The sequence below is a fragment of the Strongylocentrotus purpuratus genome, unplaced genomic scaffold (assembly GCF_000002235.5).
Source record: "Strongylocentrotus purpuratus isolate Spur 01 unplaced genomic scaffold, Spur_5.0 spur5_scaffold_9, whole genome shotgun sequence".
Taxonomy (NCBI): Eukaryota; Metazoa; Echinodermata; class Echinoidea; order Camarodonta; family Strongylocentrotidae; genus Strongylocentrotus; species Strongylocentrotus purpuratus.
Genome location: NW_022145615.1, coordinates 29763752 through 29835840, shown reverse-complemented (window position 1 = coordinate 29835840; position 72089 = coordinate 29763752). Strand labels below are relative to the sequence as shown.

Genomic DNA, 72089 nt, shown 5'->3' with positions numbered 1-72089 from the left:
AGAGAGAGGAAAGAGAGAGAGAGCGATAAAGAGAGAGAGAGAGAGAGAGTGAGAAAGGGAGAGTGAGAGAGGGGAAGAGTTAGTGAGATGGAGAGGGGAGGGTGAGTAAGAGTCAGGGAAAGAGGTAGAAAGAAAGATCGAGAGAAGGAGAGAAAGATAGATGGAGAGAGAGAGAGAGGAAAAATATATAGACAGAGGAAGAGAGAGAGAGAGAGAGAGAGAGAGAGAGAGAGAGAGAGAGAGAGAGAGAGAGAAGGGGGTGGTGAGAGGGAGAAAGAAAACGAAAGAGAGAGTGGATTAACATGCTTGAGAGCGCTGGGAATAATGCATGAGCAACTAGTTATTGTCAAAATGAATCTCTCAATCCTATTTCTCCTTCCTTTCTCGTCTCTGTCCCAACACCACTCTCATCATGATCCCTTTCCTTCATCGTCATCATCATCATCATCATCATCATCACCATCATCATCATCATCATCATCATCATCATCATCATCTTCTTCTTCTTATTCCTCTTCTTCCGTTTTTTCTTTTACTTTTTCTTCTTCATTATCTTCCTTTTCTCCGTCTCCTTCTTCTTCGTCTGCTTCTCCTTTTTTTTCTGCTTAAAAAAAATGGAAGTAAGTACGCATTCTCTTCTTCTTCTTCTTTTTCATCATTTACTAATAAAAAACAACGAAAACGCATCAAGCAGTAAAATGTCTTAGCTATATCAAATATGAAATGGATCACCTTCACGACAGCATACAAATGTATTAGCAGAACACTTTATGTTATTGTGCATGGCATTCATTATTGAGATTTCCTTTTGGTCGGGTGTGGGTTGGGAGGGTTAAGTTATATGAAGTCTCGCTCAGTGATCATACTTATATTAAGTTACATGTACTCTTCGTATACACGTGTTCTTCAAAGCTTCATTAAATGAGTGGAGTATGACATTTCCACAGTCTATCGTCTATTGAGAGGCAGCAGGCCGTTAACCGATCCACCTTTGCATAAAGGTAACATCCTTCTGCCTCTCTAGGTGATTTTGCGTAAGTAAAAGCTCTTCCATTATCAAAATGTATACATAAAGCAATTTACCGATATGGAAGTGCTTCTAATGAAAGTATTGTCGGTTGTATATCTCGTTGGAAGTCACTCGGCTTGACTAATGGCTTTATGAAGTAATGGTCATGTACCAAACACGAACAGGAAGACAGTTCTCGTTTTGAATAGGCTACACAAGTTAGAGAAGAAAAAAACTAATTTTCATTAAGAATAATTATAATCAGAAATTTGAATTTATTAAAAAATTACGCAAAAGCCAGAATTAATTGAAATTATGATAATGGCGTCTATTATTTCATAGATTGCTGTAGCCAATGTGTACAGTCATTAATGACAGAAAGTGGCACTTTAGAAATTAGCAATCAATTTTACCTGGTTAATATGATTAAAATCTCATGTTAGTTTCAATCAGCGAAAATTTTAATGTGGAGTTTTCAGAATTAAGCTTACAGTTCTTTATACAGAAGAAAGCTGTTAAGTAAAAAGCCAATTTACACACGAATCTAAAGGGTTGTAAAGTTACCTTTTGAGTTAAAAAACGAAAATTTAAAGTAATTGAGGTATAAAAGTAATTTACATTTTCTATCATGACTACTTTTGTTTTCATCCTATCACTTTGGTATATATAACATTCAATAAAAGGCTGATCAACATTTTTTTCAAAGTCGTATATGAGTGTGTAAGTAGGTGTACAATGGTTCATTCACTTGACCCTCAAGCCATTGATCTAAGGTTCGAATCCCAGCCCGGCACAAAACGTCAAACGTCCTTTTGCAAGACATTTAATCCACATTTACCACTCTCCAATCACGTGCAAATGGATACCTGGCAATTACCGGGGGTAATAACTTAGGCGTTGATGATGATGAGGCTTCCCTGGGTAAAAAAAAAACCCATCAGTTTTAGTGTAAGACGACTATCATTCCAATAAATTTTTCTATTGCGACTTTCCCCCGTGGTGTGTTCGCTGAAATAACAATGTCATAAGAGTTTATTCATTACGCTGGCCAGTTGGCCACTCTTCAAGTTCTAAAAAGTAATTTTTACATAATGAAAATGGGTATAAATTATTTTGTTTTGAAATCAATTATACAAAAGTGCACTATATCTAATGGTGTTTAGATCATAGATTTCGAGAAACCACGCATACGACACAATTTTTAGAAAACATAGCATGACATAAGTTTTTAAAAAATAGAATTATTCACAAATTATTCTATTTTAGTACGGTTACTGATTTTCTGATTTTCTGCTTCCAAAATGCCTATCTCAAATTGAATTTGAGCTGATACATAATTATTTTTAAAGTGCATACATAGGAAATCAGATTTCGGTCGTTGACTCTTTGGTTGAACCGTACAGTCTCCATTCCGCATAACCTTTCAATATAAATACATTAGATTACATAAAAACATTCTTGTCAACGAATAAACATCATTTCTGAAATAGATTTTCAAATCGAAAGGGACGTACGTCTTTTGGCATATATATTCTCCAATCGGGTTCATTTGGTCTTAAAGTGCTTCCAGAAATCGAACCAAGGACAAAGTTTTGCACCATGTATTGGGAGAACATAAAATGAATTAAAATTGGCACTTTTACATCTTGTTTATGTCATATCATTGTAAACTGGCCCACTGGGTTACTTTAGATATTGGTCTCTTGCATTTTCTTCTCTTTTGAGCGTGTCAAAATATTCTTTCACATTGATATCTTCATTGACGACTTATATTAATGCATGGCGACTCAATGGGGCGTTATTCACAAAGTTTGTAATTACTTAAGCCAATTCTAATATTGGGAGGAAAAGTATACGTATAAGTCAGAAAAGTATATGTCAGAAAAGTATAAACTTGAAGACTACTAAATCCATGGACCACTTTAAGGATTCGTTGAAGGCTAACTTACTTTTGTTACAGTCTTATAGTTATATGGGGTATGGATCGCATTTGATCATGTTGTAAGCATATTCTACATCAATATAGTACTTCATTTGTAAATTGAATATTTAATTCATGAATTCAATCTATCCAGTAACGCATGAATCAACAAGGTTCCAGGTACTGGAGAAAATTGATTGAATGTGCAAAAATACTAATAAACTGTCTGGAAAGTCAGGCAAATGCTGATCAGTTATGAATGAGTTTATGTCATGCTCTTTTGCCATATCATTGATACTCCATCCATGAAGGTAATATTTTATTCATTAAGTCAATCTAATTCTCCATATCAATTTTAACATACTTACAGGCGCTGGATAACAGTAATTGAATACTTAATATTTAATCATGGTAACTTGCTTCAGCTTAAATGGTTGTTTTTCAGAGAGTCCGTGGGCTGATATACATTATACGATTCATGAGGCAATACAAACAAAAACTAGTTACAAAATGTAAGAAAACAAATCAACCATAAAGAATCATTACATAGCGAATTGAGCATACGCACGTGACAAAGGTATTTTATAAGATGTAATAAAGGAACATCTTATATAGAGAACTAGTTTTGAAGAGATCAGTTGACATGCAAGCTGGCCAATCATTAGAGCATGCTCATGATAAGCCCTATCCATTTTGTATTATACATTTTTTTTGTATGATACATCATTCACATTAGAAGTTGGTAGGCCTTAATTTGTTTTCGAGTTAAATTTTCATTTAAAACGATGCTCAAATATTAGTTGTTTCACAATGTGATGTTCAGACTAGAATGTATTACTTATATAATTATAATACTCCAACAATCTATATGCAATGGCCACAAAAACATTGTCTGATATTATTCTGGCTACCACGTCCCAAACGCATTCTACATGCCGAATTCTGGTTTTGGAAAGCTCTCAATATGAAGACTAGTGTCATTCAGTTTCTACCTTTTCTACAAGTTACGGATATGAAGGATTCTCGTGTTCTTTGTGATTTCTGAGAGTCAAGTTGGAATCTAATCGGTCTATTTTATTTCTTTCTTAGGGGTGGACCTTTAAACGTATTAGCGGTATCTTTATCGGATACTCATGCAGGAAACAAAGCACTATGCCAGTCTAATGATGATGATAATAATAATAACAATATGAATAATAATAATAAGGATGATTGTAATAATAATAATAATGATAATGATAGTAATAGATATTATTGTTAATAAAAAAGAAGAGGGAGGGACCTTGTACAGGCTTTCAAGATGATTTTATCGTAGAATGTGGAGCAACAGGATATGAAATGCTGTAACGGATGGCTCAAGACCGAGGAACTTGGAGAGACACGTGATGTAGAATTATGTTTGGGTCACTGAACCTGTCAAGAATTGACAGATCACTATTGGTGATGAATTAAAAAATAACAATGTAAATAATGACAATATTGATATTAATAATAATATTGGATGTTTTCAAAGCGTTCGTATTAACCACGCAAGTTGCTCAAGGCGCTCCAATGTTATCACAGCTATAGCTTGTCTACCGATTACGGTGAACACAGAATTCAAGGATTTTATTCGAGCCAGTAACCATTTAACTAGGATGCAATGGCGAAACTAACGTTGATTAAAACTTTTCTACGAAAGGTTGGAGAGATATACATTTTGATTATTTTAATGTCTTGCCTATTAGGATTTTAGTGCCACGTTGTGGTTCGAACCTAGGATATTCACATCTCTAGTCAAGTGTATCAACCACTCGATAGCGCTACTTCTACGAGCCTCTGAAAAGGATTTTCAACAAGAAGACCATGTGCAGTTCTTTGACGATTTATCTTTAAAAAAACTTACTTAAAGCCGATCTGCACTAGTTTGGCCAAGATGGATTAGACCTCCCTGCATGGTCACTGACAGGTGATTATCTCATCAAATCAGCTCTTATTTAACATAAGAAAAAAGGGACCATGGGGGACCAACATATTTTTTGCTATATAGAGGGCGCAAGTAGCTATAAATAATGCAATGGGGCTTTAAGAGTAAGGGAAAACCGCAAGTTTCGAGTAATTCTAAGAAGACTACAAAATGAATGATTCCTGGGAAACAACACCTGCTCCCTGCCTCAGCTCTTATTGTACCATCCCGTATTATGTATCTGTGACATCTACCTAACCGCTATCCTCTGGAGATACTATCAGTACCCTGTCAAATAAACCTGGATGACTCTGAATCGCTTCATACCCGTTCGTTATCTAACATCAAGCTTTTATTCAAAATGTCATTGAAAATGCATGATGATGCTTTTGAATTTCTATTGATGTTGTACCGTCCTCCAGGTACGATTTAAAAGATCATAAATGGGACAGTGAAATGGTGGTAGCTATGGACTGTTCTTGTCCTTAAGCATGGTAAAGGGTCAGTCCCCTATGAAAACAACCACGGGGATACTAATGCTACTCCTACAAAATTAATTTCCTGAATTTTGCTTGTAAAAGTCCATGATAATTGTGCGGCTCGCCGATTTGTGCTGCTGAGCCTCCAACAGCATCTGTCTTGGATCAAATAACTGTTCTACATAAAATTTTAGGACCGATAGTTGCATATCGACTGGCTTTTAAGAAATCTATTTAGTGTCAAAATTTAGTGTCAAAAGAAGTTGTTGATGGTTGTCAGGAACTATGGCACAACATGATATAGACTTTTCTCGACAAATGATTACAATATGCTAATCCCAAGGGATAAACGAAATGAGAAGAGTTTTTATTATAATAATAGTGTGGAGGGGTGGATCATGGTTTTTCAAAATCTGGGTTAAGCCATTTTTTAGGTGAAGCAGGTTCATCAATATCTTCTTTTTGGTGTAGCTCTTCCCATAAAGCATTCTTTAGAAGTTTGATAGTTTTTTTTTACGGATCTTCCCTGAAAAGGTAAACAAATGACCTTTGTCGTCTTTTCTTAAAAATTGACTGATCTCCCTGTTTTCTCACGAGGTAGAGGAGGATGGTTGAAATTTTACTTTGTGGTACGATCGTTGGTTACCCTTCATTCTATCAAATGAACGCTCCAATATCAAACGAAACCTCCGATAATAACATCATTCAAACGTCATCAGTATGTATCGAAGTTCACTTAATTCCTACGCAGAAGATGATTTCAAAGTAAAACTAAAAAACAAAAGATATATGGGTAGTTTAAAAGTCGGTTGACATCGAAATATAAGTTGATTCCTATTGATGTGCAGGGCTGCATACAATTCATATTTTGTTATTCAAACATTTAAATATATTTAATAGATTTTTAAATATTGTTTTGAATAATTATCTCAGTTCTCCTAAGCTCCACCCTATATCTCATTCATCTTGATTCATCATCTGACAGTGGTATGTAATTTCCCCCAGCTTAGCACATGCTTACAAAATAATTGCATTCTTCATACATACCTCCACATTACCTTTCTTTTTCCTGGTGATGCTACAGCACGTCTGACATGGCAACTCATATATGGTCTATTGTAAACAGGTGGTCAGCTGTGGGTGCCAACCAACCTTTAAGATAAGAGAGAGAGAGAGAGAGAGAGAGAGAGAGAGAGGAGATAGAGAGAAGCGCAATCGGAGTTTCGGCTTACTGCTTTGCGGCGTCCCGAGGTAAGTCTCGCTCAGCCTTTATTTGGGTGTAAACGTATCAAGGTTACCCGAGATCGCTTTTGAGCAAACTCGTCTCGTACCACCTTTTAAGGTTGCCCGAGATTCAACAAAGGTTCTCGGGGCTCCCCGAGATAGGTTTCGATTGGGCGAGAACGTAAATCTGCCCATATTCGATACTTGGAGTCCCCCCATATGTAATTTTTGTTGGGACTTGGGAACTGCTGCTGAGTTATCTTATAGCACATCAACTGTCTGCTGTCGATAGCCTGGGGTAGTTCGGTGTCTCGACGTGGAAATTATCGTGAACCATGCTCAGTTATTAGAATTCATATCGATTACAATGTTAAGCTCGCATGACTTATAATTTAGAAACCCGTTCAGAATCTGCAAAATTTAGAAAGCCAAATAAAAAGAAAACTGATAGAAATTTGCTTAGATTTGATCAACTTCGTTCCGTCAAGTCTTTTGTTCCATTATACCGACGGACGGACAAGGACGCGCGTGCTATGATTAGAAGTAAAGAAGCCTTCCGCAAATCCCAAACGATTCTGTTTCATCTATAAGCGATCAGTTTGGAGGCCCTTTAAAAGCCTCCAGAAAGTGTTTGACAGCCCGAAAACCTCAGTCTAGTTTGCTCATCTCTTATTCAAGTATGCAGACAACTGGAAGGGGACGAAAGGTAAATGGCGCAAACAAACAAACATGTCTGAATTTTCCATCTATTAAGAAAACAACACCATGAGACACAACCCAGGTCTGAAATGACCGGGTGCATCCTCCATCCTACACAATAATAATCTTCTGATCAACACATCCAGATATGGGTTAATTCCGCTATCCACCATACTGGTTTATATATGGCCCCAAGCTATGGCTAACGCACAGTCTTCTTATCCTCATCAAATGCGGCAGGTTTTTCATCCTTCTTTTCGTCTTTATAAAAAATGAATAACGAAACTGTTAGTTATTTTCAGTATCTAGAGCAGTTTGTTTTTTCTCTTTAAAATAAATCTTGAAAATAAAGACTTTCCTGAAAAGATTAGAGACTCCCCCCTTAATGTTAAATAGTCTTTGATATTTCAATATTGTATATTTCTGTCAGCTAAATCCCCTAGAAAGACAAATCTCTTTAGGGAAAAGTTAACGCAAGAAAGGAATGTAAATCTTTTTGAGGGGAGATTATTTCAAAATGTCACAAAGCATGAAGACCAAGGTTCTTTCCATATGGAACTTTTTATTTCGAATCTTTCATGTATTGTCTTTGCGGAGTGTCTTGAGCGACGTTCACATTCACGCCGCACTCGTCTAGCATCGTCAGTGACCTTCATTTAAGAACTCAAGAACAAACTAGTTGGTCAATGCAACTTTTTCCTCTACTGCTTCGATACTCTGGAACAGGCTCCCTCCCAACAGTAAAACGCTTCAACCAAAGTTTGCAGACATATGTATTCTAAAACCATATTCACTCATTGAACTCACTCTGTCACTGCTGTTAACTTGTATATGAATTATGGATATCATTTCAAAGCGCTCTGTATCCGGTGGAAAAGGCGCTATATAAATTGCAACTATTAATTGAAACTATATCGTTATTGTGATCGTTAAAAGGTGATCTATGTAATAGGAACTGCCTATACATTGGGTTTTCTCGGTCCTGACTATTAAATCATGATGTCTGTTCATACGGTGTTGCCTCCCTAGAATCAGTTTTTAGCACACCGAGATTCAATCCACTTTCTCCCCTTGATCTATATATTTAGCTCTATCCCTCCAATCTCTCTCTCTCTCTCTCTCTCTCTCTCTCTATTTCTCTATTTCATACACACACCTACATATATACACACACACACTCACACATCCACCCCACTCCCACACACACACACTCTCTACCTCTGTCTGTCTTATTCCCTCTTTCACACGTCATATTTGTCAGTCTTTCGTGGAATCGCATGATGTTTTCTGCTTTACCACCGTAGTAGTCCCTTCAATGTTTTCTCAGTGATTGTTGATTGTCCGTCTTCATCCCTCTCGGACATCGCTACGTGACAAATCTTCCTTTGAAAAGAACTAGGAAAGCGACACGGGACGGATTTTGCGCGAGGATTACTCCCAATGTTTGTGCGAAGCTGATACCGGCGACAACTTAGAAAAATAGGATTGATATTATTAACGTTCAGCACTCCACCGAAATCAGGTCTTGAAAGAACATATTGCTTGTAATAAATAACAACGTGCCTATGCGGAGGCTTTTAATATTTTTCAAGAGTTCTTGCCTGACAAGGTATAAGCTGCCATCGAGAGTGTATTTCGTTGAACGCTTACGTTTTATATTTTGTTAGATGATTTTACGCACAAGCATGATATGAATATATCGAATCTTGTTTGAAATCACCGATCCATTCACCTGTCAACTGTAAGCCGAAGTGTTCAAATACTAAAACAAAATAAAATAAAAGAATCGTGTGCCACACAACATCCTAAAGCCTTGAGCTAGGAAATATTTATCCTCGTACTTCGTATCAAATGACTTATCTGTAATCCATATGACTTGTGTGACAGGCGACAAATATCGGCTAATCTCGTCAGCAAAGAGGCATTACTTAACTTTGCTTTCATCTCCCAAACGACATCTGATTTGTCTTGAGATCAAGAATTGTCATTCTTCTCCATGCACTTGGGAGTTTTTATTAAGTCAATCATATCTTAAGAAAATTTCTTTCACATGTTATTAACCGCCACAAGCGTTGTATTTTGATCTAAATAATTAACGTAGTCGGCATTTTCCATGCGTGTGACGTGGGCATATTGACGCGCGCGTGTGGGTGTGCGTGTGTGCGCGTGCGTGTGTTGTGTGTGAGCGTGTGTATATTTTGAGCGTGGAAGCTATTTCGAGAAGCGGAAAAAAAGGATAATTGGAGTTTAGTGGATGTAAGTAGTAGTAGTAGTGTGTTTGGTTGAATGGGGTTATTTGTTTTATGATACAACCGATTAAATTTTTGTTTTCATCAATAATGTATGTAATGTAAATGTTTTGAATCATGTCAAGGAAAAAAAAATGTACCTTATTTCTAAAAATTAATTTGTACTGTTTGGAAAAGTGTGTATGCGTGCTTGTGGGAGCAGCACATGTATTCTAAAGCCGTGTTCACACATTGACACGATAAACCAGCACTAAAATTATATATTTGATGAAGATCGTTTCGGTCGCTAACCTCACACAGGCGCGCGCGCCCGCCCGAAACACACAGTCGGTGCGCACTTGTAATTGTGCAGCGGTTTGCCTTTAAACCTGTGAGAAAGTGTTTATTATAATGTCTTCGTTTGTCGAAAAAAAAAGATAAGAAAATTAACTAGAAACAGACAAAAAAATATAACGTCTTTTAAACCATGACCATTATTTGAACAATCGAAGAAGATTTAGTTGATTTTTGGTAATATATCTTAGAGTATCTCCTCGCCGGAGTCACGGGTCGAAAGAGAGTATGGTCACAGTTCTTAACAAGCGCTTACTTTTTAACGGGGTGAGTGTGGGTGAGTGAGAGAGGGAGGGTGAGAGAGAGAGAGAGAGAGAGACCGAGCATACCCCCTATTATGCCTTTATCATGATAGTGGAAGTATGTTTAGATTGTAAGTGCAATATAGACAGACATATAGACAGAACGATAGAGAGAGAGAGAGTTGTTAAGAGTCGTAGGCAGCTGAAATGTAATGCCAAAATGACAGATAAAGGGAGAATGATAGAGATACACGGCGTGTCCACACACAAAACAGTTTATCCCGAAACTCTATGACGAAACGTCGTATAAAGAATCATCGTATACATTTCAAGGTGTTCACACACAAGAAACGTCGTATAAAGAATCATCGTATAAATTCCAGGATGTCCACACACAGAAGAAAGTAATCCTGAAACTCTACAGCGAAACAACACATTCCGTGAATAGGTGTGATTAGGCGTGATTCTTTATACGTGGTATACGAAACGCATGTTTGGGCATCGTTTCGTTATACGACGTTTCGTTATACGACGTATCGTTAGTAAGCGTCCGCACACACAATTTCATCGTATAACTATCCCGAAACGGTATAACTAATCACGGAAAAATGTGTGAGTGGACACGGGGACAGAAGAGAAGAGAGAGGCTCAGGCTCAGTATGAACCGTTCATATCAGGTGGATATGTATCTCTCGTAGGGTGGGGATGCTAAGAAAGTTAAGATTCTTAGGGATACTGGTAGATCACAGTCTCGTATATCCCAGACAGTGTATCGCCTTTCGACGTATCTCATTATTCATGTTCCAGTTTGCTGTTGGAGGGAGTAGGTGGATTTCCCCCGGGTACCCCTCCATGTTGTTGAATGTACTCGGTCTCGGTCTCGAGACGGGTGGTCCTTGGGGTGAGGAAATCACTTCCGGTTCAGGATTTATCGATACTCCTGTGAGATGATCTTGCAGGAGGCAGAGTTTCTGTGTCAAATTCTGGGTCGAGTGAGAGTCTAGTTGATAGAAAGAGTGACGATGATTTAGGCTTCAAATCAGAACCAATTCCGTCTGGTCTGCTGCCAGGGGTGTCCATTTCCATACTTGATGTACCGGAATCCTAACTTGATTGGTTACGTGCTTGCAGCAGCCAAGGAGATCGCTTAAGTTTAGTCAGTTATGGATGCCAGTATAGTTGAAAAAGCTGCCATCCAGAGTACCGGTGAAAGATTTTAAATCTAAAGAGAATTTGTTTTCCTTATTTTGAATATGCTATGTTGGACAGCTCTGGATTTACAATAGGCATTTCGTCTGCAGGTGGACAGATTTAATCTACAAGATATTTTCTTTAGTGACATACTTTATTAGTTTCAACAGGTACTGACAAAATTTATCTCCATTGAGATATTTATTTTCATGGACTTTTTCGCAAAAATTGATTCGACTCGGGACATTTCGTAAACAATTTATTATCAGAAAGGGAAAGTGAACTTGATATTTGAACCTTAAAAACTTCTCTCAGGTCTTCAAAAATTCCTATCGCAGCTTGAACTTTTGAGAGATAAGGCGTAAGGGCTCACTCTATTTTAGCATCGCGATCCAATTTTTTTTTTTCGGTGTGTAGACAGAATAATTTCACTCATCTTCGCGATTCGCATCGCGATCCAATTCGCAGTAGGTCTTGCGATTTTTCAGAATAATCGCGATAGTTTTCCGCGTGCTGTGTGTGTGTGAATTGTATATATTGTGAAATATTTAATCCCAGGATTCCAAGCGCGCATACATCGTCGAGATTCACGCGTGCGCAGCTCGGACGTTCTTGCCGTCGAGCGAAAATTCTCCCTGTGAATGGTCGCCCCCCCCCCCAAAAAAAAAATAAAATAAAAAATCAATGTTTGCATCGCGATCCAATTCGCACTAAATCGACATGTGTGAATGGTCGCCAAAAAAAAATATCGATCTGTGCCTCGCGATCCAAATCGATCTAATTGTTATGTGTTCACGGGCCTATTGCCATTTGCATGGTATCAGAACATGATACTGGTCTATAGTATCGACACGAATTTATATCTTGTCTTCGATATTTGGGGTCAGTAATTTGACAGCTGATGCATCTATACATGTCGTAGCTACTGTTCCAGTTTCTAGAACATAAAGGGGAATCCACACCTACATATTATTATTTTTTGGTTTTTGTTTGGGGGGGGGGGGGGGAGCGTATGTGGACAGAATAATTTCACTAATCTTCGCGATTCGCATCGCGATCCCAGTCGCACTAAGTCTTGCGATTTTCAGAATAATCGCAATAGTTTGCCGGGCGCTGTCCGCGTGAATGGTATTGAGAATCAAAAATCGATTTATTTAATGTTTAGCTGTTTAAGGCCTTAGGCTAGCTCGACCCACACACGTGCTATTATCTGGCTCCTTTAACCGACAAATAGTTTCTCTTCATTTATATGTAAACATATTGTATGACATGTATAACTGTATTGCTGTTGGTAAATAAAATAAAATAAAATAATATCAAAAATCAAAACCGCAATTACAGCAAATTTTATGGAAAAAATTGTTTTAATGTGAACTCGGTGACATCTGTCAATCTATTGATGGTGTAACCAATCGTGTTTACTATCTGGTCAGTTTTTCCTTAGCTTGTGTCATTGATTGTTTTTGCACACAAAACAAATGTTTCATGTCTGTTTACACAAGATATGTATATTTTTAGTATCAGATGCCAAAGTGTGGTTTTGTTTTTGTAAGGTGTTACATTTCAGTAATATGATAGAGGGGACAAATAATATGACCAGATTGTTTGAGTACAGATTCATTACAGTGGTTACTGTCATATTAGTGTTCAATATGTATAAATGCATGTATATGTATTCTCTTTAGACGACCTAAAATAATACGCTTTCCATAATGTATGTTAAGTAGTGCCCTATGGCAGAAGGCACCTAGAAGAAAGACTGAAATTAATGATATTTTTGCACACGATAAACGTGAGAGTTATTATCGACTACGTCACAATCCATTGACCGAATTGGTAATTTTAGATTTGCATAGAGTAAAGTGATCTCATGCTTTAAATATTTCATAATTTCCTTATTATTGGTCGATTTATTCAATTTTTCGCCATTCTGTTTATCTTATATTTTTGTTTTCATAACAATCAACTCATTACAAGGGTTTGATTGCCCTCTAAAGTGTTGGGAGCCCAACAAATTTGATCACAACAGTTTACTTAAATTGTATTATATTAATGTGAAAGAGGATGTCATTTAAGACACATCTTGGGGCGAATTTGGGGTTCCCATTTAGAGGGGCATTTTGTAGTATGATTGAATTGGTATTGTAAACTTGGAGATACCCTGATGCATCATGCACCAGTTTAAAAAAAAACTGCACGTCATTAATTAAGGTTCTACCTTTTGTGCTATCTATGTTGCATCGCACTTTCATTGCAAGTGCTCCTTTATGAAGGGAGAATGTGACGAGATGTAAATATAAAAGTTTGGATATCAGACTATTTTGAGACTTAACATGGCATTTACTCACCAAAAAGTCCGTTTCGTTATTTTCCTGCTCCAGCTAGGATCAGGTCCGTAAGTGTGGGATAGAAAATGGTAATACAGAGAGAGAGAGAGAGAGAGAGAGAGAGAGAGAGAGAGAGGGGGGACCTGTGTGTCGGAGCGAGAACTGGAGATCGAAAGAGAGTTCGAAAGAGAGGGTATATACCGTTATGCCTTTGCCATCATAATGGGAGTATGTTGAGGCTTTAAGCCCATGTATGGACAGACAAACATACAGACGGACAGAGAGAGAGAGAGAGAGAGAGAGAGGGGGGGGGTGGAGTTGGGTCAAGGGACGGGTTGGGGCGGAGAGATGGAGTACCTGTGTAACAGAGTGAGAGGTCGAGATGGAAACATAAAGAGAGGATACCGTTGTGGTTTTGTCAAAACAGTACGTTGATGCTGTATAGACAGACATACATCAGACGAACAGAAGAGAGAGAGAGATAGAGAGAGAGAGAGAGAGAGAGAGAGAGAGGGAGGGGTTGGAAGGGAAAATATACCATCGCACGCTGGTTAAAAATGGTGATAGGATGTAGACATTTTGAGTTCCATGATAGAAAAAGGGAGAGATATAAAAATAGAGAACGAGAAAAAAGAGGGGGTAGAGAAAGCCAAATGAGAGAGAGAGAGAGAGAGAGAGAGAGAGAGAGAGAGAGAGCGGGAGGAGAAAAGTAAATGGGCAGCTTTAAGTCTCACACTATACATTTGGTTTGATATACGTTCGCTCTCATAGTATATCTGTAGTTGCCTAGTCAGATGTCGTGCTCTGGGAGTATTGGGTGACTCGTTTCAGATCAGACCGAGCTCACAATCGCGTTGGACTTCTAACTAGGAGGAGTGTAACAAAAAAGCCCTCCCGTCTGCTCAAACTCTTTTGGCAAGCACCAGTGCTACTACTTTCCCGGAGACAGGATATCGTAGCGTCACATTTGTGGCAAAGTGTTTGATATTTCTTACAAGATCTGTCCTGTTGGGGATTTTTTTTTAATCTCTCTCTCTCTATCTCTCTCAGATGCGGGATGATAAAGACCTGGATTTCAAACCCGCTTAACTTTTGAATGAGGTTTTACTTTCTTACTGTTCGTGCTATTCAAATGTCATGTAGATTAATTGAGGAAAACTTTGGTTAATTTGTTCGCAGTTGATCTGAACTCAAGCAAAGCTGTGAAGGTAAGTTGAATTTGATTCGATAATACTATGTGGTAAGTGTATAACTGATTCGATAATACTCTGTGGTAAGTGTATAATAATCGTAGCATACATTCGTTTTTTGTAAAATAAGGTATTGCTTCCTTTTTTTAGAAAAATTACGGATGACATTTTACCATTTCTGTCATATCTGTGTTTAAAAAAAAATGACATGTTCATTGAAGATTAAAAACAGATGAGATAATGCAGGAGACTCAACTTTTTTATTGGTATACATTACTGTTATTCAAAGAATTTTCCACCTCTGTAATCCCTGATGCATGTTTACTGAAGGCTAAGTTCAAAGTCAGAACAGGCAAGTAGCTTCAAAATGTAACAAAAATCATGAGTCATGATGGTATTTACAACGCGATTTTAATAATCTAATTATTCAATCTTCGACATATTCACCATAAGTTTTTGTTAAAAATCAGCTTTAATCTTCTCAGTTTCATTTAGCGATGATTGAAGTTTTGCGCGACTTTAGAAGAACCTATAATTGGGTATCATCCGCATACATCAAATGGTTGATGCCTTGGTGAGCTTTGACGATATTACCGAGGCCGTCTAGAGAATTTTATTAAAATGGTCCCATATGTGAGCCTTGCGGCACACCCAAAGTAAATTGAATTGACTTGAATTGAATTTATTCACCACTTTCATAAAAACATACAGAGGCAAAGAATACAATAATTTCTTGAAAACATAGATAAACCAATAAAATGGAAAATACACTAAAGGAAATAACAAAGTGGTTGGAACATCAAAAAAGTTACAAACACTTATAGTTAGAGGATCCTAAAAATGTACACACCACAAACAAAAAAGGGAAAATACAATAATACAATGGTAATAAAACACATTAAAAAAATTGCGTTTGTCAAATTCAAATTTTATGCATAAGGTGAAGTTTTAGATTATGCTTAAATTTGTTTAAAGATGCACACTGTTTAACTTTAGGGTGTAGTTTGTTCCAAATAGTGGGTCCATGAAAATGAGTTTGAGGTAGTCTTAATCAATCTCATATATTATTCATCTCTTACATTTTTTTTAAATACGAAATTTTACAAATTGAAGAAGGGAATATCGAAATGTTAGGCACGAAAACAGCTCTTTAATACATGCCCGCATAATAGCTTTGTTTTTACCTAACTCTTATAAAGGAGATTTGTTGATTTTTCTCATGTTTTTACCCCCCTCAATCTCTGCATGTCTCGCTCCCTCTCAGACCATTTTTAAATTATCAGTACAATTCCTTGTGTACATTACTACATTATCAAAATTCAACTTTCAATTCATGAAGTCCTGTAGAAACAGGCCTAGAATTACGCCGGCTGTGTTATCCTCATTACACATTTGAAAGGTCCGTTTTTTTAATTAAGTATTGCATGGATTGAATATTAATAATGCTTTTAAATAAACGAGTTTTAACAGGCGTCTAGTTCTGTTTTTCCCCATGTGATGATGGACCGTTGTTGCATTCATTTACGCGTAACACAAAAACAACCTTGGAGGTATTTCTTCTTGGCGCCATTGCATACCGCGCCATATGTGACCAAGCCTGTAATGCACTTATATTTTTCGCTAGATTACCGTGGAGACCGCGTCAAGCTATCGATCTGTTCTTTTTCTAGATAAACTGGCAGATGTCAAAGTGACTGGTATTATGAGTGGTTGAAAGGCCCTTACAAAAAAAGAGGACAAAAGTTAGGATCACGCTCCATGAATGGTATTCACATTAACACAACATGAACGCGTGCAGTCACATCACATTTTCCAAACATGGACGTGAGAGAGATGCAATATTAACATTTCGGTCATGAGATTTCTAGGGGAAGGGGGGGGGGGTAGAAAGAATGGGGCAAATCAAATATAGGGTAAGGGTAATAATATATACATCTGTAAAGTGCTTTGAGAGGGCCTTTGGTCCCGAAAAGCGCTATATAAGAACGAGCTAGTACTATTATTATTATTATAGACGTTCTTTTCAACAATAGTTATACCAATGGAGCAAAGTAAAAAAAAACTTAATATTTTCCAACATACATATCCGTAACGGTATTAGATATAATATCAGATAACTGTTATTCTTTGGTGTGGAGAGGGGGGGGGGGGGGGGAATAGGTCATATTTGAATTATACTGTAAGAGTATGAATTAACCTTTTCAGTTACAAAGTTTTGTGATGCCCAACAGATAACAAAATACGATATATTACCATAATCTCTGATTTTTCAAAGCTCTACAGCCATTAAGGATGCATTCTCAATTACTTCTCATGTGATATAAAAATAGATAGAATTATTGGTCATTTGTCGATAAAAGACCGAGAAAGAGAGAAAGAGAGAGAAAGAAAGAGAGAGAGAGAGAGAGAGAGAGAGGTGGTTGGTCAGAAGAGGAATTGATGAGCGCCCAAAACAAAAGTTTGTTAAACCAAACCATGGACATGTTTAAACAGAGTTGTGACTACTCAAAACTAATCCCCCCCCCCAATCAATCAAAGCAGGAAACATCTTCGGGAAGTATCACAGGTGTAAAATATTGAAAACAGATATCTCTAAGAAATATAGAGTCTGGGTTTCTGATTTCTTCTTCTTGATTGCTGTATTATGACAGGTTCGTCGCACCTCTGTTATATATGGAAGAAATAAAGAGTTCTATCTCTCTATATACTCTCGATCAATATCAATCGTATGGTGATAACGCATCTTGCACCTGCTTCCGATGGCAACATTAATGTCATATAGATATCATCGCTCTCACGAGATCATTAATCAACACTCATTTGCATTATATCTCCAGTTAGAAGGTGCAAATATATTTTGCTGACGTATCTAACTTTTGTTGGCTTGACAAATCCATATTTAAGGGAAAGTCCATCCTGATATTAAGTTCGTTTTTATAAGGGTAGAACAATCAGAGGAACACGATTGAAATAAGATAGTTATGAATTATTATTGGGATTGCGATCAATCAAACACAAATTGGCAACTCTGTGACGTAACTTGCTGGAATATTATCTTTACAACTCTTTTGTAGCCTGCTATGATCTTGAATAATGTTTTACAAACATTATCGTCGGCTTCCCGCAAGGAGGCCGTTACTACCATTGGGCTCTTACAGCATTCCTGCTGGCAGCTGACGTTACATTATTTTAGAATTACGTACATTTCTAAACTTTCACAATTATTACGTTTGATCCTGTCAATATTATAAAATGTCAAAAGGCTTTTTTTTTAAATTCTGTAATAAAAATTAAAAAAAACCAATCAGCTTTAAATAAAAATATATTTACTTTTTACAATCTTATGGACACCATCCATGAATTGTTAGTTTGAATTTATGTATCCGACCAATTATGCGTTTTATCTCTCCTAATTAAAGTGCAAATATTTTTTTACACACTTCTGATGCATCTGTCGTGTGTAACGTAAAATCACATAATTCCATTTTTGTACATCATCATAGTCCTTTAATGTCCTTTCTTAATACCTCCAACTGAAATATCGGCCTTCAGTAAAATCAACAGATGACAAGGGTCAGGTTTTCCATCAGAATTCTTATTGTGTGGATTGAATTGTACATCTTAAGATCTACTACATTAGGGGCCTACCGAGCTGTATTTGATTGATGGGGGTCTATATATATGTGTTTTTCCTAAAACAGTTCAACAAATGACATACTCTATGTGACACATGGGAAATGGAAGGTAAAGAAATCAAGAATGATGAATGCGTATAGAGTTGTGATATCAATTACATCTGTCGACACACTTATACTGAATAGAATGCATTTGCCTGGCTTCACCATCTAATGCGTTGGAATTTTATTTTTATAGATTTAAGGAAATGAACCAAAACTGATTTTCAACAACCTTTCAAAATCTAATTATGATGCTGAATATTTTAAGAAACAATCGCTGTTGATATGATTGAGCATAGAACATCCAGACCGTATACTACTCTCCTCAAAGATATAAGGGGCGTTTAGGTTTATCAGAAAAAAAGTGAGAATTAAAAATCGATTTCTGCATCGCGATCTGCATCGCGATACAAATTATTAAAACAAATAAAAAAACTTTCACTAATGTTCGCGATTCGCATCGCGATCCAATTCGCAGTTAGTCTTGCGATCTTCCAAAATAACCGCGATAGTTTGCCGGGTGCTATTTGTGTCAGGTATTGAGAATCAAAAATCTATTTATTTAATCCCAGGATTCCACGTGCGCATACATTTTAGAGATTCACGCATGCGCAGTTCGCACGTTCTTGCCGTCGAGCGAGAATTCTCCCTGTGTGTGAATGGTCGTCAAAAAAAAGAAAAATCGATCTTTACATCGCGGTCCAATTCACACTAAATTGTTATGTGTGAACGGGCCTTTAGTCGTGAATCCCATTGTCATCTTGGCCGAAAAATATCAGAATTGGAACAGTAAATAAGGTATGAAATCGTTTGCCTATCTAGCATCATTAAAATCTATGAATTTCTTTTTGAGGACATTCAATCAATCAAATTCTATGAATTTATCATATACATATACATTAACTCTTTTATACGCTGACTGGCCAATACAGTTTCATGTAAGCAATGAGTGATTCTCGTACTGAAAGTAATATTTCGATATAAGTTTCTCATAAATGACATCTATCACCCCAGGGAGGTGATAGAGAAGGAGTGAAAGCGCTTGCAATAATTATTCAAACGCATGCGTGAGTTCTAAATCGTACGAATTGGAACGCGTAACATTCCACTTGGTTTTGAAGTTCCATTCTCTGAGCCGCTCTTCCACTGCGGGGAACTTCGGAGGACAGGCACCCGTTTCACATTTACTTATTTAATTTTAGTGTAAATTATACACTTTATATGGGGATTGTATTGGGAATAGAGCATCAAACAATTTTTTCAAATTTAGTACTCTGTCCTTCCGATTATAAGTGTGCCAGTGTTGGTAAAAGAAAAATTTGATCCTGACAAAAACTCAATATTTTAGGATAATCCGATTATTTTCGCATGTTTTAATGTCCCGTCATTTAATCCATGATTTACAATGATTATCTTCGATATTAAACTTTAGTTTGCTAATGCGTGCTTTCGCGTGTTTATTTTTATTTTTGCAGTTGCAGTTTGTGTTCGCTCGTTCAACTTATTACACTTTCCCAAATTGATGAGAAATCATTGAAAGGGACAGGAAATATTTGCTGAGATACCACTTTCTGATGTAGGATTTCTAAATCCTGATAATCCATGCACTCTTTTATCTCATTACCTGGTCAACAGTTGCAGATTAGCGCACATCTTTTCGCGGCTTGGAGCATGGGGTCAAAGGAGAGTGGCTTGATTCCACTCCTTCTCTATCACCTTCCTTATCACTCCAAAATCATTTATTAATGTTACTACTGATTTTGTCATTTGCATGCATTGCGATTTAGTTTTCTTTTGTTTTTACTTTGTTTATAAACGCTAGCAAGAAATAATCTTTACAGTTCATTACGAACTTTCGAAGTTCAGGAGTTAATTTTTGAAAGAATCTGTATACAGGACATAGAACCACGTTTTCCACTATCGACCTACTATTGAACGCAGTGATGACCAGACTATATGGTCATCATGGGCGTAGGACAATTGGGCTGTTTTTTAATATTTTTTTGTTATATAGGCATAATAAATATATTTCCTATACGGAAGTATGCAAATCGTCCGGGAGAAGATTAAAGGCATTTTTAGCAATGTTAAATCTGAGATGCATGGCCCTACGTGTTATCAGTGTCTGTGATATGGTTATATATTGAAGTCATAAAACAATTGCGCTTTAAAATGATCATGAAGTGCCTCAAAAAAGTAAATATCTGTGAGTGACTGGTTTTACCATACTCATTTCCCCAATAGACTGTAGTGTTATAAAAACCGTTAAAAAACGCAAAATTTGATTTCGATTCCCAATCATAAATATCTCGATAATCAGACAAGCGATTGGCTTGTAAAAGTCCTGGGGTTCCCGACTGACTTAAAGGCTTATAATTATCATTGCAGCATGAGCTAAATCCAGGATTTTGTTTCAGAATCTAAGACAATGATACCCAATCCCTTTGAGAATAAGCAGACTGCACATGCAACTGGATAAGTATCGTTTCCAGTCTGATTTCATCTTTTACCGCATGGATACATTAATAGGCCTAATGGATTACAAAGTAGCTACATACACTTTGATTGAGTTTTGCCGTCCGTCGCTGTCATCAAAGCTAGGTCCAGTCCTATATATAAAGGTAATGCATATTATTATATGTATTTTTTTTACAGGTCTTCAAAGGGAGTAGGGTTCCGTTTTAAGGATTAACTTACTCGCATTTGAGGGACGAATCAGGGAAAAAAACAAGTAGCCGGTATCAGACCAATTGACAATATGGCGCCTTCGTCTCCATTGCATTAAGAACAAGCCGATCACCATCATGATGATCGTTTGTATATCCTCGTCCTCGCAAAATTTCATCTTTTTTCCATATTCATCCTAAGTATCGCCACTATAATAAATATAATGTCATTTTTCTCCATTTTCCGACTTGGGTGTTAATTATTCACTTTTTTTACTCTTTGGATACCAATAGGCGTCAGCAAAACATGCTGCCCAAAAAGGTTCTAAGTCGTAAAATGGAAAAGATAAAAGAAAGGGAAAGAAGCACATGAAGAAGAGAAATAAAGACACAAGAAAAAGAATGAATGAAAGAAAAAATATAGACATTAGAAGAAAACAAATTCTCCTTTTAAGCCTGTTGTATCCACTGCATCATCAAGTACTTGTATAATGATTTCATTGGCTCCACCAAGTACACATGTATATTATAACATCAAACCTTAGTTTTGCTCCTTTTTATAGGGGCCTATAGTCTGGCAAAACCGATCGTATACAAGCCTCATGTTTCGTGATTCTAAATCTTTACCAAGAAGTAGAGTCAATGCACTCAACACAGTTTGCTTAGAGCTGACATGTATTTTAATCGCGTCAGTATAGGTTTGTCTTCATGTAGTCATATGTCTGTTCATGACAATATAAGGTCTAAGTTTGATGTCGAATCAAACAATGTCACTTTGATTTCCTGTATGCTCAGAATTATGCACTGAACTGAATAAAATGCGCTTTCAAATGTCTCTGCAATCGAATTTGAACAAATATAATCAAATTTAAAAACCTTCTTAATTTTAATAAAAGCGGATTCAACCATGCTTCCTGCTTGTCATCTCTATATTAGATAGAAGAAATATAACAAATATGATATCAGTAAATCATTGGCGACTGTTATTTTTATGATCAACGTAGGCAGGATGAAAAACATGATGCACACATTTAGATGCTGGTATTGGCAAATCTGTCGTATATCATTTCCTGATTCATATTTTAATAATCATTTTATTTTCTATATCCTGCGCGGAGATCTTTTTCCATTGATATTCCGTCTCTTCAATTATCAAGTAAACTTCATATCGGTATCTGTCAGGATACAACATAATAATACACAAAAACGTCACACCAACAAACGAAGAGAGACAGAGGGAACGAGAGAGAGAGTCCGTGTGAGGGTGTGCGCGCGTGCGCGATAGTGCGTGTGTGTGTTAAGAAAGTGCGCGTGTGCGTTAGTGTGTTAGTGTGTGATCGATGATGTACGCATTAATGTACGACAGAAAGGAGAGAGAGAGAGAGTGAGGAAGAGGGGGAGGGAGAGGGAGAGAACTCGTAGGAGATGATTTCGGCCGAGAAATGGGCAATCCTATGCCCATCATGAATTAATGAAAGAACACAAATATATAGTAAACGTAAAACAAACGAAACCGTCTTTAAGAGAAGAAAGAGCTGGAGACCTGTAGTATTTCCCATGACGTCAAAAACAATGCCACTTCGTTATAGTTCTGGTGATTAAAAAAAAAAGAAAAAAAAGAATAGCAAGAAAAAGAAGTACAAGAAAAAAAAAGATAGAGGAGAAAGAAAACTGGAAGCGCATATACTTCTATATTGAACAGGAAATAAAGGTTTAGGCTCGCTGATGAAAAACATAACATGCCCAAAAATCTCCGAAAAAATGTAAAAAGTAAATGTTAGAGGAAAAATTAGACAATCTGAAGATTATGCCATGACATTCGGACAAACTCAAGAAATGTTTTCCTCTCATTATGCACCATCACAAATAGCATAGAGCTATGTCTTATCATATTCCTAATCAAACGAAGACTGAATAACTTTAAAAAGTGGCTACGAATGTATTGGAAGCTCATGCAAACTTAATCAAAGTCATGAATCCACATTTTCCTTAAAACTAAATGGCCTTTTTGTATATAGTGTTAGAAAGAGTTTCTTTGAAAATGAAACGACCCAAGCTACTAGCAAGTCTACTTTGGATAATACATCGAATCTGTTTTCAAGTGGGCGTTATTTTTTAATACGACGTTAGTTACAACTTAATACAGTGATACTTTTCATATACGAGAGAGGGAATAAAGCTGATGAGACAGCCAGTGTTTTTTTTTTATTAGTCGAGATTCTTCAAGCTATCACACAGTTTTGAAGAGATGTTTGGAATCAAAGTCAGGTTCTTGTTCAAGATAAAGTTGAATTCTGCTCATGCAATTGCAATGTCGAAGAAACTACATGTTTGTGGAAGCGATTGGAAGAGTTGAATCATATAGCATATGAGTATAAGTGTATATTGACAGGTTTTGGAATTATTAAAAATGACAAGAAATTTGCTCAGACTTGCTACTAGTCAAATACCCTGTCCACAGGGCTGTATATATTGAACTACACAAACATGTGGTATAATGATTGTCGTCCACAACACTTAGCCGTCACTTGTCATATTTCAAATATGAGGGCATTTTTCACCTTTGGCAGATCACAATTTTCTATTTAAAGGGATCGTTTAACAATGTTAAATCTGAGATAAACAAAATTGCGCTTCAAAATGATCAAGAAGTGCCTTTAAGAAGTAAAAATCTTTGAGCGACCGGTTTTACCATACTCTTTTCCCCCAATAGACTGTAGTGTTATGAAAACGATTTGGCGAACGGTTTTCAAAATTTGTAAGTCCAATCATAAATATCTTGATAATCAGACAGGCGATCGGCTTGTAAAAGTCATGGGGTTCCTGACTGACCTAAAGGTCTGTAATTATCATTGCAGCATGAGCTAAATCCAGAATTTTGTTTCAGAATCTGAGACAAAGTTACCGGATCCCTTTAAAGCGCCTCGCATGGGCTGAAGTAGAGGAATATTTTATTCAAAAAAGGACTGAGGAGGGGCTGAGCAGCAGTAGGGTATAGGGAAATTATTAACACGAGGACGAAAACGTGAATAGGGGGGGGGGGGGGGTACTTACAACGTTATGACAGCAGTGTGGGTGCTGTATACCATTATAAGTTATATTGATTGATTGATTGATTGATTGATTATCAACATTATACATTTTTGGTGGGGGAGGGGGTGATCCTCAAATAGGACGCGTAGGCCGATATCACTCTTTGCTGCAGACGCTACTTTTGGAGGAGCGAGGAAATATACCTGTAAATGGATGTAAATAGACGTAAGGAGTGAAATATAATAAGGCGAACATGAGAGCAGTTTATCTCTTGGTCACGCAGCCTCAGGACAAGGGATCTCGTTAGACTGGAGACATGAACAGATTCTGAAGCAATTATAGATATCTACTGCAAAGTTTGATGTCCTTTTATGCCCCAAAAGACTGTAAACGTATACCAACATCCATTTAATGTGCAGTTCAGAGAGCTTATGTTTCGCAACTTAATCTACTTCGATTGGAAATTGTTCTCTCTGTGGGGATAATAATGAAGGAGTTCAATCATGTTTTATTTATCATTCATGTTCATTAATCCGTCTTTTGGAAAGCGTCATACCTAAGTCACACCGATGGACCGACATCAGGCCGACAAGTGACCGATCAAAACGTTACTTCCAAATGGTCAAGAATCAGTAGGATTAGCATTGTTCTGGATTCAGTCTCACCAATTGACCGAGACAAACGGTCTTTTTGAATAATCAGTTTTTTTAATGCTCTCATTTAACTTTAATTTTGTTACACCTGTTTCTTATTGGCGGCCGTGACAGGCTACAGAACGAAATCCCAATACGATCTCGGTTTAACCTCAAAGGAGCACAGTTAAACCATGATTGAAGCTCTAGTTTTGTTTTGAGAAAAGATATCTTTAAACCATGCACCATATGGTATCCAGGCTAATTGAAGACGTATTTGGTTGAGTTCTTCAAAGGAATGTTCATGTCCCTTTAGAACAATGATATATGAGTTGAAGTGATCCGCATTTCGAAATGTAGATGCCAATTTAGAATTTCTTCACAAGTCTTCTAGGACATTCATTGACTATTGTGAGTATATTGTTTTATTAATTAATTGATAATTCATTTATCAATTTATTGATTATAATTTAATTTTGGCGGAAGGGGTGTGAGTTTCCTAAAACTGTATTTTAACGAGTATAAGGACGTTAAAACTTACGGGAAAATTCCAATAGTACACATAAATAGTGATGCTTCTGTTAACGTCCTTTTGCCAGATGAATAACGAATCTCATCACAACATAATGAAAGAAACTCCCTTACCGGAATTATAAAGTCCGAATAATTATTATCTTCTAAACATCTATTAGGCCTATCTGAAACAATGGAATCCTAGATTTAATCATCATTTCCTGTTTATGGGTTTCTCGAATGAAATCGATTCATGGGCGGAAGACTTTAATTGATTTTAGTCTGTCTTTTATTCTATTTCCAAGAATTGTAGAATTACATTTCGATTAATTCAAACTTGTGCATCCGTTATTAAGACAGGGAAACTTTGTATAACGAGGGCAATTAAACTTCCATTAAACATGAACATGTTCATGTACATGTAACCTAAGATCCTTGCAGGGAGATTGAGCCTGGTAATGAGAGAGAAATCGGATCACATTGAAGAGCGTTGAAGTGGTCCTTTTAAGATCGGGGATTCATCGATGAGGAGATGAATAGTGCACAGAGGTCATACACAATGGAGACAAGATTCTGTACATATATGTCAACATATCCGTAATGCAGATGAATACATTTCACGGTGAAACAGTAGAAGTTGAAATCTAAAATTAAACTATCGAAGGTGAATAATGGGAGCCATATCGGTGTCATTTTTCGGTCCCAAAAAGTTAAGTGGCCGAATTTTAGCATTGCATTGTTGAATGTCGCAAACTATCTGATCATTTCTTATTTTGAAAATAAAATGGCTTGTCACGTTAAATTTAATACAGATGTAGTAATAATCTATCTTATATCAAATATCCGGCAAGGACACTTTTCAAAATGCGCCTCTCTTTTTCATATTTTTTTTTTTAATCAATAGTAATGATTGACTATGTCCAACGCCTATCCTTGATATGATCCTACCATGATTATCAAGCTTACTATATACGAATGCTTTTACCCCTTTGCCGATTTTTTTTATATATTTGTTTAAGTTTGAAAAATATTCATTAACAAAGTGAAAGTATTGACGGAGTTGAGTTGAGTAAATTAGGGGAGAACACCAAGCCTCTTAGCCTTTACACTCGATAAAAGAATGTACAGATAGGGTGCTTAAAGATGTCACATAAGTACCTCTCATTGGACATGTTAGAAGAAAGAGCTCATCAGAAGGCTTAGATTTTTTTCTTTCTTGACAACAAAGGTGGAGTCGACAGGTACTCAAGGGTTTGGGAAGTAGCGTGCTAAGCACGTGCTCAAAGATATGGGATACATACATGAACTTTATGTTAAAGCGGGTTTACTCGAGCTCCCCCCCCCCCCTACATAGCCCCTGATCCTCTTTCGTGTATCCTGGTCGCAAACCTGATTGGGGGTGAAATCACTTATATCAGACGACTCGAAGTATTGGATTACCGACTGGTTAGAATGGTCTTAATAAAGTTTGGCAGTGGATCCAATCACATCTTAATCCAAGCGAAATTTAATCATTTGACGTGACATCAACAAGTGGGTGGACATACGATGCGTTCCAACAAGGCCATTTCAAAATCGTAACATTAAGTTGAAACCCCTTGGCAGTGTTCCATCGCCGTCATTTCACAATGTTATAGCATTTCTTTAAAACTTCAATGCTGTTTTTCAATATCACAGTTGACAACCCCTGACATCTCATGGAACTTTCCGACACTTAAAATTGAAAATCACCACGACCACAACAATTCTCGCAAAGTGATGGCGATGGTGCGTTTTACTCATTATCATATTGTCAAAAATAATTCTGCTACTTCTAATATTTCTACCATAATTCCAGTTTGAGAAACGGAAATAGCCCGTTTGACTTGTTATTGTTATAAATCGGAAGTCGTTACGTAAAACATGTTGAATGCGTCTGACATGAAGCATAGGCTTACATGTTTACACAATTATAGAAATAAGGCTGTCACGGTGAAACCGTACTATGAAAATAGTTTAGCTATTTTTTCGGCGTGGTTGCAATTACTTTGATTCAATCTCAACTCATAGCATTACATAGGGCTTTAACAAGAGGTGCTCGAGCCAAAACATTCCTTCTAGATTGATTGTTGGTTTTTGCGTTTCGCCACAAAATAGCAATCCATCGTCGACCCACGTCTGGCGTGCTGCGAATTAAAGAAATCAATCAGTTCGTTTGGCACTCCAGAGACTCCTCCGCTATGATGGGATAAAAAGACTAGTCACGTGACTATCCCTTGTGATTGGTTCCAGCGTAAAATAAAGAGCGCGTTTATCTAGGCTTGCCACTAGATATGTACATATCGTACCCCACTATCGAACCCCACTATCATACCCCACTATACGATCGTGATTTGCGGGATGTCGCGTTTATCTACTCTTCACGATTCAAAATAAAGGCCTTGTGTCTGCCCAGCTGTTTTGACCCGGGAAGCAGACAGTTTCTCGGAGGTCAAATTCACACACATGCTTGTACACAACACCTGTGTGGTCCTATTTGTATGTGACGTTCAAAACAGCTTTGCGTTTATCGACCTCTCAGAAACGTGATTCTGGCTGTATGTCACATACAAAACGCACCTTTTTGCGTCTTTTGATATGCCCATATCTAAAGACGTTTGAAAAAGGCTTTGCGTTTATCTACTTCTAAATTTGCCTGAAAGACGTTTGAGAAACCTGATTCTAGCCAAAAATTTCCTAGATAAACGCAACCAAAGACAACTAATCGAAATATAAAAAGCTATGAATCTTTTTCGGTTGTTGAACAAAATTTTGTTGAAAAATATCATATCTTTATATTCCTTTACGATGGTTTATGTAAGATCTTACACTGTGAAAAGGTTGGGCAATGGTTTCCAACACTTTGCCCAACGTTGTGCCAATAGTCAACCCAACCTTCTTCTTCTTCTTAGTTGATCCCTCCACTGTTTTGGAGATTCCTGGAGTCCAATATGTTGCCCAGTGGTATCGGTATTAATAAAACGTAAGTACGTGCATAATAGTTTCGTATTTTGCCCAACATCTGGTCAAGATTCTCCCAACCAGTGGACTACCGTAGTCGGGCAGTTGAAGGGTCATATCTTTGCCAACATTTTGGACAAAATACGAAACAATTATGCACATATGAAGTAGGGTACTTACGTTTACCAATACCACTGGGCAAAATATTGCCCAATAGATGGTTGGGTTGATTATTGGCACAACGTTGGGCAAAGTGTTGGGAAAAACCCATATAAAATGGCGGTTGTAAAAGAAGAGACTACTGTTTAAAGGACAACTAATGCCACTCAATCCTTGAATAATGCTATTTCCGTAGCTGCATGAAATTAATCAAGGAAATGAAGTAAAAAGGAACAAAATGAATGTATTTACAGAACAGTTGTGACTCATTCTCTCTTTAAAAAAAAATAACATATTTGATTTATTTTAACATCAGTATCCGATATTATTTACCCGACACTTTTTCATACGGGATAAATAATCACAAGAGTTTAAAAAAAAAAAGGCCAGCTATTGACACTTTGGAATTTTCTGATTGTATGGGAATACTTTCATAAACATACTTGTGAAAATGTTAGCCTTATCTTAAGGACCATCTTTGAAAACAAAGCATGAATATAGGAACATAATTCGAACAATTTATCGTATAACCCCGCAAGATGAACTTTCAGATATTTCGTGGGGGTAATAATTATGGGGGTAAGTTTTCTCGAAAGTACCTTTAACCCGACAACCGGACCTGACGCTAACACCAAATGGAAAGAGGTAAGCCTTTCTTTGTTACAATATCAACACATAAAAAAGGACATTCTGAGAAGAAAGATAATTAATATCGAAGCAGACAACTCTGAACAGTATTAGCAGAGCGCAGTAAAACAAGATCACGTGATACTTTACATCATATATATATATATATAAATGTAATAACAAACGAATAAGTGCATCGGTATACTCTCAAGGGAATAAGAAAAAAATGTGGAGTATTGCTTTATAGAAAGAGATACGCGTAATGCATTTATGACGGAATCGTTACCTCGTTATCAGGTAACATCTCGGGAGAATCATGCCCAAACACAATACGTCGTAATTCAATCAATTTAAATTGCTATGGTAATGTCTAAACATTAAACGCGCCTCGGCAATTTACGCAATTGGAAATTATACAACTGTATCACTTGACGTCTTTTCTGCCTTTTGATATCCCACAAATTGATTAGATAGACTGATCTCATCCTCAGGCACGTATCAAAGTACAGAGCAGTGTGATATATATCAAGTTGCCCGACGATTGGCAAGAAAATACAAAATAATCCTAAATATAGTCTCGACATGTGGTCAGATCAGTGCAAGGGGAGTGTAATGAAATAAGAGCTATGCGATCAATTAATACTTATAAAACAATAAAGCAATCATTTTTTTCGACCGATGGTGAAAACAACTTAGTTTCTGAAAGTATATATTTGGTGGATTTTTCAAAAAAAAAGATACAATGTTAAGTTCTTTTTTTTAGATGTCTTTTATCTCTCAAGCAATGGTTATTTTTGATTATATGAGTAAATTCATAAAATTCGGGAAAGTTATGTTTCGTTCAGAATTTACTCAGTTTGGAATGTACACCAGTTAAATACTTTTGCCAATATTTTAATCTACGGGAGAAATATGTAATTTCAACTGACTTATATTAAACTGTTTACTAATATTCATTTGATAACCCCGTCATTTGTCAATACAAGCTATTTCGAATTGATATTGTCGGTCAGACACAATAAAGGTCTCGATATGGCCTTATTAATGAATGACGTTATTAGGTAAAAAGATCAATGTAATTGCTAACCCAAACCACAAACAGAATGCTTATGATGCATAAATATTACGAGAGCAAATATTGATTAATATTTTTAGTCGTATGGAGCTCTATCGGATTGTTGAATATTTATTGATTGAAACTTCACCGACATCACAGAGTATTCGATCTGAGAAATATATGAGCCTCAAATTATTGAAACGGAAGACGCTATTTACAGATGTATCCCGTATATTTCTCCATGTTTATACGCTCTGTGGATATTTGAGGTAAATTTGAGGAATTGTCGTTTGTCAGAATAACCACATTATTTTCAAGAGCAAAACAAGAAGATCTCGTTTGAAATTTGCCTACAGTTGACTCAAAGACATGATATATATTGTTATTGCATTGTCGCAGGAAGAGTATTGATGTTTAAGAATGTTAAATAAGCTTGAACGATCAATAACGTCTACGAGTGTCATATCGACCATTCAATTTTTGTCGAGAGCTTTGACGTTTTCCATAAGTACATGTATATCATGGGAGCCAAGAATTATAAAGATCGTTTTTCCACAAGCCATTTCTTTTTCAAGAGTACGGTTACATTTAAATTTCAAATGGAACTGACTTTGGAATTAAAAGAAACACATTGTCTTCTAATGAAGGAATTACCTGATTGACTTGAAATGAATAATTATGATATATTCAATTTCGCACTGTTTAATACAAGGGACAGAGAGAGAGAGAAACAGACAAATCACATTACGACAATTATGATAATAATACTGATAGTACTGACGATTACGACGATACTATTACTGCTACTACTACTACTACTTCTAATGGGAAATTAGTCCAGGGCTTGATACCTTCTAATCAGTCGTCATAGCGACCATGAGTGTTAAAGAGAATAAACATGATATCTTGAAGTTATGTGTTCAGAGCATTTTAAATGTACAGTCAAGTCTGTCTATATCAACCGCCGAAGGGTAACACAGAGAGTAGTCTTTGTAGACAGGTGGTCTTTATAAACGGGTTCCTTTAGAAAATGTTTCAATGAGAAACCATTTTTAAGGGAAACGAAAAATGAAGTCTTTGTAGACAGGTGGTCACTAAGCAGATTTGAATGTACCTTGACCCAATTTTAATCTAAGAGACTTTACACTGGAGCTCTGTCTAAAAAAAAACAACATGGTCAAAATCGGACCTGCATTCAATGTAGCCTTCCCCAAACTACTCTGGATCCAGCTTTCAGCTACTCATGAATATGTTCTATCATCTCATGCGCATAATCTCAGCAGAGCTGTTACCAATATCATCATCTGAAACATAAACCGCTGAAAGTCCCTTCTCTGCAAACGGCACATCAATGGATAAGTAAAGAATGTTGCATAATTATTCCATAAGAACTTGGGAAATAAAGACAACTGACTACATGACATTTCCCTGTGCTCTAAGATAATCTGTTCGTTTTTAAAGACTCCTAAGACCAGTCGCTTTTTGAAAATAAGCTCACCCCTGGTCATAGAGTTATAGAGTGAGGAAAGCGAAAAAGGAAATCATTCTCTCTGGGAGTTCTCAGCCAGAGGGTGGATTTTCACCAATAAAATACCAAATACAATCAAAATATACGATGGCATCAACTCACTAAATCCCAGAGAGTATGCAGATAATCAGGTCTATGGTATGTCCAGGGGAGTTCTTGGATGTGGTAGTAGAGTATCAGCTTAGTAGCGGAGTAGCGTATAACTTTAGCTTAAATGTTTCCTTCCAAGGTATCATGTTTTTATTGTGTATGCAGTGGGTCGGCATAATACAAAAAAACAACAAAAAACCCGCACTTTATGACAAGATGAATTTGCCTTTTTTATTTTTGTGTTTTAGCCCTGCATTATAACAATATTTTATTACAGCAATTACATTTTTGTTTTAAAGTTAACTCAGATAGTTTGCTAAAAACGAAAATTCTCCGTATAATTGTGAAATACATCGTTGATGAAATAGCTATGGATACTTTAAATCTGAATTAGTTTCAAATTCGAGAGACAAACAGGATAATATATCAAATTCATGATGGACTTCAATTACGTTGCGTTTGCTTTTTTTACGGAACGAAATAAATAATTCAAATGAAAATTAGAGAAGATAAGTCTCTGCTATATTTTAATTCTCGCTATCGCCAATATATTTAAAAAATGCTCGTAATCTCTGAGAAAGCACTCTCAGAAAGTTTGGTGACAAACTTCCGTCTATTTTACGTGGCGCGCCATTCATACCGGCGTTGATTGTGTGTGCGTGCGTGCGTGTGCGTGTACTTTATTTTACGACAGTAATCACAGTTATTTAATACGATTTTCAAGCGATTTCTAGAGTGGATCATTACGAAAATCGTGTGAAAATTTGTCAAACATACTACAAAAAAGATATTTGGATGTGTGACAGGCAAGAGCAAGTAGAAGCAAAGAAATGATACCACCAATTACTGTTTTAGTTGTGTTCGTTGGCAAGTGAAAGAACTCGTCAACGGACGTGAATACAATATGTGGATTCTTGGCTGATTAGACGACCAAGGACATCTTTTGGTGGGGTATTCTAAAGTTAGGCCCGTCATCTTCACGAAGTTACGAGAATGGCCTTCCATTGTTTAAATCATTCTAGTCGTTCCGATATGAATTGAAGTATCTTTTTTTGTTTTTTGTTGCTGCCATCACAAAAACTGAGTAACCTGGAAATAGCTTTCAAACATATACGACTGCGAGCGCGCCACCGTACACCAAAAGTGAGTAGGTCCCGAAAGTGGATCGAAAATACGTCCAATACTGTTATATCCGGGCATTTGGGAGTATCTTTGATAGTCAGAGATGCTGTAATGGAATGATTTTTTGACTTTCTTCCACAGATAATGATCGAATTGACCTTTAAAATATATCCATAGGTCAGAACTCAGTCAACACATTTAAGATTTGACCCATGTAAAGTTAGACTCATTTCAATCTGCACTGAAATGTATTGATCTCCAATGTAGTAGTGCTACGAATGAAAAGAAGTCATGATACAAGCGAAAAGGTTGGTATGCTACTCGAGTGTTTTCGGTTTTGGGTTGGGTTTCGCGTGCTGATGTATTATTGATAGCAAACTCGCTTTGGAATCGATACTCTCTTGGTACTCAAAAGCTTTATAAAGGCCCGTGACTTGTTTCATTATACTTTTCATTACAACCTCCCCCCACCGGTAAACAACATACCTCTTGAAAAGACGTGGCATTTCATCGTAGGACCTGAGACCACGTGACCAAACCCTATTCTGTTCCTAGTTTGAGAAAAGTATTCGATTTAAAAAACTTCACGCGGTCGGAATCTTGCATATCGTTCTTCTTTGTTATATGGCCTTGTGGCAACTAAAAGGAGTTCGTTCAATATGCAACACTAGATTTTTCTTCTTCTTTTTCCTCTCGTTTTTTGTGTGTACAGCCTTACTTTTTCTTCATTGCCTTCCTTACGGTATTCCTAGCCCTGCTTCAATCCAATATAGGTTCTTTATATTTTATTGCTCTCCAGGCCTGAATTCTCCTACTTTCCCTTTTTTTGAAGTTATCAGCTGTTTTAGATTATATTCAATTGTATATGCCTATTGTTCTTATCAATTTCAATTTAATTCAATTAATTTCGTTTCATTTCATTCTATTCCATTTCATTTCATGTCTATTAAGTTCTATATATTTCTATTAATTTCATTTCATTGATCTTATCACGGAAAATCTCAGTCTCAGTCCGGCTGTACTATACGTGAAAAGGATCGGTGTGGTTAATACATCACCAGATCTACTGACTGAATAGAAGCACGCAAAAGTGGGCATATGATGGACCAACATGAATTACATTTGGAGAACAAGGTTTGGAATACGACAGCAATTCAGGGGAAGTTTAAGAATATTATTTTGCCTTTTAAGACACGAGACAAGTGAGAAACCCACGAAATGTTTTTAATTATATTTTTCCTCTACGCATTGGACAGCGTAAAAGTCCATCATTATGATCGTAGTTAAATATACAAACCGAGACGTCTCAAAATCGGAATAATTCCTATTTTTGTTATACAAAACCTGAACTTGATTCATATCCGGAAGGAATATTATTAGATTTCGCAAACAAGTGGCCCAATTAATTCAAAACAGAAATGTGACTCTCTCGAATCAGTTCTAAATTATCCGAACAACCTTTATTACTACATTGTTCCGATTTTGAAACACGAGCAAGAACGGTTTCGATAGGTGCACGTTTTCACTAGGTCAATCTAATTCGATTTTTGATACTGGCTTGTCTTTTTTGGTGTCAACTTCAAAACCGTAGGGCCAAGAGAATCGAATTACCATAGCCGGAAAAATGTGTCAAGCATTATCGACACGTCAAAAAGCTCTTCGCATCGACAGTTCGTGACCTTCCGAAGGGAGGGAGGGACGACCACGCAATCATGGCGGGATTGCAGGTGGTCGCCTAGGGTTTCTTTCACGACGACATGTTATTATAATTAGCCACACTCTTCAGGCGAATTTTCATCGTGGGTTGGGTGGGGGGAGTGCTACTTCACTTTCTTTTCCCTTCCCCCTTTTCTGTTTTGTTTCTTATTATTTTCACTTCTTCTTATCTCACTATTTATCTCACTCTTCTCACAACCTTACTCTTTAGATTGATCAACAAAGTTCTGGGAACATGTTTAGTTATCGTGAAGATATCATATAATTGCCACAATCATTTCATTCAAATAATTAAGAAATTGTTATTCCAACTTCCTGGAGGCAATAGCTTATGTATATATATAACCTTCCATGTTGTATCAACAAGACATCACTATAAAAACCTTAATGGTACATTAACAGGACATCATGAAAACTGGTATATTACCCTAACCCTAACCCTAAATTCAAAACAGTATAACTAATTAAACTAATGACTAACGAATAAACCTATTATTTTTCCTTGAGAGGCTACACATGTTCTCTGCCTGCAAACGTACATAGAGGGTATTAATGCTATTGTTCAATCGCAGGACATGAACAAATATCCTGCTAATGACCATGTCTACTTATATATATATATATTTATAGGGAGAAAAAAGAGAAATAGAAAGAGAGTGGGAGAGAGAGAGAGAAAGAGAGAGAGAGAGAGAGATCAAAAGGGGACAACAAAAATATTATCGAAGTAGATGCAGCCATTCAGCAAAATAGATATCCATATTCTTTTCCTGGGGCGGAAGGTACCGCTGGGTATTTACGCCTGAAAGTTGCAATACCACGCCACAATGGCGGTAAGACGAGACCAAGATAAGCCTTCGTAATTTTGGAAAGCGCGTTTGTTGCCCATTGAAAGGGGATGAAGGAAGCCGCCCGCCGGGATTTATGTTCTGGAGGATCATGTAACGAGACTTTTGTACGGATTTAGTGCAAATCAGGGATTAATGGGCAATGGCCTTTTGGAATCCAACAACACTTTGTCAACAGAACGATTGCTTTGTTGTTGTATTGGTGATTTTTTTTTTTTTGGGGGGGGGGGGGAGGGGTGATTTCCTGGAGTAATGTAAGGTTGTCCAGGGGGTCTGTCTGAGTACCTCATATTTTCACTATCTTCCAGGAATAAAAATGATAATAATAATAATATTGAATATTTATATAGCGCACATATCCACCATGCATGGTGCTCAAGGCGCTCCAACTATTACCCCGGCTCTGCTAGGCATCCGATTTCGGCGCTCACAGCATTCAAGGAGTTCCTTCCTACCGGCACCCATTTAACAGCAGGGTGGAGAGTGGCAAATGTATATTAATATCTTGCCAAAGGAAAGGATAGTGCGGTACCGTACCTGTCAATCAAATGCGTTGCATATCCTCTATTAATGAGTGGTAAGTTACTAAACCTCATGATCACTTCAATAAATCGTAACCTCCCAAGTCAGTGTTTTTCCCATCTTCTGCAATAGTTCAACTTTCGAACTACCTGGGATGTTGATAGTGAGGATTAAACGGATTCATTAGGTTAGCCATTGAATATTAATACGAATATCCAATAATCTGGAAAACACTTATTGGAGTTATTAAAACACATTTCCCCTTAAAGTAGTAGTTTAACCATACGGATAAAAATATAAATCTCTTTATGTAATAAACGAAAAGGTATACCGGGAAATCCTATAGACGTATGATCGATTATTAAACGCCCAAACGCAGGGCAAGTGTAACTTTTTTTATTTAGAATCTACTGTAAACTGAGCATCAAGGGATGATGATGTTGGATCAATAATTGGCTCGATAATGTGTTGTTTGGCTTCAGAGAATTAGTGTAGGTCAAGGTTTTCTGAAAAAGAAAAGCATGCAATTACTAAGCACTGGGTAGCTCAAGGACACACTAGTCATATTCACTTTTAATCACAGTGATTAGGGCATGGTGTTGTGGTCTTGACAATAGCTTAAGATTAATTAATCTTGGTCTCCAGAAAGCGTAACTTGTCAGTTTTCAACATTCATTGTTAACCCTAATTACTCTGCAATCGTAATTACAACCAAGTGATATTACTGCTAGGAGAGACTTATAACGAGTTTTATTCCAATTGGGGCTAAATCCACTTTTAGCATTTTTGAATCAATCAAATATATTTAACTTACCCCTTTCTCTTGTCAGGTATCACTTCCTTTTGTATATATTGTAGGCATATTGCCTTACATCATTTTAAAACAAATGTAGCAACTATTCATATTTTTCATAAAATTGTATAATTTTAAACTTAATGGATTCGTCTTCTTTTAAAATGAAAGTGTAGTCGACCGTCTTTTATTGCACGTTTGACCCATTTTAACGATTAAAATGCATGGCCATATTGCTCCGATTGTCTCATTTTCGCTCGCGTGAACATTGCCAGCACAAACCACTGACCTCTACCTCCTACACGGATCATCGCACATTCCCATTCACTATACGTTACGTACTAAAAGGCTGTATTGTCTGACCGTTCATGAATATTCATGTTTTTGCTAAACTCGGCAAAATGTTTGCTTTTACTAAATGGAAAAATTACGGTGGGGGTTGGATGAAATGGACAAAACGAAATAGGCAGAAGTGATCTATGATAATTCATGCTTTTTATGTTTCGTGTGCTCGACCTATAATCTTCAAATCGCTTGGTAAACTGAGTCCAAAGTTAGACTTGTTTCACATGTGTATTATAGGCAATGACGAGCTTGCAACCTATTTTGAAAAATTACGGTGGGTGAACTTTCAAAAGTCAATGAGACATGAGGGCTCCAATGAAAGAGCTAGTGATAACGTACGTCGGGGTGGATGTGCTTTTCGTTTAAACAAAAAATGAATTTTTAACGATTTTTTTAAAAAACGTCCATAGGCTAACATGTTAGGCTGCTGAATCTGACCATGCTCTGACGATAGGGGGCGTTGTGAAATGAGACTAAACGGAGCCATATGAAAACATATCAATACTGCTAGCAAAATGCATTTAGTTCCTTTTGGAATTAAACGAGTTTGCATTTAATTCCTTTTCCTTTTGGAATGAAACGAGTTTGCAATTAGTTCCTTTTGGAATGAAACGAAAATTTGTGATCAAAGTTGTCTACTTTTCGAGAAAAAAAGCAGTATTAATAGTGGATTTGATTATCGTGTGTAAAATGCACATGTTCATTACAACAACAAAAATCAATTTCGGTCAAAAGTGGATTTAGCCCCTTTAGGAATTGAGCTCTTCATAATTATATCGAAACAGACAATTGCAAAAAAAGAAATGTAATTTGGGGATCGCTGGTAATAAGAGGGTTAATATTCCTCACATACAAACCGGGTTGTTATTCCGTGCGTGGCTCTTTTTGGAAAAACTGATTTGTACGGGATGTCAGCATTTAACTCTAGCGCTTCTATGTGAATCATATTACGTATCACTGAAAGAAATCTTAGCAAACAACCGTTTGATCAAGGTCCAGGAACGACATCAAAATGTCATACTAGTAAGGGCTTCGCTGTTTGTAGAAAGCTATTCTATAATTATGTTTCAATATACTGTTACTCTATCCACACAGAAATCAGACGAGACTTCCATTTCATAATTGATTAGGTATCAATATGGTTTCTTCTCTCTCTTGACCCTTTTCGTATTTCTCTCCCCATCCCTCCCGCTTTCTTTTTTCCATCTATTTTGTTTCGTTTCAAAGTTTTAAATCGTTCAAGATCGAATCCTGATCGAATTCATGTAATTCAATGTTGTCTTGCTGGGAACGAGCATTCGTCTTTCATCCCATTTTTTCTTTTCTTGTTTGAATTGTCTAACTGCCCACAAATTTACTAACCCATTAGAGGTGTTGAAAGTTAAAACCTCTGAAAACAAGTATTTTTGTTTGGTGTTTCAAACCGCAAACCTACGCTCGAAAAAGCTTTTTTGGGGGATTAATCAATACATCTGTGTATGAAAGAATAAGAATGAAGGCAGTGTCGAAAATACAGTAGGCCTATCCAAATTCTCTTAGACAAGGTTTTCTTATTGTAAAAGTTTGAAACATTTGTTTTTCTTTGAATCTTTCAGTAAAATTCTTACGAACACTCATTATTGAGAGATAGATGGTGTGTGTGTGTGTGTGTGTGTAAGCGAGAGAGAGAGAGAGAGAGAGAGAAAGAAAGAGAGAGAGGATAAAGGTGCGTAGTGGTTTTGTGTGTGTGTGTGTTTGTACGCGCGTGTGCGTGGGCGTATACATGAGGGTACAAAAAGGAAGATGTCGGTCAGGTCTTGGTACTTTTTTTGTAGTTTTTGTTATATCTGTCTGGTAAACGAAATTGATGCAATATCACCACTCTTGGATATTTCAAAATTGTCTCTTAATGTCCTTACCAGTCACAACGGGCCCACTGGCGAGACATTCGTTAACTATTAGAGACGAGATTTTGATCATTTCCTTGAATCGACCTAAATTATAAGGTTATCATACCTCAAGGCTATAGCCGATGAAAACGAGAGGATGGCATTTCTAGCTTTGTCTCGTTAGTGCGAGGTTGCAAGTTCAAGTCATGCCGTTATATACAGGGTACAGTATCCTGCATGTCGCTTCAAACCTCATCATTTAAAGCCTCTGGGCAAGCAATTTGTGCAAAAGATTGATCCAAGATATGATTCTTCACTTCTGTACCAGTAGGTTTTTGACGTTACTCGACTAAAACTAAACATTTATACGGTACATGTAATGCGAAACCATTAGTCTGGTATTTAATATTGTCACTAGCGACAGATATTTCCGCAACGAAAGTTTCCATTATAATAATAACCTTAACTATATATACAACAGTTCAGATTCCGGTTATTAATGTAAATGCATGAACGCAAACATTATCCTGACATGAAAACTAGTGTGTGTTGAGTGTTTCTCTCTGGTAGTGTTACAGGACGCATACGTCTTCAATAAAATTCTAGTTTTTCTATGATATTACCACTTTCCTCGAAAAGCGTCTGAACGTCTGAATTGTTCGACTGTACTGAACATTTTGTTTCAAATAAATACAACGAATAATGTTGCAGACAAAAATGAAATAGACTTGAATGAAGTGATGAGAGCGGAAATGAAACCCCACACAGCCCCAAAGGTTTGCTGTAGATCGTGATACTTAATATCGACAGTTATTTTTTTTTATCAGCCAATCGTGGTAATATTAGATCCCTCGGCGGGGAACATGAATGAAACATACAATCTTGGCAATCTGAGCCGTGTGATGGTATAGAAGATGATGGAGATGATCATAGTGATAAATTAAAGTCCCAGTGCATCGGGCTTCATGCCCGGGTAGTACGGGTACATCTCTGTTATTTTAGTTTGAAGCAAGGACTTATTTATTTCCTACATAAAGACCGCCAATACTATTGGGTCAGAAGGGATTAGACCACACAGCGAGGTCACTGACAGGTGGCTATCCCATTAACTCAGCTCTCAACTAACATAAGAAAAAGAGCATCATGGGGGACCAACAGGCACCGATTGGGGAAGTTTTATATATAGAGGGAGCAAGTAGCTACAAGTAGGACAGTGGGGCTTTAATGTGCGGTTTAATTTGTATGCTGGTATGCAAGCTTTTCCATTAATAATAATTTTCCCCTATGACTCCCATCCACCATGGATTCAAGACCTCGAGTGGCTACCAAGTCAGGAGTTGAGAAGAAGATAGATCTCTCTTCTTCAAAAGAAACTCCTCCCTCTTGTGATTATAGATTCATCCCTGAGACACTCCAACCACTACGTGACCAATTCAGAAAAGCGCGGGCATCAAAGTCACCTTTAGCAAACTGGATGGAACCTAATCGCACATCCAGTACCAGAAAGAAATAGACGAGCAATTTCGAGGCTGCGACTGACGAAAATAGACCTTTCCATGTCTTGGGCAGGAATAGAACTGCTATTTATGTTAACACTTCGCAGTCAAAAATATATTAGCATAAATATATAAAGTGGTTTTTTTTAGTCATAGAGTCTCTTCTGCCCACATGTTTGTTTAACGTCAGTCATTCGAATGTGTTTTCGATTTTGGATTTCAGACTTGCCAAACACCCGTCCTTATCTTAAGCCCTTAAATTTGCGGTACTCATGTCTCTTGATATTACATCTATCTGCATTCGCCACTCTGCACCCAGGTTTGTAACGGCAGGGTAGGCTCGAGCGCCACGCATCGATCCTAAGCTGTAAGACCGCATATCACGTCCCAGCGATATTTGTAATAATCCTAATGTTTCTGCCAATCCCATCTGGATCATTTATGCTCTGCTTTCATGATCACACCAAACCTTGTGTCAATTTGAGTTATTGGAAATCTTTTAGTACTGTCAGTGATGGATAACTCATAACCATCTTATGACTCTCTAAGCACCCGGTGGAAAACCCTTACGGCTAAATGTTTTTGTATTTTTCTTTTTTCAAACTAGGGCGATGATCTCTTGGCAGACATATTATCTTCAGAAGACACCGTCGCAAGTGATGGATGGACTTTTCTTCATCTTTTTTCCTTTATTTCTCCCCATTTTTTAATATAATTTTTTATTTTATAGTTTTCAGCTTCTACTAGTCTTGCACATTTTAATAAATACTATACATTTCTACTGTCACGGCAACTTTTTCCAAAGGACGTAATTACGACTTATTTCAATCGTTTTTGGTGAACCACGATTCTAATTATTTCATTATAATATAATGAAATAATTAGAATATTATGTTTAGATCGCGATATTGTTTTTGTTTTCATAGTAGGTTTTTATTCTCTTCCCGATATAGTAACAATGATTACTTAGTATCACATCGTTTGTGTTTTTATATTGATATGTATATTTCATAATTCATTCGTGAAATAAAGGTGCTAGAAATTGATTTTTTTTTTCTTCATTTCGATGTAACTGAAATTTGTTTACAGCCGACTGGAAAGTTCAAAGACGATACAAGTGACTGAAAAATATCACTTTCAAATCAAGCATTCTCACTGAAAGACAAATAAATCAATATATTGTTTTCATTTTGCATATTCTGATTGATTATTACTTTGTCGTCTCCAAGCATGAAGATGGGAATCTCAACTATCTCCATAGGGACAGTTGAGTTCTGTTTTCAGACGCAACTGCCTTCGAAGTGCACGTTATTGCTCTTATTCTTATCTATGACATTTCTAGTGCCCATTTAGAACCTAAAACTGCTATGAAGGTAATTTTAGACCCCAAAATGTGTGAAATTTAGCCAGTACGAACATACCAATTCAGTTCCACTTTTAACAAAAATACGGTGACCGTTAATTGATTAATAATCAATTAAAAATAACAATACATTATCTATTATCTAATAAATTATCTAATATTTGTGGTGGTATACAAGTATTAGAAATCGTATATATATATATATATATATATATATGGATATTTCAGCCGTCTCTGAACCGATTTTGATCAAACAAAGATGATTTTGTCTTTTAAGTCGTATATTCTTTCAAATTTGACTCTCAGTGTTTCATTATCTCACAAAAAATATTTTGTGTAGCGCCCTCTGCAACAAAACTCAACTATCCCTTTAATTGTTGAATTAGGGTAAAAGACGATGTTTGTGTTTTATGTTCCATAGTAGACAAACAGTTTAGCCGCGAGAAGTAACTGGACTGATGAACGATCAATTTGTGTGGTTAGATTGGTTAAGATGGTGAATGAGCTTACAGTAAACATGAGAACGAGGCATTGGACATGAAATCGAACACCAATGAAATGACCGTTCACTTCAAACCGTCTATCTTTTCCTTTTTGTCTCTCATTATGTGCCTTTTCTCGTCCTTCTCGCTTTTCTCCTTCTGGGTCTTCTGCTTCTACTTCTGCTTCTGCTTCTTCTTCTTCTTTTTCTTCTTCTTCTTCTTCTTCTTCTTCTTCTTCTTCTTCTTCTTCTTCCTCTTCTTCTTCTTCTTCTTCTTCTTCTTCTCCTCCTCCTTCTTCTTCTCCTTCTTCCTCTTCTTTTTCTTCTTCTTCTTCTTCTTCTTCTTCTTCTTCTTCTTCTTCTTCTTATTTTTCTCCTTCTTCTTCTTCTCCTCCTCCTTCCTCTTCTCCTTTCTTCTTCTTCTTCTTCTTCTTCTTCTTCTTCTTCTTCTTCTTCTTCTTCTTCTTCTTCTTCTTCCTCTTCTTCTTCTTCTTCTTCTTCTTCTTCCTCTTCTTCTTCTTCTTCTTCTTCTCCTCCTTTTTCTTCCTCTTGCTCTTCTTCTCCTTCCGTTTCCTTCTTGTTGATATTCGTATCATTCTTCTCCTACTTCTCCTTCTGCCACAGTCTCTTCTTTATATTTACCAATCGATATATTTTTTTTCACGGTAGGATTACTTTATCTTATTTTTCTTTTACAATAGTTTTGTTTCTATATCGTCAGTGTTTGTCAGTTTGTAACGTCCTTCTTTCAACAACATGCTGATAACGTATGAATCCCCTTTAAATTCACATAAAAAAAGAAGTATTACAATTTTCATATCATCCCGTAAGCCAAACGAATATGGTCCCAGTCATGAAAACATATTACCACTGGCAGGACGTTTAGATAAGCCGCATGGATATATATTGCCACCAGCATTGACAATAATTAGCACTTGTGGTTCTGATATTTTGTTTCCGCAATTGAGGCGATTTTCGTAATTGTTTTTTTTTCTGTTCATACTGCAAAGCTGTTTGTCATGGTTGTAAGCCGGTTTGGGTATATAATATTATTGTTTTCTTTCAGTCTGGTTTCACAACACTGTCCAGTTCTCACTATTGGAAGAGTTAATCAAATCAATGCAGCCGTCTAGATGATTATTTTTTTTAACCGCACTCTCAATCCAGTGTAGCTGACTACTTTATCGTTCACGCCGTATTAAACGCCCCTGGTGCTCCAACATGATTACCCCGATCATGACCGAGCGGCCAAATACGTCTCGCTGTTGCATATCAGGTTCCCATTTCATTTCTTTATTTTCATTTTCAACAAAATACTCATATTATTATAATGAATACTACGCAAAACAAAATGTTATTACATTTGAACTAAAGACAATTCTTTACAAAAATCAATCCCTTTGAAATAGAAAAAAGTAGAATGATCAACATTTAACTTGTTCTGTGTTCTGGAAACCCATTTACACCTGGGTGGAGAGAAGCAAATGTGGAATAATGTCTTGCAAAAGGACGTCATTGCCGGGCTAGGATTCGAACCCTCTATCCTCCGTAAGGCTGTTGAAACCACGATTCGATGCTTGAGTGAATACACTTACTATACCTTTATTCCCGCTTCCCATGTGCGTCTCTTCTTGAAGAGGATTCAAGCATTTGATTGGCATCCTCAACTTGAGTTTGAATATCATGTGAATATACATGTATATTGGGGGGGGGGGGGGGAGGGTAAAATCAGATCTAAGAAAGGATTCAAATTAATCCTCTTACTAATAACCAATGCGCTTTCAGGCACGTAAACAATTACAGTTGACTATAAATATATCCCCCTTCCTTCTTGTCTTCGAATTGCAATTCCCATCGGCAAACACCGGTAACCACAGCCAATAAAGGAAAAAGATGAACAAAATACAACATGTCCTATTGCATGTATTGAAACAACATTTCCCCAAAGCTTCAAATGGTCTACCTACGCAGATTGAGGTTTCTGGGCGTCTTCTCCTTCGTTACCTATCTCTCCCCTGATATCAAGTTGCTGTTGATACAAATAGAAATATATAGATTTAAAAACAACAATTGATATCTTTTATATTTGATATTTCCCTTGTAAGCAACCCTCTTTCATTTTAAAGTTATAGCAAAAAAACAATCACGTTTCTCCCTATTGTTTATTTTTAGAAAACCCAACGTAAGGCCTCGGTGGACCTTCCCATAATCAAAACATACAGAAATGTCTTAGAGGCATCCTCCACTGCGACATGTAAATATCATGAACTATACTGATAATAAGACAAAACGAATTTCCTTCCGAACCTTTCAGCAATTTGCGCTGTAATTCTTATATCTTTATTTGTTATTTAGAGGTTTATTTAGATTGCATCAGAAGCTTTATATAATCATAGGAATATAAACATACACAGTTGAAAAATAAGAATCAATATGTGTTTTTTAAGAGGTTATACTTGATCAGCATATTGAAGTCTATTTCTATGAGATTTGTTATCATGTTTACCTGGAATTTATACAATTTTTAATTTTATGAGGTAATCAAATACAAAATTGAATGTATTTTAGCCTCGTTATTTAGGATTTAATGAAAGAAAAAATGATAATGTATCTTGATTCAAGATTCTTGATTCAAGATTATTATCTCGCTAATGAATTCCTATATATAGAGTGTATATAAAATAATGAATCACTATTCAAATTCGGACTGACTTTTTAGAGCTTCAAAGTTAACAATGACTATTAAGCTGTTCATTTTCGATGTTTTACTTCTAAAGACTTTATACTCTCGTAAAATCAACGTTCGCAACTAGAAATAAACGAATTATCTTTTATAATTTTGATGAAATACATACAATATATAATTAAAAGAAAGAAACAAAAATTGAGAGCCATTTCCCCCCATATGTCGCTAGTCGAAAAAAAATGTTTTACCCATTGCAATATTGAGAACAGTAGGGCCAATAAAACCTGCTGATAACAGTAAAAAAAAATATGCTTGCCTCTTAAAGAAAAAAAAAACGACTCCCCCCCCCCCCCCACCAAAAATAAAGGATAAAACGAAAGCCAGGTGTTGATGTAACATTTACTAACAGCTAGCAGACCCAATTACTAACCGACAAATATGACTTAATCCATCAATGTGCCTTAAGCCCATCCGCCCACGGTAATCCGAAAACGAATCTTGATCATTTTTTTTTCCTGGAATACGGGGGAGGAGATTCGCCTTAAATTATTATAAAATGTTATTTAAAAAAAAAATTAATAATCATTTTTTACATTTACCAACACTCGTTTTCTTCATAATACATGTATAGCCTCAAAAGAACCTCAGATTTTTTATTTTTTATAAAGATTCCTTTTCATTCCATTTCGTAAGTCAAGTTAATTATTCCTTTGTGGAGGTCAAGACGAGTTAATCATTTATTCCTACAGAGGACGCAATAAGTACCTTTAAGAGAAATACAGGTTGCTTTGAACGGTTAGGGCTGCATGCGAAGAAAAATTATCTCTTGGTCAGCGAGACTTGTAGCGCTAAAATTGGAGCGCCGTATAGGATGGCTGGTCTAAAAAACACTGGCTCAAAACCGGAGCATCGAATCACATATCATTCGTGACAGAAGTGATCTTAGAATACCAGGAAACGAACCCAAATCGTGTACTCCTTTTTAAGGACTGTCCGTATCAAAATACATGATGATTGGCATCAGGAAAAAAGAGACTTGTTTTGACCAAATTGTACATGTATTCTTCGTAGCACAATGGTGCATGCAATCCTCATAATCGGTCTATATTTTTTATGGTTTACATATTACATCGCGTGTATTGGGCATTTATTTTTAATAAACAAGTTAAACAAATTTATGGAATCATTATGATTAACAAATTTCAAACTGTTTGGCAATTACACAAAACTAACTACAACTAAACAATTTAACCCGAAGTAAAGATACATTTTACATAGAAAGTAATAGAGCGTAGTGAAGTATTCAGAAATATTCATTATGTGCCTGTTTTACATAAAGCAGTGCCATGTTTTGCTCACTAGTCACTAGCTACCTTCAAAATGCACCTTAAAACACATTTTCTTAAAATACCCAGTTAACAGCATAAATTAAATTATTTGTTCTTTTCTCCTTTAATGGTTTTAATTCTTTTTGATATTTTTGGTCGTTTTGTATGTAAATTTTATAATTTCTAGATGTAATGCTTATGTTCTGTGTGTATACCTTTATTCGGTCAATCCCATCTCTTGGAACTTGTGATGTTTATATTTTCGTTAGCGCTTTGCATCTGCTTTATGACAGGCGCTATGAAAATATTTGTATTTTTATTATTTTCGAGAAATCCGTAAGCACAATGAGTTTTACCGCTCATCATCGATTGGCAGTATAGCCTAGATAGAGAGGGGCCCTCCCCCCGCCATCGAGTCATGACAAAATAATAAAGGAAGCAGAAGCAAGATAAGGGATAATGCGTAGGGAAACGGCACAAGGGAGAGAAAGGGAGGCGCCCGGACCACCTACCGCACCCTTCTCCTCATCATCAGTCGATGGTTCTCCACATATATGTGTTACATCTGTGTAATCATTCCCTCTCTTACCCAACTAAAATTGTTTTCCTAAAGTGATGTCTTCGTGCAATTAGCCTTATATTCCTGGAAAATGTTCAATTCAATTTATCCTTGAATATTTATTGACATAGCCTTAATTAATATGTTGATAACCACTTATTGACATCTTTGATACATTTCTAGATCTTGTATAATATTTCTGTGTGATGCTAACATTGTTATGTTGCTTTCGTATTTTGATTTGTGTATCGTAATGTTAATATCTGATTACTTGGTAAAACATACAATATCACCTTTGAGCCGTATGTCATTCTGTTTTTGTTGTTGTAATATACCAATTCAATCAATTAATTAACGTTTGATTTACCAAGTAAGAACCGTGCCCCTCCCTCTGCATGACTCCACTGCCTGCGTCATGGGTGGATACACTACGCCTCTGTCTAATGGAATCAGAAGAAGAAAACAAAATTGTCATCCTCAACTAAATTCCCGTAATCCCGAACACATACCAGATCAAGGCACTACACGTATTCATTCACTTTGCATAAGTACTCCCAGATCAGCTACCGCGTATGAAAACGATCTCTACAGCGATTTCCCTGAATAACTATCCTCTAGGGCAGTTGTTCGGGTGTGTTCGTCTTGTGGTTGCTTCCTCGAGGGTGATATGAATAATAATTGAATATGCAAAAGGCCTTCGAGACAAAATACAAATACTGGGAAAGGAAACAGCATACACAGAATTAGAATCAATCAAGAAGATCTCGTTTGATAGCTGGTGGAGTAAGAATATTTCACGGGTATTCTGTTAAATGTCAGATGTGTCCAGGTAGTCGTCCAGGGGTATATGTCATAAAGGCCAACGGGTGCACATAAAAGACAGTGCGTGGGACTATCATTGGGGATATTTATCGTATGCATGTAATCAGGCGTGATAGATGAGCTCTTGACCAATCAACCTCTTCTAATTCTGTCACGTGTGTTTGCCAACAAGACTCCTTGTTTGGAGAAATAGCTGGCACGCTGCCATAAGAGTTTTAAACTATATACTTTATCGTCTTTTTATCTTACAGACATTAATTAACTCACGAGTCGGAATCAGCCTGTACTGAGGACCTTTATACAGTCGGGTGTTTTAGTGCGGTAAGTTGAATTGTTGAACTTTTCATATTATTCCAATCATGGCGATATCGAACATTTTTTTAGAGGGTAAACTATGCACAGATCTGTATGTTCCGTGTTAAAACACAGGGATTGCTGATAATGCGATGGCATATATATCCTGGACTAGTTCATAGTAAGTAATCTGTCTGTGATACCAAGAGTCCTCGCCAAGTTTCCTTTTTTTATTATACTGTTTCCTTTGAATCCCTTTTATACTCTTTATGACCTTTTGATTCTGTGGTTGTCTTGCAGAAAATTGTGTCAAATATTTTGAAATGAATATTTTTGACATCAAGAGTATCCCCTGAATGTGAGAACTATGCTAATGATGTACATGTATATGGGATGTTTATTCAGGCAACTCCAGATACGCCGAAAATCCCTTTTGTTTCCCAGGTAAAAACAAGTGAAGATGGGCTTTGTATGTATTCTAAATCCGCCAGAGGAGAATTCGATATTTGCTCATGTCGCAGAAAATGGAAAAATAATGTTCGTTGGTGCTTGGGGAGATCGCGGTAGAAATCCCATGTTGGTGCGTTCTCATCCCTTAAGGTGAACCTCTACTTAACCTGAAATTGAAGAACTTTATGAATAAAAATCAATGTGATGGGAAAGTGCACTAGGAAGGTTAATCAATCCCAAACTCAATTCAACCTCAGATATTGAGATGGTCTTTTCCTGTATTGCTTTTCAATCTTCAGTCTTAAGGACTATCTTATAATAAGAGTAAATAGGAAAATGATTGCTGGTCGAAGCCAATTGCAATGGCATAATAACGGCGGAATTACATGCTTTATACGGTAGTCCGGTATAAAATAGAGAGGGGAAAAGGCGCAGTTTGGGATAACGAAAAGTAATGAAAAGAGGCACAGAGAGAGAGAGAGAGAGAGAGAGCATGAAGGGGGGGGGGGCGGGTGGAACAGACAATGGTATGTTTAAGATTATAGTAGATAGTTTTAGAAAATGCCGCTACGCATTTTTGCTGCACAACATTTTTCTAGATCTTTTCGTTGGTAATTTGTGTTGATGGTTTGTCATAATTTTCATATTGATTAAAAAGTTTTCGAGGAAAACAAATATTAACCAGGAACAACAAAATAATTCATTATACAAAAACGCGCGTCTACAAAAGATAATTAAACAAAAGTACAATGTGATATTAAATCTGTCTAAATCAAGCATACTTTTTTTTGAATATTTCGTTATTAATTCTTTTTCTTCTAGATTATAAGCATTGTTCTTCTACAAGGATGGATAATTTGCTCGATTACTCTCATTTATTCTTCGCCTTTATCCGCTCTAAACACTCGCCCTAGAGCATGTAGAGCAAGGCAAGGACGCTGGAGAATTTCTTTTTTTCTTTTTCCAGACCCATATTTTTTCTTTTGAATGGAGTAAAGCGCAATTGAAAACCAAATACAAGCTTACAGAAAATTGGTAATTAGGTCATCAGCTTGGATATTGATTTTTTTTCAAAATGAAACAAAGACCTAATAATCGACCCAGTAAGGCTAGGACAAAAACCTATTGAATGGTTTCCATGACAATCGTGACTTATGTAGAGAAAATAGATGAATTGTGGTTACTAAATGAGGCGACCATCTCCCATTTGCAAATAGATGCGATATTGATTCGACAGGTTCAATAGGTGAAATCGGTTGTATAGATCTCTTGAGAAACATATTCAAAGTTGAAATTAATTTTCTTTAAATCATTCCACTTTTATCAAAGCTATTAAATACTGGACTCTTTGAGAGCAGATAGCAGATTAACAAAAAAGTAAGAAATAATTATGTGATTTCTCTTTGCTTCAACTGATTATAAAACGAATAACCGACAATGATGATCACGATTTATCATAAAGAAAAAGTATTGACTGGTTACAATTAGAAACTTCAGACATTAAACATGACTCGTTCGAATTGGTTATTTATCGCTGATAAGACATTGTCAGTCTTTGTCTACTGGATGAAATCATGTAAAAAGATCAAGACGAATGTCGCCTAAACTCTGTTATTTCGCATGTTATGAGTTAAGATAGTAACCTGTATGACGAACTTTGAGATGAACTCGACACGAAATGTTAGGAAAACATTCAGTTTGACAGTCAATGTAAAGACATAAGCTCTTAAATTAACCTAATGGGCATGTGCCCTGATACATGTCACATAGATAAGAATCGGCTCGTTACCTTCTTCATTACTTTTTTGGCTAGTAATAATGATGTTGTTCCATGACATCCGATGCTCCGGGATATCTTGATAAGAAGAAAGAAAGCCTGAGATATAACAAAAACAAAACAAAAAGTAATTCGGAGTTGCTTGTCACCATTACTTTATTTTTCCTACAATGAGAATTTGCAATGTCATATTGATAACATGAATTTCCAGGTAAATACAAAATCGTGACTGTTCTTTATTGTTTTTCGTTTTTTAGATGATATGAAGAAAAGTAAATAGAGAGGAATACAGAGCAAGTTTAGATAGAGAGAGAGAGAATGAGAGAGACAGAAAGAGAGAGAGAGAGAGAGAGAGAGAGTAGACAGAAAGGGGAAGAGGGAGAGAGAGAGAGAGATTCAGACAGGTAGAGTAATCGAGATAGATTGTAATGGGGTCTTAGAGGCATCACGTGTCGATCTAATTCGAACATACACTTTATTTGCTGAAATAGAATTTCCAAAATCGATCCTGACAGGTATTTTCGACGCCTACGATATTTGCTGAACACTTGAAAAATTCATAGATATGACATTTGTAAGGTGAGTAACAGTTAGATGTATCGGTTAACCTAAAGCCAACTACGCGATGATGGACCGGTGTTTTCATATCTACCGTAGACGTACTATCTTCAGTAGATCAAAAGAGAAACATGCAATAGAGAGGGAGATAGGAGATATGAGAGAGAGAGGGAGAGAGAGAGAGAGAGAGAGGGAGAGTAATGCAGTTAAATAAAGTGATATATATGTACAAAGAGAGAGAGAGAGAGAGAGAGAGAGAGAAAGAGGGGGAATAATGAAGATCATATCCCTTAATGACTATATTATTCTTTACGTTATCAGAGAACAACTGATTACCTGAGGCGAACACTTTAAATGTGCGTAATTAAGTTGGCTTGCCCAGCCAACCATGTGTGGGGTCTATTATGCATCGAGGTTGTACGAACAAATGCCACATTGCTTGTTTTAGCAGAATCGAAACTTCAAAATACATGCGTAATTAAGTTGGGGAAAAAATAGAAGGTTCCTTAACCAAAAATACGGAAAAAAGATGTAAGACATCTCAACCTTTGCTAAAAATTACCCATCGAATATGATTAACTACGGAAGCCCATTAGTGCCACCTACGAAATAAATTTAAGAGAAATTATCTGGCGGCCGCCAGTTAATTATCTGGCGGCCGCCAGTTAATTATCTGGCGGCCGCCAGTTAATTATCTGGCGGCCGCCAGATAATTATCTGGCGGCCGCCAGATAATTATCCGTGTCTTCACGGTTGTTTCATCGCAAAGCATGCCGGGACATAATTCTAGTACATTTTTACCTTCGCCGTGATCAGCTGTCCCGTTGCAAACAACGGGATTCTTATCGAAGCAACATCTTAATCTTGTACATAATCCGCTATTCTGCAGTGATTTTCTTTCACTCCAGTATCGTTTGTACGGTAAGAAACCAAAGTTTGTGTTTATTCATTTTTATGACGAATAAAGCTGATAATACGACGTAATGCATGAGAGTGGGCCGGGTCAAGCTTTACTAAATGTAGGCCTAGACCTCTAGATCTAGTCCCGTATGTTTAAATGTGTGTGCATTTTAAGTAGACTGATTGCCTTGTGTCTATCTTGATCTGAATATAATAGTCTATGTATTGATGAGCTCTACTTGAGGATCTACATGACAGGGGCGTATGAAGGAATTTTTCGAGGGGGGGGGGGGGTTAAAATTTGAAAATCGTGCCGAAAATTTCACATCGACTCAGCCAGCCGGAGAATGAGAGGGGGGGGGGGGGGTCGGTTAGAGCATCTATTTTTTCCCGAAAATATGAATTTGGCAGACCGATATTTTGTTCAGTTGATGGTAAGGTCACCTTTTTGGGTCACCCTTTAGCATAAAAATATTTCCCCATGATCTAGTGTGATAAGGGTTCTTTTGTTACCGTTATTCTTCAGGTTATACAAACTTAAATTTGATTGTCTTTTTCCTTTTATTTATCAGTTGCAGCATCATCAAACACTTTATGGCCGATGAATCAGAAGATGACGTAGATGCTACGAGAGAGCTCATTTCACAATGGACAACAGAAGTGATACGTGACTTTCTACAAGGAGGGGACTCAAGCTTGGAGAAGTCATTATTTTATGGGTGTTCTCTGCCCTGACGCTGGGGGTACTGTTCAGCCATTCGAGGTAGAGAGGTAGAGAGGAACTGGACGATGGATGGATGGGGGGGGGGGGGGGGGGGAAGAAAGGCATGTAGAGATGGCCGTCTACTATGTATAGAGACATTTGTGTGCTACTGGATAAGGACCCTCCATCACTAGAGGGAAGAATAATGAGAGACTACAAAGAGGGGAAGGCATTTAGTTATTTTGTCAGTTTCTGGTTAGGGAGACATTTGTTTCATCTCCTGGGAGAAAGCTGTCTGAAATTCAAAATGTATTTGATACTTGAATAAATTTAGTTCATTTTCTAGACTGGTTCATGTCAAACCATTGATTCTACTTTCTTGTGAGTATACACTGTAGTCAGAGAGAAAGAGAAGTAACACGAGTAAAGAATGAAAATTGAAAAAGAAGCCAATATTTGATCGAGGAGGAGAAAATGGAGATTACGTTGTTGCCCATCAAGTTGGAATAATTGTTCTTACTGTTTGTACATAATGGTCATATATTATAAGAACTGTATTGATCAATCTCAGGAGTCTTATACATGTAGATTGATTAATACAGTTTTGAGATGATGATGATGATCGTGATGATGAACGAGAAGGAGAAGAGGAGGAATATATCAAGAGTTGATGAAGAAAAGATTGATAGAGGGGTTATCATTACAGAGAGAGAGAAAGAGAGATAGACTAACATGAGGAAGGGAGAGCAAGAACAAGGCTATGACATAGGGGAAGAGATAGAAATCAAAATTATATTTATACAAACATTTACTAAATTAAAATAATAAATTAGAATACAAGGCGAGAGGAAAGAATGCAAACTAAAATTAAGCAAAGACCATCACTATATCGTTCCCATTATAATATAAATTAAGAAAAGGTACATGGAAACATGTACATTTGTAAAATTCAATCTTTCATTCTCTTGATCTTCCTCTTCACACCTAATTCTTGCTCTCCCTGTCTATCTCTCCCACCCCTCTCCGTCTCTCTCTCTCTCTCTCTTTCTCTCCCCCTCTCTCTCTCCTTATTATCACTCTTTCTCTTTCATTAAGTGTCGACATCTCTCTCAATGCCTCTCTCTGTTTCTATGTTTCTCTTGTTAAATATTTTAAACATCAGGTCTGTCTGACCTTCCTCTCTTGAATAAATCATGAATAACTTCAACTCAGTGTCCTACATACAGTAATGATTGCTTAGTAGTCATCTACAACCCTCGCTGTGTTGTTTGATTTTATTTATAAAATAAATATAACCATGAGATCAATATCAACAGGTTTAATGCAATGCATATAAGTTGACATCCTATGAAGAAGTAGTACCAATCTCTACCAATCTCTGGTTCGTAACAAAATTTAAAAAATTAAAATATAAAAAAAACCGCTACTTTTAAAGAGCTTACCACCAAAATCTTTAAGCGCTATAACAAACAAAAATAGACTGATAAACAATTACATATCAAACAAAACAAAAAAAGTGTGAATAAACCTACAAATTACAATACATATACTGTACATGTACATCAAAGTGAACAGAGCCTGGCAGCAGAGTTTTGGATTCTCTGGACTTTTGCAATGAAAAAGATCTGCCCGTATTGACTTAACACAGGGGACTTATGCTAAAAAAAAGGGAAGGGGGGGGGGGGGTGCTGGGAACACGCATGTGCTTACCCTAAATAACACTGAGTTGGGGGGGGGGGTACCACCTTTAATGCAAACGCATTTAAAGGGATCCGGTAACTTTATCTCATATTCTGAAACAAAATCCTGGATTTAGCTCATGCTGCAATGATAATTTTAGGTCAGTCAAGAACTCAATGACTTTTACAATCCAATCGCCTGTCTGATTATCAAGATATTTACGATTGGAAATCGAAACCAAATTTTGGGTTTGTCAAACGCTTTTCATAACACTACAAGTCTATTAGGGAAAACGAGTATGGTAAAAGGGGTCAATCAAAGATTTTTACTTTTTTGAGGCACTTCTTGATCATTTTGAAGCGCAGTTTTGTTAGGGCTTCAGTATTAATACACCATATCGCAGACACTGGTAGCACGTAGGGCCATACGTCAATCTCGAATTAAACATTGTTAAACCCCGGCCCCCCCCCCCCCCCCCACTCAGTGTTATTTAGGGTACGCATATGCTTGTTCCCTCTTTTTGAAAGCACCCCCTATCTGAGGACTGCCAACATTTCCGAACCCCCCTTTCGCGGGCTTTTCCTGCCTTGGAGACTCCCCTAAATCATGAAAAATGCTCAATGTACCCCCCTAAATTCGGAATAATTTCTCAGGAGTCCAAAGAGATAAGAGAAATAAAGAAAAAATACCCCCTTTTTAAAGAAATATCCGGGTGAAAAGTTAATACACCCCTTTTTGTACAATTCTCGGGCCGGACATTTTGGTAACACGCATGGGGTCCATCTGTTCTCGGAGTGGGGGGGGGGGGGGGCCTGGTGTTAAACAATGCCTTTTACAATACCTTTACAACATACACCATTGGCTGTCACATGGTTTGGAAATCACATTACAGATAATAATTCTACAATTGTAAGGTTTCACCTGTCATCATTTGATACCCGAAGGAACGCTTTTTTAGGGGCTAAATCTAATTTTTTTCACAAGGCAAAATTAACTATATGCCATCCCCTCTTTGAAGTCTCTCATTATTTTTCCCTCTAGTGATGGAGGGTCCTTATCCAGTAGGTACATACATAGTAGGCCAGTTCTGCATTCCTACCCCCCCCCCATCCTCCCTATCCATCCATTGTCCAGTTCCTCTCAGTCTTAAAGGGGAAGTCCACCCTGAAATTAAGTTAGTTTTAATAGGAGTAGAAAAATGAGAGAAACAAGTCAGTGAAAGTTTGAGCAAATTCCGATTAAAAATAAGGAAGTTAGGATTTTTGAAGTTGTGATCAATCAAACACAAATTGGCAACTCTATGACGTATCATGCGAGCTCAACTTCCATTTGCTCAGTACTAAAAAAATCTAAAATTTTCATTTTCCCTTAAGAAAAATTTCAACCATACATGCACCCTAAATATAATAATTGCAAATATGTTTCTATACTCCCCCTGCAAGGAACAAATATATATTCCGTCATCAATAACGAAGAAAACATGATTTTATGGAATATTATGCACAAAGCAAATGAAGGAGAGCTCGTATAATAAGTCACAGAGTTGCCAATTTGTATTTGATTGATCACAACTTCAATAATTCATAACTTTCTTATTTTCATTCAGAATTTGCTCAAACTTTCACTCACCTGATTTTCTTATTATTCTGCCTCTATCGAAACAAACTTATTTTGGGGGTGGACTTTCCCTTTAACCTCGGATGGCTAAAAAGCTACCCCCAGCGTCAAGGCAGCCGGCAGAGAACACCCATAAAATAATGACTCCTCGGTTTGCAAGCTTGAGTCTCCTCCTTGTAGAAAGTCACGTAGCACTTCTGTTGTCCATTGTGAAATGAGCTCTTTAGTAACATCTACGTCATCTTCTGATTCATTGGTCATCGTGTTCGATGATGCTGCAACTGATAAATAAAAGGAGAAAGGCATGTCAAATTTAAGTTTGTGACCACAAGAATAATTGTAACAAAAGAATCCTTATCACTTCTTTAACACAAGTTCATGTAGACCCATGTAGATGCTCAAGTTGAGGTCATCGATATCAGACTATTATATCCAGCAGGGGCGTACGCAGGATTTTTTCAAGGGGGGTTTTAAACAAAATAAAGGGGGTTTTAGGGGGGTTTTCTTAAAAATACACACGTAAAAAATGCCAAAGGGGGGTTTAACCCCCAAAACACCCCCCCCCCCCCCCCCGCGTACGCGCCTGATATCCAGATCCAGATCGACAAATCTATCGTTTTTATGGCCTCTTTTTTACTTTTTTTTACATTTAGGGCCTAGAGTCTAGACTAGACTCTAATTCATTTGCCATCACCATCACTATTTAACTGTCGGCCATTCTAGTAGATCCTATTCCAATATCAATTATGTATAGTTTATAGGATCTAGACCTATTCATATTTCCTGAGACATAAGTCTCATTTTACTGTAAATTTGGTTAACTTCTACCTAAAACAAAAGGCAATCAGTCTACTTAAAATGCACACACATTTAAACATACGGGACTAAAGTTAGATCTAGGCCTACATTTACTAAAGTTGGACCCCTGCCCACTCTCATTACGTCGTATTATCAGCTTTATTCGTCATAAAAATGAATAAACACAAACTTTGGTTTCTTACCGTACAAATGATACTGGAGTGAAAGAAAATCACTGCAGAATAGCGGATTATGTACAAAATAAAGATGTTGCTTCGATAAGAATCTCGTTGTTTGCAACGGGACAGCTGATCACGGCGAAGTTAAAAATGTACTAGAATTATGTCCCGGCATGCTTTGCGATGAAACAACCGTGAAGACACGGATAATTATCTGGCGGCCGCCAGATAATTAACTGGCGGCCGCCAGATAATTAACTGGCGGCCGCCAGATAATTAACTGGCGGCCGCCAGATAATTAACTGGCGGCCGCCAGATAATTAACTGGCGGCCGCCAGATAAATAACTGGCGGCCGCCAGATAATTAACTGGCGCCCGCCAGATAATTAACTGGCGGCCGCCAGATAATTAACTGGCGGCCGCCAGATAATTAACTGGCGGCCGCCAGATAAATAACTGGCGGCCGCCAGATAATTAACTGGCGGCCGCCAGATAATTATCTGGCGGCCGCCAGATAATTATCCGTGTCTTCACGGTTGTTTCATCGCAAAGCATGCCGGGACATAATTCTAGTACATTTTTTTTCCAATCGTAAATATCTTGATAATCAGACAGGCGATTGGATTGTAAAAGTCATTGAGTTCTTGACTGACCTAAAATTATCATTGCAGCATGAGCTAAATCCAGGATTTTGTTTCAGAATCTGAGATAAAGTTACCGGATCCCTTTAAATGCGTTTGCATTAAAGGTGGTACCCCCCCCCCCCCCCCCCAACTCAGTGTTATTTAGGGTAAGCACATGCGTGTTCCCAGCACCCCCCCCCTTTTTTTTTAGCATAAGTCCCCTGTGTTAAGTCAATACGGGCAGATCTTTTTCATTGCAAAACTCCAGAGAATCCAAAACTCTGCTGCCAGGCTGTGTTCACTTTGATGTACATGTACGGTATATGTATTGTAATTTGTAGGTTTATTCACACTTTTTTTGTTTTGTTTAATATGTAATTGTTTATCAGTCTATTTTTGTTTGTTATAGCGCTTAGAGATTTTGGTGGTAAGCGCTTTAAAAGTAGCGTTTTTTTTTATATTTTAATTTTTTAAATTTTGTTACGAGCCAGAGAATTTGGGAACACGCATGCGGTACCTCCGTTCCCGGAGTGGTGGGGGGGGGGGCGGGGGGGGGGGGGTACTACTTCTTCATAGGATGTCAACTTATATGCATTGCATTAAACCTGTTGATATTGATCTCATGGTTATATTTATTTTATAAATAAAATCAAACAACACAGCGAGGGTTGTAGATGACTACTAAGCAATCATTACTGTATGTAGGACACTGAGTTGAAGTTATTCATGATTTATTCAAGAGAGGAAGGTCAGACAGACCTGATGTTTAAAATATTTAACAAGAGAAACATAGAAACAGAGAGAGGCATTGAGAGAGATGTCGACACTTAATGAAAGAGAAAGAGTGATAATAAGGAGAGAGAGAGGGGGAGAGAAAGAGAGAGAGAGAGAGAGAGAGACGGAGAGGGGTGGGAGAGATAGACAGGGAGAGCAAGAATTAGGTGTGAAGAGGAAGATCAAGAGAATGAAAGATTGAATTTTACAAATGTACATGTTTCCATGTACCTTTTCTTAATTTATATTATAATGTGAACGATATAGTGATGGTCTTTGCTTAATTTTAGTTTGCATTCTTTCCTCTCGCCTTGTATTCTAATTTATTATTTTAATTTAGTAAATGTTTGTATAAATATAATTTTGATTTCTATCTCTTCCCCTATGTCATAGCCTTGTTCTTGCTCTCCCTTCCTCATGTTAGTCTATCTCTCTTTCTCTCTCTCTGTAATGATAACCCCTCTATCAATCTTTTCTTCATCAACTCTTGATATATTCCTCCTCTTCTCCTTCTCGTTCATCATCACGATCATCATCATCATCTCAAAACTGTATTAATCAATCTACATGTATAAGACTCCTGAGATTGATCAATACAGTTCTTATAATATATGACCATTATGTACAAACAGTAAGAACAATTATTCCAACTTGATGGGCAACAACGTAATCTCCATTTTCTCCTCCTCGTTCAAATGTTGGCTTCTTTTTCAATTTTCATTCTTTACTCGTGTTACTTCTCTTTCTCTCCGACTACAGTGTATACTCACAAGAAAGTAGAATCAATGGTTTGACATGAACCAGTCTAGAAAATGAACTAAATTTATTCAAGTATCAAATACATTTTGAATTTCAGACAGCTTTCTCCCAGGAGATGAAACAAATGTCTCCCTAACCAGAAACTGACAAAATAACTAAATGCCTTCCCCTCTTTGTAGTCTCTCATTATTCTTCCCTCTAGTGATGGAGGGTCCTTATCCAGTAGCACACAAATGTCTCTAGATACATAGTAGACGGCCATCTCTACATGCCTTTCTTCCCCCCCCCCCATCCATCCATCGTCCAATTCCTCTCTACCTCTCTACCTCGAATGGCTGAACAGTACCCCCAGCGTCAGGGCAGAGAACACCCATAAAATAATGACTTCTCCAAGCTTGAGTCCCCTCCTTGTAGAAAGTCACGTATCACTTCTGTTGTCCATTGTGAAATGAGCTCTCTCGTAGCATCTACGTCATCTTCTGATTCATCGGCCATATAGTGTTTGATGATGCTGCAACTGATAAATAAAAGGAAAAAGACAATCAAATTTAAGTTTGTAACCTGAAGAATAACGGTAACAAAAGAACCCTTATCACACTAGATCATGGGGAAATATTTTTGTGCTAAAGGGTGGCCCCAAAAGGGTGACCCCAAAAAGGTGACCTTACCATCAACTGAACAAAATATCGGTCTGCCAAATTCATATTTTCGGGAAAAAATAGATGCTCTAACCGACAGGGAAAAAATTAATATTTATTTTTCGGGGGCTACCTTTCAAGCTTGCCTACATGAAAATAACATTCTAAAATTTGTTTTGCATTGAACTCTACGCAAATTCATGGGGGCTCTTTTCTGATTTTCGGGGGCTCTTTTGGGCATTTCAGGGGCTTATTCGCCCCGAGCCCCTGTGTATTTTTTTCACTGCTAACCGACCCCCCCCCTCTCATTCTCCGGCTGGCTGAGTCGATGTGAAATTTTCGGCACGATTTTCAAATTTTAACCCCCCCCCCTCGAAAAATTCCTTCATACGCCCCTGTCATGTAGATCCTCAAGTAGAGCTCATCAATACATAGACTATTATATTCAGATCAAGATAGACACAAGGCAATCAGTCTACTTAAAATGCACACACATTTAAACATACGGGACTAGATCTAGAGTAGAGGTCTAGGCCTACATTTACTAAAGCTTGACCCGGCCCACTCTCATGCATTACGTCGTATTATCAGCTTTATTCGTCATAAAAATGAATAAACACAAACTTTGGTTTCTTACCGTACAAACGATACTGGAGTGAAAGAAAATCACTGCAGAATAGCGGATTATGTACAAGATTAAGATGTTGCTTCGATAAGAATCCCGTTGTTTGCAACGGGACAGCTGATCACGGCGAAGGTGAAAATGTACTAGAATTATGTCCCGGCATGCTTTGCGATGAAACAACCGTGAAGACACGGATAATTAACTGGCGGCCGCCAGATAATTAACTGGCGGCCGCCAGATAATTAAGTGGCGGCCGCCAGATAATTATCTGGCGGCCGCCAGATAATTTCTCTTAAATTTATTTCGTAGGTGGCACTAATGGGCTTCCGTAATTAACTGAACAAATAAAAACTTTATAACAAAAATTTTGATCAGGAATATTTTTTTTAAAAACAATTATTGAGTGAGCGAGTGAATAATCTCCATAGCAAACTAAGGTGGTGAGTCTCATCCTGGTTCATTCTAGAAATAATCCTAAACATTTATTATTCCAAACTTCAGGATAAACTGGATTTAACAAAAAGTCTCTTGTTATCTCCATAGGGAACACCTTTTGAAAAGCCTTTGTTTTGCACCATTGGTTTGATTCAGAATCGAAGGAGGCGATTGCTTATTCTTCCTGACTTACTTGTGTTTTATTAATGGATAAGCAGGATATTGTTTGTTCTATTATTCATGAAGGAAATGATATACAGATCATCTTTGCTCTTTTACTTCAGACATTTTTTCTCAAGGGAAAAAACAGGAGATGGAGGCTTAAAGATAAAGTTGAGTTCTGGTCATGCGATCGCATTGTGAAAGAAACGGTGTGGAATCGATCAGAAAAGGTTAATCACCTAGCACATAAGTAATGGTGTGTACTGCAAGGTTCTGGAATCATCAAAATGATTAGAAATTTGGCCCAGTCGTAGTAAAGTTACAAGCACTCTACACAGAAAGATGTATATGGGACTACACAAACATATGGCACAAATATTCGTCCCGATTTTACGCTGTTACATGCCGTATTTAGAATATTAGGGTATTTGAAGAGCCATGCTTTACAGGGAACATTTTTAATCTGATGTTCTTCCACACTTGCATAATATCAATGATAACGCTCACAAATTATTTTTCACCTCTTCCCAGAACTCAATCTTTTCGTTAACTAGCTGTATTCATGTGATATGCCTTCCTGTCAGAACCACATCATTATAACGCTTGAGGGCGCCAGCTAATCAGGTGCAGGGACAGGGTGTGTCCTGTTTAATAACTAATATTAAAGTAATAGTAAGCCAAGATGTGCCCCTTTATGAGACAAAAGTCAGCCCTCTTTAATCCGATATCATGCACAGGCAGCGTGTGTGATGTTCGTGGGTAAAGGTCGGTTATGTTGAAGACATGAATTAATTTAATTTAGATTAAATTTGATTTAACGAATTTAGATACAAATAATCAGCGGAAAGGCACTATGGCTCAGGGATAGAGCAGTAAACTCTCGTTTCTTGAGGTTCAGGGTTCGAGACGAATGCGATGCATTAGTGACCGCTGGTAAGGGTTTACGCTAGCCGTAGGTCTGATGACTGGTTATATACAAGTAGGTATGGCTAGTTGCTCTCTTAGCAAACAATTATCAAATATATAAAATAATATTATATTTAAGATCTAAAAAGAAACTATAATATCAATGATTTTGATGCTTAAAATTAAGTTGAATAAAGGTAATTCAATAACGGGGTGCTTTTTTGTATTTTTACTTTTTGTTATTTATTGCAATTGAACAAAAATTAGTTTACATTCTGAGAGGAAAAATGTTTCGCTGTCTGAACGATTTCTTGCATTTTAATTAGAATACAAGATATCAGACATGCATCTAGTTCACATTTCTTACTCTATAATTCTACACAACTCCATGAAATTCTTTCTATTCTACACGATTCTTACTATTCTACATAACTAATGATAACTAGTTAGTATACATGATTAAACGATTTTGTACGCCATCACTATGTTTCATTATGGCGAAGGAAGTCACAATTGTTCCTGTTCAAGTTAAAAATCGAAAATAGCAACGAGCAGACGTATATTGCTTCTTTTACTACCAGCTCGGGAAATAATATGTCGTCTGTTTTTCGTATGGTAATTGAAATGGAGAGAGGTGTTTGATATTTTACTCTAAGTAAAAAAAAAAAAACACCTCTCTTCATTTCAATTTAAAAAAGGAAGGGATATCATGACATGCCCCACAGTCAATTATAACGAGCGAGCTATTAAAAACTCGCAATGGGTGAAAAGGACAGTTTCTACTGAAAATAGCCAGAATGACACATAGTACCATTGTATATTGGTAGTCAAATACAAAGCAAAATTGAAGGAGAAAATTAAAAAATACAGTATAACTTTAGACAGCTAGGCCCTGGGCTTGCCATGTGAAAACAAAAAATAAGGGAGTAGATAGACAGTGACACATGCACCGGCGAAATTTGGTCGTCGGTCAATTTCTTATAATAATCGAATTCGTTACTTCAACCCTGGACCAAACAATTTTATCTTCCACTCACCACAACCATAATCCTAAACTAGCCTAAAATCCCATTTTCGAACGTTACTCTACATCTTGTTTGTAATGAAACTCAGAATAGACGTCATCGTCGCTAGAATATGGACTTTTAGATTTGCGTGGACTGATACGTGTGACGGCGTCCATTCAAGGCAGTGCATTAAAAGGACGTCGATGGTAGCAATCCACGTTGTCGTTGTGCAAATCTAAAAGTCCCTAATGTAAATCAGACACCGACATCAAGAAAGCAGTCGTTAGTCTCAGTGCTAGTGAACGGAAATAATCAATGATGCTTTATATGTGAGACATAAAATACTATTTGTAGGAATTCATAATGAATAAGTGATCTCAAACAGTAATGTAAGTAAACACATCCCAACAATTTCTCATGTACTCACATTTCAATAAGTGACGCACAAGGGCTGGTCAAGGCTAGTGAAATTACATAACGTTGATTTTTCGAAAGAAGTTGCTACCGAGTAAGCTATATTTTAAAATAAACTTAATGAGTACCAAAATCCGTCGGTGATTCAGGTGGTATAGCCGAAAAAAGGCGCTGTTAGGCGAGAGAAAGATGCCGTTAAAAATTTTTTTTTTGTTTTTGATTTCAATCTTCTGTTAACCAAGAGGGGAGTGATTTAAGACTGCTAAAAGGTCTAGACGTCTGAGTATAAAATGGATAAAAAGACTCAAATCTGCTGCACATATCAACAGAGGAAGTACTAATGTGACTAGTATGTCATCATTATGTCATCACTATGTCATTTTCACGCGCTAACGCTCTCGAAGTGTGCTCTAAATATCATTATTCAAGTCATTAGGGTACGACTCTTCATTCTGGCTGGCTCGTATTACCATTCCCAAGGCTCCAGGGTGTTAGTCGACCAGCACCAACTATCAATCTCTCGCATTCGTGAATTATAAAGTGAATAAAGAATAAGATAGACGAGCTCAAAACATTTGTGAATGAAAGGATGGCCAAACACAAAGAAGCGGAGTAGCAAAATAGTTGCGAGATAGAAATAAATATGTTTGATTGAGTATGTTATAGAAGCACAAAAAGAGGACAAGAGATAGATAGCTAGGAGAGAGTGAGAGGGAAAGAGAGAGAAAGGGAGGTGGAGAGAGAAAAAAACGAGAGAGGGAGGAGATAGACAGAGAGAGAGAGAGAGAGAGAGAGAGAAATAGAAAGAGAAATTGAGAAGAGGTGAGAAAACGAAGAGTGGAGAGAGAAATAAAGAGAGAGAGAGAGAGAGAGAGAGAGAAAGGAAGAGGAAAATGGGGAAGGGGGGAAGATCGAAATGAGACGAGAGGGAGAAAATAGGTGACAAATATAACTATTGAAATGATTGTATCGTCACATACTTTATTTTTGTGCTTTATGTGTCGGACAGGTTTGCCTATTCCAAATAAATTTCAAATATTGGCTTTCCTTGAAGCAACACTTCATGTTCAAGAACTTAGTGTCCAAAAGCCCTAGATGTAATCCTAACAGGTTATGCCCCTTCGTTTTTTGAGCCGTTCAATTGGAAATAAAGTGATTCATGTCTCCCTAGACAGTTTGGTAGCAATTGCAGTTTGACAAAATCTAAAGAACGTCTGTCTTTGGAGGTGAACGATTTAGGATTCCAGACAGACATATTCAAACTATTTTGATCTTTTTCTATGTAAAATGGTTTCCCGTGGAAAGAAGTAAACAACTGAGAATATTGATTCTATTAAAACAGACATGACGGAAAGCCTTATACGAGAGGGGATGTTATTGCGAATGCAATACATTTACAAGCCAAAGTAAAAGCGATGTCCGCAAATGCGACATTCGGGGGAAATCGCTTTTCATTTTGATCAGTTATAGCTCATCCTACAGTTAATTCATATGAAAGTGTTTACCACAAAACCTATACCTAGCTCATCCTACACTTAATTCATATGAAAGTGTTTACCACAAAACATATAGGTCCGGTGAACAAGTAGGAACAAATTGATGAATCGAAGAAGAAAAGCAAGCAGTCAACTGCATACTTCAATCCACAGAGAAAAATCGTAAGAAAAAGACAGACAAATAGAGAGAGACAGAGAGAGAGAGAGAGATTGACAGAATGTGAAAGGGGATACATACATAAAGAAGAAAGATAGAGGGAGAAAAGGACAGACAGGGGGAGACAGACAGAAAAAGGGAAAGACACACACACACGCCCACATAAGTAGAAAGAAATAGATAGAGAGATAGAGAGAGGGAGAAAGCAATGAAAGAGAACTGATACAGAAACGATTGAAGAAAAAAAGATAGGCAGACTTGGGTCCGTGAAATCTCTATAATGACCTGAATAATGTTACAATCAGTGTGTAAATAGTCTGAAACTTATTTTGACAGCATAAAAAACAAACCAATGAAGATATCGTGGCAACCCAATGTATGCACATGGATACTATCTGGTGCATTCAATAAGGGGAAATGCATGAGGAAGGCTTTTGAATGCAAAGTCCATTTTGCTAGCTTACCACGTCTCTAGAATAACAATTTTCACCTGGGACCTTTGTATATTCCGATGGTCTCAGACAAGGATTTGACTACTGCCTTTCTGGGTAAGCTTTTGTTGTACTGGAAGGATGACTTACGGCATGTCGAGATTTTTTCTTAATTCCCTTCTCATCTAAACAGGGCTAGAGTATTCGATATGATATTACGATCCTTCGTATTGTTTAGACAGAGGCTGGTCAGAGAGGAATTAAAGGGAAAAATTGAGATGTAATCTATCCTAAAGCCTAAAGCCACCACAGCCATATGCCGAGAGGTAGCTTGCCCTGGGAGAGAAGTGGGTCAGTAGACTATGCAGAACCTGCAAAATGAAGATGATCGACCGTGAAGATTTTGAGAGTAATACAAAAATAGCCGACGAGCTGAAAATCTTCAAATTAAATGAAGATAACAAAGAAAGATAAGCTAATGACAAGAAAAAAGCAAGAAAAAAAGTGTTTAAAAAGAGTAAGAGAAAAAGGACGAAATACTAGGAAAGTGAGATGGGGAGGGAGAGAAAGAAAGAGAGAGAGAGAGAGAGAGAGAGAAGAGAGAGAGAGAGAGAGAGAGAGAGAGAGAGAGGAAGAGAGAGAGGGAGAGAGAGAGAGAGAGAGAGAGAGAGAATGAGAAGCATATTATTCACGTAACTTTCTGTTGTAAAACATTGCTATAGCACCACAATATCAACTGAAGGGGATAATGCCAATATTTCGCAGCTGCAAAAGGGATTTTTGTTTGGAATGCACCTGTAATGGAAAGGAGACTAACTATTAATATTTCGGATAAAACTTGTTACCATGTTGGACAGCCGCAACCAAGATTGAAAAGGTCAATGTCGTCCAATATACTCAGACAGACAGTCGGAGTTTAATAAGATTCAGGGACGAGTTGAGACCTAGAAGACTTGTCATTGCACTGTTTCACTTTCAATACACTCACACAGAAGATTAAAGTTGCATGCTCAATTCCACTAAGGCATATTTTAGGCAACTTATCATTTTTGATACTGTTGTAGACAAGTTTTCTTCAACACCTGCACCAAACCTGATTTAGTTTCCCGTGGACGGGGATGAATTCCTCAAGAGACCAAATCCAAACCGTTATTGGCAAAGTGGAAAATATGAGAACTTACTCAGAAGCCTTGTCTGCAAACTCGAATATTTTTTAACTTATAAACTTGCCCTTCAGAGTTAGGGTGCTCTGGGGTCCAGATTTGGTATCCACCCCCCCCCCCTTCCCAAATCACGAAAACTTTTAGAGAGACGATACATACTACGGCGACGATTGTTTTTTTAGTAAATAACCAACGCTAGCCTCATCCTATAAATTTCAACTATTCGCCAAATACTACACCTCCCGCTATAAATCTTAAATCTAAACCTAATCTACCCCCCCCTCACTCTTTCTCTCTCTCCCCTTCTCCCCCGTATGTTTCCCGTCATTCTCTTTCTCCATTTCCTCTTCCTATTTTCGGTCATGATGGACTAGTATTTACGGGTCCAGGGACTATTTACAAGTCAGTGGTCTGTCCACCTCCCCTTCTGTCCCTCTCTTTCTAGCCTGCATGAGAGGTACTCTCACTATATACATTATATTCAGAAATACTTCAAATTCTGCTTCACTGTTTTGCGGTTTCTGGTGTTTCTCGGAGAAAGGATGAGCAAATAATCATATCTGACGACTTTGGATCGACAATGAACCCACTCTACCTAACCAGGGTTTCCACATAAGGGTGCTTGGGTATTAACCCCTCTTGAAATGCCTCTCATCCGGCATGACTACCAAAAACACTTGCCATGCTCACTCATGAGCGAGCCTGCCATCTCTGGGGCTTTCATTTCAACTTCAAAAGAGAGGTGGGAATTCTTTTTTTTAGCGAATGTAATATTAGATTGAAACTTAAAGGGACAGTTTTGTAGTAGTAGTATTAAGGGTTTGATATGATGTCCTGAGCGCTGATATAAAAATAAAGGAATCGTAAAGGCTAAGAAATCCGAATGATAGATTTATTCTGCACTACTCTGCTCCACATTCTCTCTCTCTCTCTTTCTCCCTCTCTCTATCTCTATCTCTCTCTCTCTCCCTCTCTCTCTCTCTCTCTCTCCTCCCATTTTCCCATTACAACAGATTACGCTTTGAAAAGCCGAACCTGTCTAGGCACCAAAAACTCGAAAGACTATAAATTTCTAAATGTATATTTTGGCATAATTCTCGGCATTCCATGTTGCATACGTCGACATCGTGAAACCAGGGACATGATAGAGAAGGACTGAAATCAAGCCGCTCTCCTTTGACCACATGCTCCACGCCGCAGAAAAGTTATGCGCTAATCTGCAACTGCTGACCAGGTGGTGAGATAAAAGAGCGCATGAATTTCAGGATTTAGAATTCCTACATCAGAAAATGGTATCACAGCAACTGTTCGCTGTCCCTTTCAATGATTTCTCATCCATTGTTGATTGTGTAAAGAGTAAAACAAGCGAACACAAACTTGTGTAATTTCATCCTTTTTTAACTTCAAAAATACAAAAAACACGCATTAGCAAACTTAATGTTATTGAAGATTGTAAATCATGGATCAAATAACGGGACATTAAAACATGCACAAATTAGCGCATTATCCTAAACTATTGAGTTTTTGTCAGGATGTAATTTTTCTTTTACCAACTCTGGCACACAAATTATAGGAGTAACGGAGTTCTAAATTTGGAAATGTGTTGATGCACTTTTCCCAATACAATCCCCATATAAAGTTTTTGATTTACACTTAACATTTTGCCGGTAATTTAAAATGTTGTAATAAATGTAAAACTGGTGCCTGGCTTCCGTAAGTCACTATGAACATGACGGACAAAGAAAGCGGACAAAATATACAGTTCCTCAGGTAGACAAAGGAACATCCCTTCACTGCTATTATGTAAAAAGGTGAATATGCATGTGACACTTGTTCTACACATTTTTACATAATAGCAGGGAAGAGATGTTCCTTTGTCTACCTGAGGAACTGTATATTTTGTCCGCTTTCTTTGTCAGTCATATTCATAGTGAGTCCCCGCAGTGGAAGCGCGGTTCGGAGCATGGAACTTCAAAGCAAAGTGGAATGTTACACATGCCACTGTTACGCTTTAGAACTCACGAATGCGTTTAATAAATTACAAGAGTTTCGCCGGCTTGATTCCAGTCCTTCTTTATCAAGTCCCTGGTGAAATTAAACGTTCCTTTCGACAGAAATTATTTTTAAGCCTTTCGACATAAATGATTTACAGTGGTTTTGTGGTATAGTTGTTCTTTCACTTGGCTCACAATCCTCGGATTGAGGGTTCGAATCTCAGCTCCATACTAAAGTCCTTTAGTAAGACATTAATCCATACTTACCATTCTCCATCAAGGTATAAATGGGTACCTGGTAATTACTAGGGTAGTAATAATTGTAGGGCCCTCAAGTAGAGCAGGATTGATGTAGGTTTAAAAAAAAACACGGATCATTATTACAAGAAAAACTGTGCCGTGTCTTCATGGATTATGACAATTGTAAATGAAAGACGTAGAATTGAAATTTTTGAAGCTGGCAGACGGTGTGGTTATAATAACCGGTTATAACCCCCCGTATAGACACGGTTCTCTAGGCTTGTCTCTTTGGGATGTGATGTTTGAGATGAAATCTTCACTCGAGCATCAAACGGATTTAGCAGCACAACGTAGAACCCGATTAATTTGACCGGGCACAAGAGGGACTAGGATTTTCTTAGAATCCCCAGTAGTTAATCTTCTAATTTCTCTCCCATATACCGCAAAGAATACCAGATTGGCGCGTTCCTAAACAATGCAACTCTTACTGTTATAATATTTCTACAAAAAAGGTAGATTCAGCCCACCAACCCCTCCTAAAATAAGGCACGGGAGGATTTATTCTAGCTGTACGGCTATACGCATATAGCCAGGAGGGTTGTTTTCGTAACGACAGATATTTCCGTGTCACCTGAATACATCTTACCTACTTTGTAAAACGAGAAAGAATTTGAAGAGGGCTGGCTAAAGACGGGAAGCCATTGGAAAGAGATACAGAGGTACGCTGTATGATTAGGGAGGTCATGTCAGGACGTCTTATATGTATCAAAGGGTTCTTGATTGAAACCGAACTTGATCATATGCCTGGAGGAATGGCCGAGATTTTGCGGTAAAATTTAGGCCACTGCGTGGTTTCTAAGTAAAAAAAAAAGATTCCATCAATTCCAATTACGAAAGTAGGACTCATGACTTTTGCCATTTGAATTCGTGGATTTAGATAAAAACATGAACAATGTAAGATATTCACTATTCCTCTATTCCTTCATTTTTTAACTTCTTATATGCTTTGTCATTTGTAAATTAGCTACATGTGATGATATTAAATCATTCTTTATAAGCACCGAACAGAAACAATTTTGGATGATGGAAATGCCGAGTTTCTTCTGTAAGATTGAGGGCATGGCGCTCTCATTAGTAACAAAGTTTCATTAGGAAAGTATGTGGGCAGGAAATTTAAGGCGTATAGTCCTTTGAACCTGGGGCGGTATTCTGAACATTGTTGTAAGTTTTGTGTTATCTTTTGTTGTATCTTCCAGAGATAACACAGCGCTAATATTGTTGTAAGTTGGTATTCTGAACATTGTTTTATCCCTATGTTATCTCTTGAAGAACCGCCTCTATCTTATCTTTGACCATTGATGACACGCCCATTTGTATGGACCCTACCAATCAAAATCTATTTTATATAAGCATGATAAGTAGGTCAACCAATAGGAATACTTTATGCCATATCTGAAGATGCGCCTAGCGCATACTAATCTTGGGCGTAATTAGTTATTTGAGTACTTATTACGCGCGTCATCATTATGCGCTGTTGAATGTGGATCATGAAGACAAATCACGCTTTCACTAGATGAGAGCATTAAAATCGTCATATCCTAGCATGTAATATCTTGGTGTGTCAGGTACTGATTTGGAGCTTCCGCTCAAAATAAAAGTACCGGTATGTTTAGTTTCTTTTTTTCTTCTTCTTCATTTTAAACTAATTTTGTATATCCATGCGTAAACTGCATGTTTATTACAATACACTGGTCATATATGATGACATAGACAAAACACAACTGTGTAAGCTCGTCTGTATATGATGCAGTAAACCGCGGTCAGAAAGACGCCGCGAGTTTTTGTTTTGTTTTTAACGTGTAAATAAATGGCAACCACGCGCAACAAAATTAATGTCTTGCGGGTATGCACCGAGCTCTGTGTTAATCAAAAACAGAAATGTGACGCTAGGACGCTTTACGTCTTCATAAAAAAGAAACCTCCGCGGTTTTATCGCGTCATAACTGAAGTAGGCTTTATTATGTATTTCTGAGTGCTAAACTCGAACATCATTTAAACTAAAATTACGTATACAAGGCACATGAATGCATCAAGCAGCAATGTCCCAAAGGATAACGTCAATTATGAGAGTATACTCGAAAGTTTGATATTTATGAGAGATAGATGAATAGATATATACATGTAGGAGGGAACAAGAAAGAGGTAAGGTGGAAAATACAGAGAGAGAGAGAGAGAGAGATAATGGGAGATGGAGAGGGAGAACAAAATGGTGTGCCCGTTTGCCCGCTTGATCCGCTACTGCCAAATCTATAATTATTATCACATTACCTCTTGTATTACAACTGGTTCAGAAAATGTCGGAGGTATAAGATAAATCAGGTCACAACCATTCTTGGCGCAAGGAGTATGTGACATGGTTCCAATGCTCTGACTGTAATTACACCCATCGTCGTTACAATGTTGGACTTTCAATTGACATGCGATATGGTCGGATTTCTCTTTCACGCTTTTGTTGTTGTCGCTGTTGAATATATCGTGCAATCGCGAACAATGGCCAGTTCAGGTATCGACCAGCAGTCCCTGTGTTCCAAATTTGTGAACCAATTAGGTTCCCTCGTGCTTAAAGCAAAGATAACTAAACATTTCTATCACATTTACCATAATAAATTTGAGGAGCACATAAGGTAATATAAGTATGGAAGTGCAGTACTGTAGTGTACATCTATATTGGAGAAAGGCGACATTTCATGACATTAATCAAATGATCTAAAAGCAAGCCTGATCCTGCCAGGAGAAAATAGTGAAAATAAAAAGGAAATTTCTCCTTCTCTGGCAGTTTAAATATCAACTTCAGCCAGCTTATCACATGTGCTCTAGTAAGCCAAGTGATTCACCTGTATTTACCCTAGCCATGCATGCTGCCCCTAACATGAATGATACATGTTTGTAGCCCCCAAAAATGTAATGCGACTAACAAACCGTTAGATGTTTGTGAACTTGGCACATAAAGTTTTGGATGCTGTCACTCATGATCTTTCAAGAAATTTTATCTGAAGGTTTGTTCCATCTTCATTTGCAGAGAGAAGGAACTTCGGTCAAGCGTAGATGTTCTTTCTTTATGCATTTACCAGAGCATGATGAGACATAGATAATACTTTCCCGTTCTTGTATCGCGCATATCTTATTATAACGTCCATTTGCGCTTCCAAAGAGCTTTGGAAATTGTTACCCTAGCTTTAGCTCCGGCAGCCGTTATATTAGCGCACAGTGCATTGCAAGGAATAATCCTACCATGCAGGTACCCATTTACCTCACCTGGGTCGAGTGTGTCAGATGTAAATTAATTTCTTGCTGGAATTAGTGCCGCGGCGGGACTCGAACCTCGGACATTGTGATCCACAGTCCGGTGACATATCTACTCGACCACGACACCAATGTAGTTATAGTTCGGGTATTTCTACGCAATCATTGTGAACATTATTAAGAGCAATACTTGAAGGTCTTTTGGAAAGTGGCTGGTGTGTATTGTGAAGAGTACTGTGGCTGCACCAACCTCACGCCTATGCTGAAGACAAGTGTTTGCTAGTTCTTTG

General features: G+C 37.3%; 2 long non-coding RNA genes across 2 annotated transcripts; one reads left to right on the top strand and one right to left on the bottom strand.

Annotated features, from left to right (window-relative positions):
- Positions 1-51666: 51666 nt before the first annotated feature.
- Positions 51667-52508, top strand: LOC115920659. Its single transcript, XR_004062459.1, has 2 exons — positions 51667-51716; positions 52268-52508. It is a non-coding gene; the product is annotated as an uncharacterized LOC115920659 (long non-coding RNA).
- Positions 52509-59107: 6599 nt separating this feature from the next.
- LOC115920779 lies at positions 59108-60154 on the bottom strand. Its single transcript, XR_004062545.1, has 2 exons — positions 60104-60154; positions 59108-59345 (listed from the first exon to the last, which is right to left on the bottom strand). It is a non-coding gene; the product is annotated as an uncharacterized LOC115920779 (long non-coding RNA).
- Positions 60155-72089: the final 11935 nt, after the last annotated feature.